This window comes from Phyllobates terribilis, unplaced genomic scaffold (assembly GCF_046119375.1).
Source record: "Phyllobates terribilis strain yellow unplaced genomic scaffold, ASM4611937v1 Scaffold_1__5_contigs__length_1240528914, whole genome shotgun sequence".
NCBI classification, from domain to species: domain Eukaryota; kingdom Metazoa; phylum Chordata; class Amphibia; order Anura; family Dendrobatidae; genus Phyllobates; species Phyllobates terribilis.
Genome location: NW_027362761.1, coordinates 760,541,187 through 760,613,275, shown reverse-complemented (window position 1 = coordinate 760,613,275; position 72,089 = coordinate 760,541,187). Strand labels below are relative to the sequence as shown.

The 72,089-nt window shown below is 44.3% G+C and overlaps 1 protein-coding gene across 1 annotated transcript; it reads right to left on the bottom strand.

The window, feature by feature from the left end:
* Positions 1–14,650: 14,650 nt before the first annotated feature.
* Positions 14,651–29,875, bottom strand: ERI1 (exoribonuclease 1). Its single transcript, XM_073655192.1, has 7 exons — positions 29,642–29,875; positions 28,545–28,705; positions 27,842–28,046; positions 24,246–24,329; positions 16,757–16,866; positions 15,394–15,508; positions 14,651–15,230 (listed from the first exon to the last, which is right to left on the bottom strand). Exons 1-7 carry the CDS (start codon positions 29,789–29,791, stop codon positions 14,988–14,990), a joined length of 1,068 nt encoding a protein of 355 aa, XP_073511293.1. The 5' UTR covers positions 29,792–29,875; the 3' UTR covers positions 14,651–14,987.
* Positions 29,876–72,089: the final 42,214 nt, after the last annotated feature.

Here is a 72,089-nt window from a genome sequence, read left to right as displayed (position 1 = left end):
TCTCTGATCCAAGCACTTTTACAGGCATTCAGTTTACCAGGAAATCAATTCAGGTGGCTTTTTTTGCTGACGATGTCATTTTATTTATGTCTGACCCCACCCAACATCTACCTATAGTATTAAGGTACCGTCACATTTAGCGACGCTACAGCGATCCCGACAACGATACGACCTGGCAGGGATCGTTGCTGCGTCACTATGTGGTCGCTGGTGAGATGTCAAACAGTCAGATCTTCCCAACAACGCAGCAACGATACGGCAACCTGTAGCGACCTGTATAACAATGCACGCCTATGTGTCTCAGTTCTGAGTCGCCAACGAGGTCGTTGGTAAGGTGTCAAACACACCGATGCATGCTACCCAGCGGGACCTCAACGATCAAAAAATGGTCCAGGCCATTTCGACACGACCAGCGATCTCACAGCAGGGGCCTGGTCGCTGCTACGTGTCAAACGTAGCGAGATCACTGCTGAGGTCGCTGTTGCGTCACAAAACTTGTGACTCAGCAGCGATCTCGCTAGCGATCTCGCTTAGTGTGACAGGGCTTTAGACTTACTTAAAAATTTTGGCTCCTAGTCAGGGTTTAAAATCAATGTTAAAAAATGTGAAATACTCCCATTAACCGAGAAGGAATAAAACTCTGCCCAGATGGGTCTTTAAATGGTATGTCCCTAGCACCCTCACATATCACCTACCTAGGAGCAGGCCTTCATGGTAAAATACAGTTATATGAAAAAGTTTGGGCACCCCTATTAATCTTAAGCTTAATGTTTTCTTAAAATTGGTGTTTTTGCAACAGCTATTTCAGTTTGATATATGTAATAACTGTTGGACACAGTAATGTTTCTGCCTTGAAATGAGGTTTATTGTACTAACAGAAAATGTGCAATCTGCATTCAAACAAAATTTGACAGGTGCATTAGTATGGGCACCCTTATCATTTTCTTGTTTTAAATACTCCTACCTACTTTTTACTGACTTACTAAAGCACTTTTTTTGGTTTTGCAACCTCATTGAGCTTTGAACTTCATAGCCAAGTGTGTGCAATCATGAGAAAAGCTACTTAAAGTGGCCACTTGCAAGTTGTTCTCCTGTTTGAATCTCCTCTGAAGAGTGGCATCACGGGCTCCTCAAAACAACTGTCAAATGATCTGAAAACAAAGATTATTCAACATAGTTGTTCAGGGGAAGGATACAAAAAGCTGTCTCAGAGATTTAACCTGTCAGTTTCCACTGTGAGGAACATAGTAAGGAAATGGAAGAACACAGGGACAGTTCTTGTTAAGGCCAGAAGTGGCAGGCCAAGAAAAACATCAGAAAGGCAGAGAAGAAGAATGGTGAAGACAGTCAAGGACAATCCTCAGACCACCTCCAGAGAGCTGCAGCATCAACTTGCTGCAGATGGTGTCACTGTGCATCGGTCAACGCACTTTGCACAAGGAGAAACTGTATGGGAGAGTGATGCGAAAGAAGCCGTTTCTGCAAGCACGCCACAAACCGAGTCGGCTGAGGTATGCAAAAGCACATTTGGAGAAGCCAATTTCTTTTTGGAAGAAGGTCCTGTGGACTGATGAAACCAAGATTGAGTTGTTTGGTCATACAAAAAGGCGTTATGCATGGCGGCAAAAAAACACTGCATTCCAAGAAAAACACTTGCTACCCACAGTAAAATTTGGTGGAGGTTCCATCATGCTTTGGGGCTGTGTGGCCAATGCCAGAACCGGGAATCTTGTTAAAGTTGAGGGACGCATGGATTCCACTCAGTATCAGCAGATTCTTGACAATAATGTTCAAGAATCAGTGATAAAGTTGAAGTTACGCAGGGGATGGATCTTTCAGCAAGACAATGATCCAAAACACCGCTCCAAATCTACTCAGGCATTCATGCAGAGGAACAATTACAATGTTCTGGAATGGCCATCCCAGTCCCCAGACCTGAATATCATTGAACATCTGTGGAATCATTTGAAGAGGGCTGTCCATGCTCGGCGACCATCAAACTTTACTGAACTGGAATTGTTTTGTAAAGAGGAATGGTCAAAAATACCTTCATCCAGGATCCGGGAACTCATTAAAAGCTACAGGAAGCGACTAGAGGCTGTTATTTTTGCAAAAGGAGGATCTACTAAATATTAATGTCACTTTTCTGGTGAGGTGCCCATACTTATGCACCTGTCAAATTTTGCTTGAATGCAGATTGCACATTTTCTGTTAGTAAAATAAACCTCATTTCAAGGCAGAAACATTACTGTGTCCAACAGTTATTACATATATCAAACTGAAATAGCTGTTGCAAAAACACCAATTTTTATAAAACATTAAGCTTAAGATTAATAGGGGTGCCCAAACTTTTTCATATAACTGTAGCTGGTAGGAAACCACTGCTAAGGACAGGCAACAAGCAGAAGATACAAGTTTGGGCTAAAGAACACAAGGAATGGACATTAGATCAGTGGAAATCTGTGCTTTGGTCTGATGAGTCCAAATTTGAGATCTTTGGCTCCAACCACCGTGTCTTTGTGCGATGCAGAAAAGGTGAACGGATAGACTCTACATGACTGGTTCCCACCGTGAAGCATAGAGGAGGAGGTGTGATGGTGTGGGGGTGCTTTGCTGGTGACACTGTGGGGGATTTATTCAAAATTGAAGGCATACTGAACCAGCATGGCTACCACAGCATCTTGCAGCGGCATGCTATTCCATCCGGTTTGCGTTTAGCTAGACCATCATTTATTTTTCAACAGGACAATGACCCCAAACACACCTCCAGGCTGTGTAAGGGCTATTTGACCAAGAAGGAGAGTGATGGGGTGCTACGCCAGATGACCTAGCCTCCACAGTCACCAGACCTGAACCCAATCGAGATGGTTTGGGGTGAGCTGGACAGCAGAGTGAAGGCAAAAGGGCCAACAAGTGCTAAGCATCTCTGGGAACTCCTTCAAGATTGTTGGAAGACCATTTCCGGTGACTACCTCTTGAAGCTCATCAAGAGAATGCCAAGAGTGTGCAAAGCAGTCATCAAAGCAAAAGGTGGCTACTTTGATGAACCTAGAATATAAGACATATTTTCAGTTGTTTCACACTTTTTTGTTAAGTATATAATTCCACATGTGTTAATTCATAGTTTTGATGCCTTCAGTGTGAATGTACAATTTTCATAGTCATGAAAATACAGAAAAATCTTTCAATGAGAAGGTGTGTCCAAACTTTTGGTCTGTACTGTACCTAAAAAAGATACGCTTTCAATCAGGCTAACAGCTTGCCCTAAATGCCACCTTCCACTCTCATGCACGGCCTATGGTCATGCCTGGCTCTAGTTTCATATTGGGGACAAGTATCAGCTATGATCGACACCATATGGGGTCCAGGTTATACTATTTCCCCTTATCTAGCCTTGTTACATTTTTGGAACAACACAGAAAACCCTGAGGGGAAGAGGGGAAACCCTCTGAAATTGCTCCACACCCTACTTATCCTGGCAAAAAAACAATTACTTAAATATTGGCTAGAACCCAACACCCACCCCCCATTGAAGAGTTAACAGCACAAATTAAACATTTTATGGGAATAGAGCAACAAGACGCCCTTAGCAATAAGGAAACGCACGCTGGCAAATTTCTTCCGAAATGGAAACAGTTTATTGTAAATTGCTGCTCATTATATGAAAAAAAGAAAATGGTGGAACCCTTCACTTCCACAGCGTAAAGAAAATCTGGGCAGTGAGAACGATAAAAAAACTGGGAGAAGAAATGAGCGCTATCTGAGCGCAGTAAATAACATCACATATAGAATTTTGATAAGGTAACTCGAGAGGCTCACCTTTGTGGGTTGTGCAGATCCAGGCACAACTCTAGTAGAGATTTAATAAAATGTTTTACAGGGTCTCCACCAATGGTCTGTCGCTCATCCGAAAGCCGTGGTTGCACACCTTGTCCTGGCCCGACAGGTTGCCTCCACGTGGGTTTGTGAAAGAGATTACCGGAGGCGCTCCCATGGATAATGATAGAGACTCCACTGTAAGTTTAGTGGAAACGTTCCAATAGGCTCGCAGGCAACTGCTCAAAAGCGCATAGGTTCAAGATATAAAAATTTATTTGGAATTAAAAACCACTCAAGGGATGAGTGGTTGACATATAATAGCATATAATGGCACAACGCGTTTCTGCTCTCAAGGAGCTTTCATCAGGTGCATGTTGAGCTATACAATATACAAGCTTTAAATACCCTATTTGTATAGTAAGGGGTGTCACTCTCTCCCCGTGCATTGAGCTGAACTTCATTATATCAAACAGCCTACACCTTCCCACCCGCACACAGGCTGCAAGAACACTCCATCCCGACCACAAAAAAAAAAAGCCTGCCAGTATCCAAAAAATGACCCGCATACACATGAAATACATAATTAATTGAAAGGATTCTATACAAATATAAAATCAAGAGAATAACCAAGGAGAAAATGAGATTCTCACAACCCATAATGATGTATTGGACTGATAAAATAGATCTCTAAAGGAACCATTTTTAATTTTTAGTTTTACATTTGCATTCCCCATTTACTTCATATTCATTCATAAATAGATTCATGTTTTGTATAGTTGGCCTTTAGATATATAGAAAAATATAGGTATGTATTATAAATTAAGGGACGATAATAAAAAATAAAAAAAAAGTAAAAGCTAAAGAATAAAAAATTTCTTTTTTCTTTTTTTTCTCTCCCCTTTCCTTTTTCCTTCCTCTCTCCCTTCTCTTCCCTTTCTTCCCTCTCCTTCCTTCCCTTCCCTCCTTTGCAATAGAATAAATATATTAAAATGGCACGAACCAATCAAGTCCGAAAGCCTTTCCTCCAATGTGAATTCAAACCATGGGCTATATTTGTATATATTTTATATATTCCATCTGTGAATGAAGAACATTGCAAATGTGAAACTGTTTTGCTTTGATAATGACTAAGAGCTGCTTGATAACACTGTTTGTATAGTCTATTGTCATCTTGAGATTGAAAAAAATAAAAAATAAATAAATAATGAAAGATAAATGAATAAATAATAAAAAAATATATATAAAAAAACCCTAAAAAAATAAAATAAAAATAATAAAAATCAATATTTTTTTATTTTTTATTATCGTCCCTTTATTTATAATACATACATATATTTTTCTATATATCTAAAGGCCAACTATACAAAACATGAATCTATTTATGAATGAATATGAAGTAAATGGGGAATGCAAATGTAAAACTAAAAATTAAAAATGGTTCCTTTAGAGATCTATTTTATCAGTCCAATACATCATATTGGGTTGTGAGAATCTCATTTTCTCCTTGGTTATTCTCTTGATTTCATTTTTGTATAGAATCCTTTCAATTAATTATGTATTTCATGTGTATGCGGGTCATTTTTTGGATACTGGCAGGCTTTTTTTTTTTGTGGTCGGGATGGAGTGTTCTTGCAGCCTGTGTGCGGGTGGGAAGGTGTAGGCTGTTTGATATAATGAAGTTCAGCTCAATGCACGGGGAGAGAGCCCCTTACTATACAAATAGGGTATTTAAAGCTTGTATATTGTATAGCTCAACATGCACCTGATGAAAGCTCCTTGAGAGCAGAAACGCGTTGTGCCATTATATGCTATTATATGTCAACCACTCATCCCTTGAGTGGTTTTTAATTCCAAATAAATTTTTATATCTTGAACCTATGCGCTTTTGAGCAGTTGCCTGCGAGCCTATTGGAACGTTTCCACTAAACTTACAGTGGAGTCTCTATCATTATCCACGGGAGCGCCTCCGGTAATCTCTTTCACTTCCACAGCGTGGTACATTCTGGAAGATCTTGGGGATAGCCTAGGTCCATTACGCCTGGATTGAGGGGGTGGGGGGGGGAGAGTGGAATGGAGGGATCATTTGATGAAGGTCTATAATACTAACATAGGTGGTCTAATCTAACAAGATGGCTTCAATAAATCAGAGTATCAACTGGATTGCATGTTAATTAAACTGATGTAAGTTACATTGCTATTAAGTTCTTATATTATATTGTTTTGCTTTACCAATGAAATATGTAAGAACTCTCTCTTTATACCCTGTCTGCGAACAGGTATCTGATTATCACCTTAATCTGGTATGTTTTGTTTCTTTTTGAAAAAGTTAATAAAAAATATATATAAAAAAACTGACAGCGGCATTTAACATTTTATCAGCCGCGGGTGGATTGCGATTCCACTTGTGACTGTTAGGGGCACATGACAGCAGATCAAAGATGCAGGCTCAGTGCCGGGGCCCACATCAAAGAGAGGGAAGCGACCTATTATGAACCTATAAGTCAAAGGTTGTAAAGACCTCTAGTAATCCATGGGTGGTGGAGCGACCATATATTTTTTTTTTAATGAGCAAATTATGTTAGGAGAATGCTTTCTCAAAACCAAAGACTAAGGGGTTATGGTAATATATTATGACTTTAATTGCTTGCCACAATTAGGCTACAAGTACAAAAGCTTAGATTTAGGCCGGTTTCACACGTCCGTATATTTCCGGTACCGGAAAAACCGATGCCGGAGATATCTGTGTCCCGTGTGTCTGTGTGCATCACACGTGTGGCAACCGTGTGCCTCATCAGGATCACATTGACGGGGCCTGTGAATCGATGTACAGTTAGCACTGTTCTCAAGCGCTGGGTGCTGAACGCTGCCCTCATCATGGTTCCCTGCCGGCGCTGCGATCAGCACAAGCAGGGACAATGATGAGGGTAGTAGTGTCTGCTCCCGCAGTGTCCACTTTGTAGAAATAATAAAATAAAAAATCCATATACTCACCTGTCCAAAGTGTCCCCCGCTGTAATTCATGCGACTGCTCAGTAGAGGAGCCGGGGAGAATGACTCGCTGCAGTGAGCGGGCCCCGGATCTCTGCTGAGCTCAGGAGCGGTGTCCTGTCACTCACTGAGTGCAGCACAGCTCCGGGGCCCGCTCACTGCAGTGGCTCATTCTCCCCGGCTCCTCTGATGATCAGTCGCATGGATTACATCAAGGGACAGGTGAGTATAAGGATTTTTTATTTTATTCTTATTTTTACAGGTGGACACTGTGGGAGCAGATACTACTACCCTCATCATTGTCCCTGCTGGTGCTGATCGCAGCGCAGGCAGGAACCATGATGAGGGCAGCCTTCAGCACCCGGTGTTTGGGAACAGCGCTAACTGTACACTGGTTCCCAAGTGCCATCTGCGTGCAGCATGTGTTTACAAGGACCCATTGACTTGAATGGGTCCATGTGATACATGCTGTTGTCCAAAAACGGACACGTCAGCGTGTGGAGCACACTGACACACAGTCCGTGGAAACACACTGACATCTGCGCAGACCCATAGATTTGAATGGGTCTACATGTGTCAGTGTCTCCGGTACGCGTGGAAACTGCCACAACACGTACCAGACACACGGACGTGTGAAAGAGGCAGGGCCGGCTTCAGGTTTTTGTGGGCCTCGGGCGAAAGAGTCTCAGTGGGCCCCTTTAACACATACCACGATTCATGATGCAAAGATAGAGCAGAGAAATATCTATATAGTACAGTGCCAAAGATTTCACTTACTTCTTACATTACATGAGTGATATCTATTGTAAATTCTACAATAGCTCAGAAATCGGCAAATCCTCGCAGTGAACAGGGCAGACCGGACAGCATAGTCCTAAATACAGTATTATGAGCACCACATAATCCTCTATACAGTATTATGGGCCCCATATATTGCTCCATTCAGAATAATGGACCCCATATAATGCTCCATACAGAATAATGGGCCCCATATAATGCTCCATACAGAATAATGGATCCCATATAATGCTCCATACAGAATAATGGACCCCATATAATGCTCCATACAGAGTAATGGGCCCCATATATTGCTCCATACAGAATACTGGCCCCATATAAATGTTCAACGCAGGATGGGCCCCATATAGATGTTCCCTGAAGGATGGGCCCCATATAGATGTTCCACGCAGGATGGGCCCCATATAGAAGTTCCATGAAGGATGGGCCCCATATAAATGCCCCATGCCTCCATACATAAAAAAAATAAAAAAATACTCACCTCTCCTCTCCTAGCTGCTGCCGCTGCTCTGCCCCGCTCTGGACTCCTCAGCGTCGCCGTCTTCCCGCTGTCTGCTGCATTTTGACTACTCAGCAGAGGGTGCAGTGGAAAGACGTCATCGCACCCTCTGACTTGAGACGTCACAGTCAGGAGACGCGGAAGACACCGGAGCTGCAGAGGAATGGGAGAGATAAGTATTGTGCCGGGGCCCTGAGCAAGCAGAGGGGGGGCCCAGTCGCGGGCTCTGGCACCGGACTTCTCCGCTCCCAGGCCACATAGCGCGCCTGGGTGCCCGACGGCGAGTGGGCCCCCTGCCTGCTCAAGGCTTCGTCACTTGCCCGGGTGCTGACGCTGGCCCTGGAAAGAAGCCTTAGAAGAATTTTGATTGCAAGGGTTTTTGCCCTCTTTAGGTTTACAGCTTGGCTGTTTTTTTCCAAAAAGAGCACCACACCTGTCTACTGGTTGTATGAAGTATTGCAGGTCAAAGCTATTCAAGTAAATAGGGCGGAGTTGCAATACTACATACAGCCTATTGACAGGTGTGGCGTAGTTTTTGGAAGAATATGGATGAGCTCTCCAATGCATGTTAGGCAAAACTTTGTAATTTGATGAAAAATTGCAAGTGGGCATCAATAAGTGTAAAATAGCCTTTTCAGGATTCAGGTGTCTACCTTCACAAAATATTTACATATGGGTGTAAATATATATTTTTTTAATTTTACAATTCAGGATTTATTTTACATGTCTAACCACTTTTATTGCTGCTAGATGCTTTATGAATCAAATGTAGCCAGCACTCTTTCTCTATCCATTGAAGTATTTTTGTTTCATTAAAATTTTCTAAACAGATCACAGGAAAAGATTAAAGCACCACTCCAGTGTTGTTTTTTTAATTTTACTGCTGGAGTGATGCCATTAATCTAAGCTCCCTGTCCCTAATGTCATACTCTCCAGCCGCCATCTTCATCTGTTATCGGCATCGCTCCGGTCATTTTCTGCAGATTGTGACCGGCAGGATCGCTCCAGTGTTTGCTGGGCGAGCCGGAAGTCACTACTCAATATGAAGGCAGGTGCAGGCGAGCGTATTTTGGATCCAAGTGCGATCCAACAAAACATTAGATCGAATTCGGACCAATGTTAACCTATCCAATTTATACTTCAGAGCCAGTCTAAGGAAAAAAAATTGCTGCATGCCCAAGTTTGATCTGATATTTGGATTGCACTCGGCTATGCAAGTCAATGAGTCTGTGGAAACCAACGAACTGCACTCGTATGACATCTGAGTGCAGTCCAATTTCCACAAACTGACACAATAGAGAAGATGGAGACATATTTTCTCCATCTTCTCCTCATCCGAGAGAATAGGATCGCACTATGATCACACTCTGATCAGAGTTTGATCGGAGTGTCATCAGCATAATCACCCCGATTCTCTCAAATGAGAGAATCTGTGGTCGCCTGCACAAACCCCAAGTCTAAGATCCAGAACAAGGTTCTCATGGACTAAACACTCATTCAGACATCAGTTTTTTCACAAATGAGAAAAATTGAACAATTTTCATCAGGTTTTTTTCCACTGATGAGAAGGGGAAAAAAAGTTTCTCCACCTTCTCCTATCAGTCAGTAAAAAACGGACAGGACACAGATGTATCAGAGTGCAGTCCGATTTTTTCACTGACCCATAGATTTTCATTGCTGTATTGATCAGACACTCGGAACAATATCGGACATGTCTCTGTGATTTTGCACAGACCACTCGGTCCAAGGAAAAGAATCTAACATGTGAATAGCCCAATAGCCTATCATAGGTATGACTGCTATCCGTGAAAAAATGGATAGCACTCGTAAGTAAAACTCTGACATGTGAATGAGCCCTTGTGACCATTACCTCTGACTTTCAGTCAGTCAAGAGCACTGGTCACAAGATAGTGGATCGGGACCAGAGCGGCAACACAAACAGCTGAAGACAGCGACTGCTAAGTATAATACTAGGGGCAGGGAACTTACATTAGTGACGACATTCCACTGCTGAAATACAAAAAATAAATAAATGCTGGAGTGGCGTTTCAAAAGCAACAACAAAAAAATAAACAGTGATGACAATTATGCATACAGATAAAAAATGGATTATACGAGTCAGCCATCTAACTAATCTCACCTCCGTTCTTGCAGTATGTTTGGTTAAAGTACATGTATCATTACGGACACAGTGCTCCTGTGGATCACTCTCAGCCAGTCTTCATTAGGCTCTTCCAAGATTTTTTTCAGTAGTAATAAATGTCATTTATAATGCCTTATCCATAGGCGTGCTAACTCAGCTATCAGGTCTGCAAATGTACTATTACAGCGCACGGGTGCCATCTAGAGGATCCAGTCATAACCACTTCATAAAGGAGCACAGCTGTTGCGTTTGTAGGATTTCCACTTGACCTATTTCTAGAGAGCTTGGAAAAATTAATATAAGTGCTTTCATGGCGAAATCAAGTATTCCCATTATGTAATAAGTATACATCGCTAGATACAAAGAGGTTGTAAAACCAAGCCATAATCAAATCATGGAGGTGAATGATCACGTTTATCTAAGTTAAGGGCTTTACCTCTGCTTGTCACAAATTCTAATAGATAGTTCTCATTGAGTACTAACAAAAAAAAAAAATTTCAACAGAACCGACACTGCATCTTGCCCAGACATGAGAAAATAATGCCAAAAAATTGTGCATGATGTCATCTGGGCATACTTCAGGTCACTGCCGCAGTAAGGTTGTACCAGCCGACTAGCATGTCTTTGTATAGTGATGTCAACGAAAAACAAGGCACAACTCTTCATTTATGTTAACACGTAGGCATAAATGCAGCTGAATTGCCACCAACCATTGTGAATGAGAATCAGCCAACAATTCCATACTGAAAAAAAAAAAAGTCAAAATTGGAATGCATTATGGATATGAAATCCACAGTATGTCATTTATGCTGTGTATTTCACCCTTTGCCATGTATAGAGTGGAACGTGCAGAAATCAAATCTGCCCTTATCCACAGTGGCAACAGTTAAGGTTCACAATATCAACTTTAAAAAAAAAAAAAAAGTGTATGGTCCGGTTTCATATAGTCGTACTCAAAAGTTTATATACCCCGGCAGAATTTTTCCTTTCTTGCCTTTGTTTCAGAGAATATGAATGATAACAAAAAAAACTTTTTCTCCACTCATGGTTATTGGTTGGGTGAAGCCATTTATTGTCAAACTACTGTGTTTTCTCTTTTTAAATCGTAATGACAACCAAAATCATCCAAATGACCCTGATCAAAAGTTCACATACCCTGGTGATTTTGGCCTGATAACATGCACAGAATTTGACACAAATGGGTTTGAATGGCTACTAAAGGTAACATCCTCACCTGTGATTTGTTTGCTTGTAAACAGTGTGCGTACATAAAAGCTGAGTGAGTTTCTGGGATCCAGAGACTCTTGCATCTTTCATCCAGCCACTGACGTTTCTGGATTGTGAGGCATGAGGAAGACAAAAGAATTGTCAACGGATCTACAGGAAAAGGTAGTTGAACTGTATAACACAGGAAAGGGATACAAAAAAATATCCAAGGACGTAATAATGCCAGTCAGCAGCGTTCAAACTGTGAACAAATGGAAAAGCAGGAGCTCTGTAAAAAAACAAACCACAGTCAGGTAGACCAACAAAAATTTCGGCCACAACTGCCAGGAAAATTTTTCGGGATGCAAAGAAAAACCCACAAATAACATCAGCTGAAATTCAGGACTCCCTGAAAACTAGCGGTGTGGCTATTTCAAGATGCACTATAAGGAGGCACTTGAAGAAAAATGAGCTGCATGGTCAAGTCGCCAGAAAAAAGCAACTACTGCGCAAATGCCACAAAGTACCTCGCCTACAATACGACAAAAGCTCAGAGACAAGCCTCATAACTTCTGGAACAAGGTAATTTGGAGTGATGAGACCAAAATTGAACTTTTTGGCCACAACCATAAATGTTACATTTGGAGAGAGGTCAACAAGGCCTATGATGAAAGGAACACCATTCCTACAGTAAAGCACGGAGGTAGATCGCTGATGTTTTGGGGATGTGTGAGCTACAAAGGCACAGGAAACTTGGTGAAAGTTGAAGGAAAGAAGAATGCAGCACGTTATTAAATACTGGAGGCAAATTTGCACTCATCAGCCCGGAAGCTGCGCATGGGACGTACTTGGACATTCCAACATGACAACGATCCAAAACACAAGGCCAAGTCGACCTGTCATTGGCTACAGCAGAACAAAGTGAAGGTTCTTGAGGGGCCATCTCAGTCTCCTGACCTCAATATCATTGAGCCACTCTTGGGAGATCTCAAGCGCGCAGTTCATGCTAGACAGCCCAGGAATTTACAGGAACTGGAGGCTTTTTGCCAAGAAGAATGAGCAGATTTACCATCTGGGAAAATAAAGAACCTCATCCACAACTACCACAAAATACTTCAAGCTGTCATTGATGTTAGAGTGGGAAATACACGGTATTAAAGGGGTTTTCCACTACTTTTACATAAATTCAATTGAATAGGAGGCGGATGTGCAGTACACCGCGGCGGCCACTACCACTTGACGGCGGAGCCCCGCAGGAGAGCACTTCCGGCCGGCGGCACAGAACAGCTGATCGGCGGGGGGGCCTCGTGCGGTGACCCCGGCCAATCATACATTGATGCCCTATCCTATGGATAGGGCATCAATGTAAAAGTAGTGGACAACTTCTTTAAGAACTGGGTTACGTGAACTTTTGATGAGGGTCATTTGGATGTTTTTGGTTGTCATTAAGATTTAAAAAAAGAGAAAACTCAGTAGTTTGACAATAAATGGCTTCACCCAACCAATAACTATGAGTGGAGAAAAAGTTTTTTTTGTTATCATTCATACTCTCTGAAACAAGGCCAAGAAAAGAAAAATTATACATACATACATATGCTTCTCACAAAATTAGAATATCATCAAAAAGTTAATTTATTTCAGTTCAATCCAAAAAGTGAAACTCATATTATATAGAGTCATTACAGAGTGATCTATTTCAAGTGTTTATTTCTGTTAATGTTGATGATTATGGCTTACAGCCAATGAAAACATAAAAGTCATTATCTCAGTAAATTAGAATACTTTATAACAACAGATTGAAAAATGTTTTTTAAAATCCAAAATGTTGGCCTACTGAAATGTATGTTCAGTAAATGCACTCAATACTTGGTCGGGGATCCTTTTGCATCAATGCGGCGTGGCATGGAGGCGATCAGCCTGTGGCACTGCTGAGGTGTTATGGAAGCCCAGGTTGCTTTGATAGCAGCCTTCAGCTCGTCTGCATTGTTGGGTCTGGTGTCTCTCATCTTCCTCTTGACAATACTCCATAGATTCTCTATGGGGTTAGGGTCAGGCGAGTTTGCTGGCCAATCAAGCACAGTGATACTGTTGTTTTTAAACCAGGTATTGGTACTTTTGACAGTGTGGACAGGTTCCAAGTCCTGCTGCAGAATGAAACTTCCATCTCCTAAAAGCTTGTCGGCAGAGGGAAGCATGAAGTGCTCTAAAATTTCCTGCTAGACGGCTGCGCTGACTTTGGTCTTGATAAAACACAGTGGACCTACACCAGCAGATGACATGGCTCCCCAAAGCATCACTGCTTGTGGAAACTTCACACTAGACCTCAATCAGCTTGGATTTTGTGCCTCTCCACTCTTCCTCCAGACTCTGGGACTTTGTGGAGTGTGTCAATGACTGCCTTCTGGACATCTGTCAAGTCAGCAGTCTTCCCCCCCCCCCCCCCCCCATGATTGTGGAGCCTACTGAAACGGACTAAAGGACCTTTTTAAATGCTTAGGAAGCCTTTGCAGTTGTTTTTTGTTAATTATTCTAATTTACTCAGATATTGACTTTTGTGTTTTCATTGGCTGTAAGCCATAATCATCAACATTAACAGAAATAAACACTTGACATAGATCACTCTGTAATGACTCTAATATGAGTTTCACTTTTTGTATTGAAAAACTGAAATAAATTAACTTTTTGATGATATTCTAATTTAGTGAGAGTATATATCTTCACAGGAAGAATATGGATGGATATTAGGCTGATATAGTTTCTTTCAACTATGGTTTTCATCGATAGAACTAGTAGCCATAATATAATCTATGGGACAGTTAACATAACATGTATCAGTTTTTTATAAAAAATAAAAAAAAATTACCCATACACGTCCATAGGTTCATGAAAAATCACAGACAGCACACAGATGCCAGCAGTGTGCAGTCTGTGTGTTATCCATGAATAACATTGGAATAGATAAATAAACTATGAAACTTTCTATTCATATGCAAAAAAAAAAAAATAAATAATAATTGATAAACACAAGATCAAAAAAGTCACTGAAAAATCAGAACCAAAACACTGATAAATTTTGTATAAGTGAAAAATCATGGCCCTCTAAATGAGGCCTTAAAGCATATCAAGCTTGTCTTTATTAGAAATGGATGGTATTGTATCTATATCGACATAGCCTTTTATTAAAAAAAAAAATTATAATACAGAAGTAAATGGCAGATACAAACAAATATACAGGTGTACGGCTGATGTACAGGCTCTAATACTCATAGGGTTCAAAGTATACAACCGTTAGTATTTCTGCAAAATGTCTAAAATTACACTCATTTTTTTCAGAAGTTTATTTTTACAAATTAAGAAAACACTAGAACTGTTGCAACATTTTATTACTGAAACCAATGAAAACAATCCACAACGGTATGACATCTTCTACACCATTGCCCCCACACGGACAGCAGGAATTTAACAAGACTAACGTCTTTCTTTAAAATATATAGTTTAAAGTGCTTGAAAAATAAAATTTAAAAAAATAAAATGCTAGTTTTTGAACTGTGGATTTTGAGGAACAGCAGCCCCTTCAAGCGGCAGGGAGCTGGATACAGTCATTAGCTGTCCTGCATGCAATCTCTCATTCATACGGAGCTCACAGCCATCTTGTAGCATGCGGATTGCTATTCGCGCAATGTTCTTTGAATCATCTAAACCACAGTGAAGGCGTCCATCATATCTCATGCCCAGTTTCTCAAGCATCGTCGTCAGCTTGGTCCGATTTCTTGGAACCTGTGTATTAAAGAAAATAACATTTGAAAGACACGCAGTTCATGTTTTTTTTTTGTTTTTCAGCTTGCAAGCCATTTTGTATATAAAATATCTTATGATCAAAATACATAAAGTGGCTCCACACCATAAAAGCTACAGGCTGAAAACGCAACACTGTACCAACCTTGTAAAAATTTCCATAACACTTGCGAATATTGCACCATCTCTTTGCAAACCTCGGGTATTTTATACCACTGATGTGACACTGCATATTTAAAAACTTGCTCATATCCCAAGACCTGCAAAGGAATAGAAAAGAGTAGCAGATGGTTATACACCAGAAAATCAATGACCAGACTATACAAGCCATCTATTGACATTTCATAACTATAATTAAGAATAACTTTCAATTTACTTAATTACTGATATCTTCCGGCATTTTATTTCTAACAAACAGATTATTCTTTGAGAGGCTGAATTCAGGAATGTGGTAATGTCTCACTGTGGGTCAAGTACAGTCAGTGATCATCTTGTAAATCACATTTCATCGCACCCGAATCAAAAGTGGAAGCAATATTCCCATTACTAGAATTTAAACACACAGCAAAGTTACCCAAAATCTTACAGAAAGTAGATGTGTCAAAATACTGTGCTCTCTGATCCACTTTAATGTACAGAAATGTATATCTGAAATATAACATTATACTCCTCCTTGTGGACTATAGCAGCAAAACTTATTTTAGAAGTACAATTGTGACAACAGACCCCCGGGAAGTCAAAATGAAGACAGACTGCCGCAAAGGCCTACAGAAAGATAGTCTTGAATGGGAACCTAGCCAGTCACCAGCTAAATGAAATTTGGGGGATCAGCATGGCACTCAACTCCTTGCAATAACTGGTTCCAGTATTTATCTAGTTTCAGTTTAAAGAGGTTGTCCACTACTAGGACAACCCCTTCTCACTCTAAACGTTTGCCCCCGGTAAAATAAAAACAGTTATACTCAACTCCGATGCCGGCGGCGTTCCACTGGTGTCGGCACTCGCATACCTGGAGCTCACGTGAGCCCTGCACCCAGTCAGCGCTGGCATCAAGAGGAAGTCAGGGCTATGGCTGTCTGCGCACTTCCTCTTTATTACTTATACATCTAAAGGGGACAGTGATGCCAGTGCTAACTGGACACAGGGCTCACGTGACACCGCTGGAACGGCATGGGAGGAGAGTATAGGCATTTTTATTTTAATGGGGGCAAACAGTAAGAAGGGGTTGTCCTAGTAGTGGACAACCCCTTTATTAAAGTCCTTTATATAAAGCAATGTTTCCCAAAGTCCAGTCCTCACGGTCCCCCAACACATCATGTTTTCAGGATTTCCTGAGTATTGCCCAGGTGATGGAATTACTATTATTCATCAAAAACTACCACAGGTTCTCTCACCTGTGCAATATTAAGGAAACCCTGAAATCTTGATGTGTTAGGGGGCGGTGAGGATGAGGTTTGGAAAACACTGCTCTAGAACAAAAGATTGGTAAAAGAAAACCAAGTCCTTACCCATCTGTCAGGATGGCATACTTAAACTTTGTACCCAGATCCTTTTGTCTCATCCAGTCCACTGCACTTTGGAGAACCGCAGGAAAAGCGTCAGCCTGGTCCACAAGTTCCTGAGAATAAAACATTAACCTTATAGACCTGAATGAAATAGGAGTACGTGTAAGAAACCAGATGTTGTCAGAATGATAGATGGTGGTATCCTCTGAAGTATGCGTTTTCGTATAAGCATACTTACTGTGGCTTACATAAGCCAATAAAACAATAAAAACTACTGTGAGTATACTAACGGTTTAGGAATGGAATCTTTCATAGAAAAAAATATTTATTGCAAATGCAGAATATATAAAATTCCCTTATTCTGTGGCTCAGTGGTTAGCACTGTTGCTTTGCAGCGCTGGGGTCCTGGGTTAAGAACAACATTTGCAAGGAGTTTATATGTTCTCCCAGTGTTTGTGCGAGTTTCCGGTTTCCTTCCACATTCCGATAAGGAATGGGAATGTAGATTTTGAGCCCCATTGGGGACATTGATGGTAACGTCTATAAAGCGCTACGGAATATGATGGCACTACATAATTTAAATAAATCACATAGGTAAATAATGTAATTTATATTAAAGTTCAGTTTTGCTTTATATTGCAGCTATAAAAGTAGTCCACTTACAGTGGCATGTAAGAGTTTGGGCACCCCTGGTCAAAATTATTGTTATCGTGAACAGTTAAGCAAGTTGAAGATGAAGTGATCTCTAAAAGGCCTAAAGTTAAAGATTACACATTTCCTTTTTATTTTAGGAAAAGAAAAAAAAAAAGGGCACTTAGTCCTATTGGTAATTATATTTCCAGTACATCCTGACAGCACCATGGAGGTCGTCCTTCTTATCCTTAGGCTGTGCCCACGATGCAGAAATGAAGCAGAAAATTTCTGCAGCGTTTCTGCATCTCCCTGGCAGAAAAAACGCATGCAGATTGTACATGCAGATTCACATGCATTAAAGCATGCGTTTCCGCATGTGGACTGACAAGCACTTTCCAGGCGATAGCATCACTTGGAAAGTGCTTGACAACTAGGTCACACTGTATAAATCCATGCAACCGGCATGGATTTATATAGCGTGACCGTAAAAATAAAAAAATAAAGCTATACTTACCTCCGATGCCCCGCCGCGTGTGCTGTCGCGCTCGTCCTGGCTTCTTCCTGGTTGCCAGGCTCTCGCGAGACAGCCTGCGGTCACATGACCGCGACGTCATCTCAGGTCCTGGAAGATGAGCGCTGCCGGCAAGCAGAGAGAAGCCGCCGGACAGGTGAATATAACTTTATTATTTTATTCTTTTTTTTTTTTACAGGTACAATGGTACCCAGGTCTGGATGAGAGTCTTCTCTCCTCCAGAACTGGGTACCATCCACACATTGAATCGCATATAATCCGCGAGTACAAATGTACAGACACGGATTCTATGCGTCTCAATGCAAGTCAATAGCGGCAATTCCGCTGCGCTTCCGCAAAATTAATGAACATGCTGCGGATTTATGAGCGCTGCAGAAACGCTGTGGAAAAATCCGCAGCATGTGCATTGACATTGCGGAATGCCATTGGGGACCATGGGGTGCGGATTACCAAGCGTTTTTGATGCGTTTCCGCAGCGGAAACGCATGAAAAAATCATCGTGGGCACGCAGCCTTATAGGGACAGGAAACACACAAGAGGTTTAAAAGGCCCCTCCCACCCTCACCCCTTAGTGTCTTTTCAAGTACCACACCAGGATGGATGCAACGAGATTTTATTGAATCTTTCTATTCAAAATGTTAAATCACGAGCATTAGAAATTTAAGGGAGGGAAACTAATCGTGCTGTCAGGATGGACTACTGGAAACAAATTAACAGAAGGAATAAATTGCCCCTTTTTCAATGGCATCCCTCCTGACAGCAAAATGGAGAATACCAAAGCCAAGTATCAGGGTGGGACCACTGCCTGAACCTTCCTACGGAAGGCAGCCTGCTGAGTTGACAACACATCTAGTTTATGGTGCCTACAGAAAGGGTTCAGAACTACAGGAAGTGAACTGACTCCACCATACACGAGATACAAGATGTCATTATCCCTAGAACCCTCATAGCTGATCTGATTGAATGACCCCTTTGAAAGGAGTGAATTCTGTCTCTTATTAATACGAGCTTCTCTACAGGCAGGAATGATGACCTCAGACGAGAGTCCAGGAGGACACCTAAGAATATCTTTCTGGTCCATGGAACTAGATCAGACTTACTCCAATTTATGATCCAACCCAACCTCTGCAAGGTTGAGATTGTTACTTCCAGATGGTTCTTTAATTTTACCTCAGAGTTCAATATAACGAGGAAGTCATTCAGATATGGGACTATAATGATTGCCTTTTGTCTTAGAAAGGCTACAATTTCCACAATTCGTTTCGTGAACACACGAGGGACCGAGGCTAGGCCAAACACGAGACATTGAATTTGGTAATTGAAAATCAAACCTTGGAATTTTACTGCAAATCTTGAAAATTTTTGCCGGGAGGGATGAATGGGTACATGATAATAGGCCGCCTCTAGATCTAAAGTACACAATTGAATTCTCGTCTATCAAGGGAATGGTAGGTTTTATGGTCTCCATCTTGAACCTCTTGCATGTGACCCAACGATTCAAGGGTTTTAAATTTATTATGGTGCGAGATTCTCCTGAAGCCTTGATGGAAAAAAAGATTTGAATAGTGTCCCTGGAACCTGGTATTATTGCTCCTGACAATATCAGAACCTTTATATAGTATGAATCTTTTTGCTGGGAATTGGACAAACTATTTGGTAACTGGCTAGAATTGTTCTTCGAACCCACTGATCTTGAGTAATCGATTGCCAACCTTCTATAAACCACCTGAGCTGTCCCCTTCTGTCCTAGCCTTCCTGTTCCTGAGCCTGAACCGAAAAGGGAGCCTCTATCCCTACCTCCTTATGGGTAGCTACATCTGCCAGACTTTGATTTCCCTTTATATTCTTGCCCTTGGGAGGGATGGGACCTACAAAAGATTTGGAACCTTCTGGATCTATCTTCAGGGAACCCCTTCTTATCTGAAGTCTTCTCTAGAATCTTGTCCAATATTGGACTAAATATCTGTAAACCTAAGAAAGGGATGGAGCAGAGTTTATCTTTGGGCTGGTTATCGCTGGACCATGTTTTTAACCAAATAGGACGACGGGCCGCATGTGATAATGCACTATTCCTAGCGGCAAATCTAACCGATTACGCGAAAGCATCAGCCATAAAACCCGCGGCTAACTTAAGTAGTGGCAGGGAACCTAAAATAACCTCTCTGGATGTCTTATTTCTCAAATGATCTTCCAGATCGATCCAAAAGGTGCATGGACCTGGCTACTGAGACAGAAGCTATGTTTGCTCTCATTACAGCCGCTGAGGCCTCCCAGGCTCTCATAAGGAGTCCGTCTGCCATTCTGTCCATGGGCTCTCTGAGACTTGAGTCCTCAAACGGGATTGAAGTCTTTGCAACTTCGGCCACTGGAATTTCGATCTTCAGGAACTCTTCCCAGGCCTTTACATCCTCTCGTTCAAAAAGGTAAACGGATCCTAAAATCTTGGGGTATAATCAATTTCTTCCCGGTGTCTTCCCATTCCTCCATAATTATTGCTCGAATGTGATAATTAACGGGAAAAACTATTTCTCTGGGATATGAGGCCAAACAGCTAATCTTGAATGGAATGGGACTTCTGTGATTCCTCTACTTGCATGGTATTCCTCACTGACTGAAGAAGCTCGTTTGTATTCTCGGAAGAGACAATATTTCTTCCCTTCTTTTGTGGTGTGGTGGGGGTCAGCAGCTTTCTCCCCTTCTTCCTGATCCAACTTGGAATTAAGTTCTGAAGAGGATGAACAGTCTCCCATCTCAGCCTTTTAGGACGAGGACCAGATTGAGAAGTTTGCGGGGAAATGAGAGTAGAGAGTGTGGCCTGCACCTCCTCTCTCATCATGGACCCCATATCTGATTAAAAAAAATAAAGTGAGGACTGTTCCTCCTTAAAGATCTTAGAAATGCAGTCCGCACACAATTGTTTCCCATATACCTCTGGCAACTTGGCATTGCAGATGGGACATCTCAGACTTCCCTAAGGCCTTCCTGGTCTCCTTTTAGTTGCTCAGATCAGTGTAATAGAAGTTCCCATCAGGAATGTGGAGTCGGAGTCAGCATAAAATGGCCCAACTCCGACTCCTAAAATATATAATAAATTGGGTACAGTAGTTCAATGCAGTTTGTGGGGAATATTTTTTCCTAAGAATTTGGGAAAGTTATGAAATGTCCTTTAAATGTCTGTCCTATTCCTGATATAAGGGTCTAGACTTTTAGCTGAGATGAATCTGTGCTACAGTAAATTTATCACTTAAACATGAGCCATGTATGAGGGAGTCGGAGTCGTGGAGTCGGTGTCATGGAAATTGAGGAGTCAGAGGTTTGGCTTACCGACTCCATAGCCCTGGTTCCCATGTCCTAAAACATAGAATGGGGAACACCAAATATATAGAAATTCCAAGGGCCAACAATCCCTCCTATAGACAACTCATAGTACCAGGGTCTTCTCTGATGGGGCATCTGAACGGTCCTGAATCCTCCATAACCTTCAGCTGCATAAGCCCATCCCAACTGACACAGGTAATGCTTTTATACTACCTTGTCTTCTGAGCAGACTCGATCCCGCAGTGTTCCACAGAGGAACGCACGCTGTGCTGGGATATCCGGAGGACCCAAAATTATTTCTAAGAACCAGCGTAGGGTATTGATTCTTTATTTACAAATTGCCATGAGGCAAATAAGCCTCCTTGTGAGACAATTGTCCATTAGGGGTTATACCATACCAATAATATCTCTCTCTCTCCCTGGCTGTGAGTTTCCTCACTTTCATTGGTATTGGTAGTATTATATAAAGCTTTAACTCAGTATTTGAAAATCGTTCCAAGGAAGGACCAACACAAACTTGTGTTTTTAATGTTACGCAAGTCGAAAAGGTGATAAAGATTACCTTTTTAATAACCACAGAACTTTTAGTTAGGGCTTATTTGCATCATGGCAATTTGTAAATAAAAGGGATATCTGGAGGTGCGCGCCAAGCCTCTGTCCTGCTGGTCGCATGCCTAAATGAAGTCACTGGAAGTGCGCATGCTCTATGCAGACGCCACACGGGGCCCGGGAGTGAGAGGAATGCCGGAGGCCGAAGCCAAGAGCCCTGCACCGGAGGGAAGCGGACTCGAGGACCAGGAGCTCCTTGCTCGACTGGCTTCTGGCTGAGGGACCCCCCTTAGACCACTTGATAGGGGGAAAGGAGAGGACCATCCTCCTGAGCCCGATTCACAAGGTAATCTTCACGCTTAAGCGCCTTTCTCTCGTGTAGGTCCTCATAGGGACAGGAAAAGCACTAGAGGGGTGAGGGTGGGAGGGGTCTTTTAAACCTCTCGTGTGTTTCCTGTCCCTATAAGGATAAGAAAGACAATCTTCATGATGCTGTAAGGAGGGACGTCCTGGAAAAATATTTATCTTCATCTTTTACATTTTAAAAATTACAAAAAGGAAAATAGGCAGATGCAAAAGTTTTGGCACCCTGCATGGTTCGTGCCTAGTAGCACCCCGTTTTGAAAGTATCACAGCTTGTAAACGCTTTTTTGTAGCTAGCCAAGAGTCTTTCAATTCTTGTTTGAGGGATTTTCATCCATTCTTCCTTGGAAAATTCTTTCAGTTCAGTGAGATTCCTGGGTCGTCTTGCATGCACTGCTATTTTGAGGTCTAGCCACATATTTTCAATAATGTTCAGATCAGGAGACTGAGGGCCATTGTAAAACCTTCAGCTTGCGCCTTCTGAGGTAGTCTATTGTGGATTTTGACAAGTGCTTAGGATCATTATCCATGTGTAGAAGCCATCCTCTTTTAAACTTCAGCTTTTTTTTTTCTACAGATGGTTTTATGTTTGCATCAAGAATTTGTTGAAATTTCATTGAATCCATTCTTCCCTCTACCTGTGAACTGTTCCCCGTGCATTGGCAGCAACACAACCCCAAAACATGATTAATCCACCCCCATGCTTAATGGTTGGCGAGATGTGCCCTTTTTTCCTCTACACATACCTTTGATCATTGTGACTAAAGAGTTCTATTTTAACCTCATCGGTTCACAGAACTTGATTCCAAAACGCATCAGGCTTGTTTAGATGTTCTTTTGCATACTTTTGATGCTGAATTATATGGTGAGGACACATGATAGGTTTTCTTCTTATGACTCTTCGATGAAGGCCATATTTGTGCAGGTGTGTCTGAACAGAAGAACAATGTACCACAACTCCATAAGGTAAAGAATATTTATACCGTGTTAGCCAGTAGATAGAACAATATTGGAATCTGAGAGTCCTCAGTGGTTGATATCTTTTCAGTTAGCCATTAAAAGGTATCAACCACTGAGGACTCAGACCACAACTCCATAGTCTTTTGCAGTCAAGCAGGGGTTCTGATTTGCCTCTCTAGTAATCTACGAGCAGCTCTCACTGAAAATTTGCTTGGTGTTCTAGACCTTATCTTGACCTCCACTGTTCCTGTTAACTGCCATTTCTTAATTACATTTCGAACTGAGTAAAGGGCAACTTGAAAACGCTTTGCTATCTTCTAATAGCCTTCTGCTGATTTGTGGGCCTGCATCATTTTCAGAGTGCTAGGCAGCTGCTTAGAGGAACCTATGGCTGCTGTTTTTTGGCACAAGGTTAGAGGAGGCTGGGTTTTTATAAAGCTGGGAAATTTGCATCACCTGGCCTTTCCTAACGATGATAGTGAACAAGTCATAACCCTAACAGGCTAATTATGTCTGAAACCTTGATCAAACTTATCTGAGGACACAAATCTCCAAGGATGCACAAACTTTTATATTGGCTTATTTTCCTTTTTGTAATTTTAAAAATGTAAAAAAAAAAAAAAATAATTTGTGTGGCCTAAAATATAAAGGAAATGTGTCATCTTTAACTTTAGGCCTTTTACAGACCATTTCATCTTCAAATTGATTTACTGTTCACAATAACAGTAATTTTGACCAGGGGTACCCAAACTTTTACATGCCACTGTAAGGAGAACCTGTGTTATTAACCTGCCCATTGCCAGGACTTTGCCAAACGCTGTGGGGAGAAAATTAACTTCAGTCCCTCCACAGCATATGGGTTTCAGTCACGAGGCGGAGCCAATACGGTTCAGTCACTGTTCTGGGTATACACGGTTACATCTGCTGCTTTGTATTTTCAGAGTGCTGACTGAACCATCGCCGATGTCGCCCTTATGATTGAAGTCCAAATGAACGCTATGGAGGGAATAAAGTTAATTTTACCTAAAGCGTTTGGTTCAGTGCGCTATTAACCTGCAGATTAATGCCATATCTGCAGGTTAATAGCGTCTTTTCCTGTGACAGGCTCCTTTTAACGTAATTTAATCGAGCACTTACCTGAGTTATTCCTGTAAGATTAACGCAGAATTCAGAAAGTTGTACGTTGATTTCAGGCTTCACATACCGCTGGAAAGTATCCTCCTTTAAAGAAAAGGAATAATATATGAAGTTTATTGGGGCAGTGCAGATGAGCGATTTTTTTCCACTGACCAAATCAGTGTGTGGGGGGGGGGGAGAAAAAATAAATAAAAATCACAGCATGCACTAGTTTCTTCAGTAAATTGGATGACACTCATCCATTTAAGAAGTCTATGTGTGCGCAAACACGAGAGGAAAAAAAAAAAAAAAAGGTGCCATACGGACAGTACAGCATCCAATTTTTACAAATACACTGCAATTCAGTAACAGGAAACTGTAAATGGTCTTGTAAGTTATTAACAGCTGGTGCTGTAAAAATCTGATTGTATACGGACAGCACATGGATGACGAGTAAAAAAATCATCCCACTTTTCAGCATGAAACTCTGAACGATTTTTTATATGCTCTTGTGCCCCTACCCAGTACTCAAACGTTGAACTGGACAAAGAGTTGTCATCTTCATGGGATGTGAGGGTATCATTCCATCCATACAAACAAATATAAAATGTTCAATCCTTTTGTAGACTCCATTTTTCTTAAGGCATGCTTTTATGGTCACACCCAGAGTTCCTGCAGAGTGGGGAGGGTGGATGGTCTATGCTGTGACAGCAAAAGGGCATCTTGACAGCAAAGGATGTGATGAGAATGGAGAAGAGGTGGCTATCACCAGAGGAGATCAAAAGCAAGTTCTCACTTCCTAATAGTCATTTCCTCTACATCCAACAGTAAATGCGTTCTGTAAGTGGCCAGACATCACACAGTATCCCAATCCTCGTTATACAAGTATCTGAGAAACCACTTCCTTAAAGTCCAAGTAAACATTATGCAGAAATTAGGCAAGACGGGCAGGGAATCATGACATTACAGAACAGGTAGTAAACGGTTGGAGCAGGTTTGGGAAATGCATAATTTGTGAACAATAAAGGGAAACCTACTTTAAATTAATGCATGCCACCTTGTATTGTTTTAATATAAGGCCATCCCCTATAAAAACAAAAAAAAAATCAAAAGGAAAACTAGTTATAATCTCTCCATGGAACAGATGACAACTTATTGATTGGTGGAGGTCAGACAGCTGGGACACGCACCAATCGACAGGTGCGGAGAACTTTTATCCCCATAAGAATGAGCGGTGGTATACGCTGTTTTTTTATATGATACATCTTAGTTTATGTAGGCCTCATTCATGTGTCAGTGCTCTGTTTTTATTTTTTTCACGGATATAACACGTACCCATTATCATCTTTATATAACACGTACCCATTATTATGGTGCTATTCACATCTCCCTGCAAGACAGATATTTCTGTTTTTTTTCCAGCATCACAGATGAAAAGGGCTGATACAAGTCTATGGGTCAGTGAAAATCACAGGCAGCAGATTGATTGCATCAATGAACAATCCACGATTAACATTTATAGGAGCAGCTTTGTAATTTATTCATCAGTAAAAAACACTGAAGACACTGATGGTAAAAACAGACACACTGATGACACCAGTAGCATTTTTTCATGTACTAAACACATGTGAATGAGGTCTTGATGGTAAGTTTAGGTTGACGCGCTGTGTTTTATGACAAAATCAGATGAAAGAAAAAACAAATGCAAAGTATAAAAAATAAAAATTTGCAATTTTAAAACTTTGAAAAAAGCGGCTGACATAAGGTAGACGTGGTAAATGGTCTTTAATAAAGTTTGTGTGGTATGGCTATCTGGTTTAAACGTAAAAAGCATTTAAGTATCCTTTTATTTTGTTTGGAAGTTAGAAGGGTTAAAATGTAGCAACAATTTTTGATTTCTTAAGGAAATTTACAAATCCTATTTTTCCTTTAAATAGACCAATAAAGTTTTGAAGTGACTTTAAAGGGGCCTACAATTTTAAAAACTGCTGTCAGGAAAAGTGAGATATCGCCATATTTTAGATCTATGAACGCATTATTAATTTTGATCTCGGCTTAAATTACAGTCAATCTGAAAAACTGGTAGGAAAACTCAAGGTTATGATGACAAAGTAATATTGAGCAACATTGCATACCTATGTCTTAGATAATTATTATCAGTTGTGTCAGTTCACAGCCCTCTAGACATCCACGTAACCCTTTCCCGCCCAAGCCATTTTTTGTTTCCTTTTGTCTTCCCAATCCATAAAGAGCTATCATTTTTTATTCCATTGATATAGCCATATAAGGGGTTACATTTTTGCATACAAGTTGTATTTTCTTTATTGGATTCATAATTTACCATATAATGTACTGAAAAGAATAGAAAAAAAAAATTATTATTTTTTTTTTCATAGCATACTTGAAGAAGGAGACTTCTAGGGTTCTCGTTTAATCCCGTTACTCAGAATAAGTTTAGTTTCAAGACACTTTAATTTGAGCTTTACAGATGCAGCGATACAAAATTTATTCTATTTGATATCTTGTTTCTCTTTAACAAACTGGAAACAGACTAATTTAATTATAGTCAGAGCTTTTATTAACCCCTTGTGATAGGCATTTTTTTTTTTTTTTGCAAGAAGAGTTGTTTTACCATATAATGAACTGAAAATGGAAAATTGTGGTGTAAAAAAAAAAAAAAAAATGCAGGTCCACCATTATTTTATGGGTCTCATTTTTATGACACTCAATGTACCTTCAGTATGACCTGACCATTAGATGGAACGAGCTCAGCTCTTGAGCCAACTCCATACACCCACACTTGACACAGGTCATCTATTACGTCCTATGTCTGGGTTACCAATAGGCACTCTGGGATTGTACTGTTAACGGTAGTGGGCAGCTAATGGGTGACAGAGAAAGATGCTGCATTTGCTATTAATCATGGCAAAATTGCAATGTATTCGTAAAAATTGGATGCCATGCTGCGTGTGTGTGGCAGTGATTTTTTTTTTTGCTCACCCATACGTAAATGTGATGAGACTCATCCATTCAAGTGTAGGAAACTAGCGTATACTGCAATTTTTTTTTATTTTATTTTATTTATTTTTTTTTTTTTAAACACGCAGATTTGGTCAGGAAGAAAAAAAAAATTGCTCATCCACCCTACCCCATTGAATAACATTGGTCTGATTTTTTTTTTTTTTTTTTTTCCTTGAACGAGCCCCAACAGTCATTTAGTAGGTTTAGCTTGTAGGACCAGTACATGCATGGCGAATGTCAAGAAGAGGTTAAATATGTGTATTTAGTATAAGCACATTGCAGTTTTGGATTTAGAGCCAATGCCAGGAGTGGATCGAGCAAAGGGAGAAGTATAAATAAAGTATTAATATTTTCCATTACTTTTTTCATGCCACTTTAAGCTTTGGAATGAAAAGCTGTACACAAAAATAACACTTAAACAATGCTTTTTTACAACAAGTACAGTTAGAAACTAGTTCTAGTAAGTGAAAAGAAAAAGATTAGATATTAATATGTATATATGTATACAATTTATATTACATTATTTCACATTCCAATGTAGTTTTCAAACTGTATCAATGGGATATCATGTGAGATAACTAAGTTTACAAACTTACAATTTCCAAAGTCCTTGTATTGACCAAGGCGATGGGGAATTCGATGATCTCATGGATGTAATCGGGTGGATTACCATCCTCACAGGTGGCCTCAAAGTCAATAACACAGATGTAGTCATAGTAGGGAGCAGTGCCGCTGGGTTCCTTTAGCTTCTGCTTCTTGTAGTAATTCTTGAGACGCTTCTTCAGAACATCCTTCACTCCTCTTTGTTCAGGGAGAAAGGGAACAAAACACAAATATTAGTTTCCCAGGATCTTGATTATAAAAACTCCGTACTTGCCCTTCCCAAATTCAGGATCAAAAAGTTACATTTGGTTAAAACAGACTTTCCATGTGAAGTCCATTGAAGGGGTTGTCCACTTTCAGGAAGATGGACCCAAATGCTCAAGTATTCCGCTGCTTGGGTCTGGGTGTTTTGTCCGCAGCAGTGAAACCAATCACTGAGCTCAGCGAATGTAAACATCACAAGCTGATGAGCTCAGTGATTGGATATAGCGGTGACGCGTGCTGTCGACTTGACGTCACAGCTACAGCCAAAACACCAGGAATAGAGCAACGGTGAGGAGCCGGTCTTGGACCTGGGAAGGCAAATATCTGCCATGTCATTTTTTCCTGAAAGTGGAAAATTCCTTTCATAACATACAGCACATTTGATGGAAACCATAAAACTATAGCTAATAGTCCTTTTACAGCCAGCTTTACCTGGTGTCCAGCTTTAAGTCTGTAAGTTTAGCTTTCAGCTCCTCTTTACTCATCCTATTGACACATCCATTGGAGTAGGCAATCTCTTTGTAGACTGGATCACTGAAGTCACTGACACTGGTCTTGGTAGAACAAGTCCCTCCTTCTGGACTCTCCGGAACCTAGAAGTTACTATTTCATAAGTGGTGGCAGTGTAGATAATGTGGATCATGTACAACTGATAAGGAACAAAGACCCTCACTGTCCCTTCTTGGTAGGTGTGTTGGGAAACGACTGGCAGAGAACTGCAAGGTAAAAAATCTGCAAGCTCAAATAATCCCAATGAACAGTTCCTCCATTAGTGAGGCGGGGAATGGGGTGAAGGTTCAAAACAAAAAACGCCTTTTCTTGCTGCCGTCGCCCCCACCTCCATGTTTCACCCAGGCGTGCCCTGCCGTCGCCCCCATCCTCCATGTTTCACCCCGGCGTGCCCTGCCGTCGCCCCCATCCTCCATGTTTCACCCCGGCGTGCCCTGCCGTCGCCCCCATCCTCCATGTTTCACCCCGGCGTGCCCTGCCGTCGCCCCCATCCTCCATGTTTCACCCCGGCGTGCCCTGCCGTCGCCCCCACCTCCATGTTTCACCCCGGCGTGCCCTGCTGTCACCCCCCTCCACGTAGCTCACCAACGTGCCCTGGCACCACCCCATCCATGTTTCACCCCAGCGTGCCCTGACGTTGCTCTCCTCCATGTTTTACCCAAGCATGCCCTAGCGTGGGCCCCCTCCATGTAGCTCACCAGCATGCCCTGACACCACCCCATCCATGTTTTACCTAAGCATGCCCTGGGGTCACCCCCCTCCATGCGATACCCCAGCGTGCCCTAGCGTGGGCCCCCTCCATGTTTTACCCAAGCGTGCCCTGGGGTCACCCCCCTCCATGCGATACCCCGGAGTGCCCTAGAATGGGCCCCCTCCATGTAGATCACCAGCTTGCCCTGGGGTCGCCCTCTCCATGTCATACCCCAGCATTAGCTACCATTGCCCCCACCATGTACTACCCTAACATTCCCTGTCGTTGCCCCTCCATGTGGTACCCCAGGATTGTCAGCCATTATTACCCTCCCTGAGATCTCCGCGGTCTTCATCGTCCTGCAGAGCTCGTCCTCCTCACATGCCCAGTTATGGAGAGGCCTGTTCTCCTTCTGGTCCTCCATTATGTCCGTCTGGAGCTCTAGAGATGGCCGAAAACACGTAGTGGGCTGTGTCATGTACGCTAGCAGAGCCGCGGTCTCTCCTGCGCAGACTACAGCTGACTTGTCTATCCCGCGTCCAGCACAGCTCTGACGTATTTCCGATACAAGGACACCGGACATCCGCAGTCTTCAGCAGCGAGAGTCGCCATTTTTGTTTCGGGAAAATAAATGATGTGAGGCATTAGCCGGCCACATGGAGGCGCCAACAGAGCGCGCAGCGGACACTGCAGGCACACAGCACTTGTCTCCAGCCGTGGCAGAGGGGGGAGGAGTGACGCCCTGACTATTAACACCTTCCTGTCCGGCTGCCTCACTACATTACCGCTCTCTCCAGATCCATGAGGGCTTGTTCTGTGGTGTGGGAGCAGTTGAAGTTTTGACACCATTTATTTTACCACACAATGACTTGTACACTGGAGAAAAAAATCCAACTGCAGTGAAATGGTGAAAAAAAAACCTGCAATATCCGCCATTGTTTTTACAATTTTCTTGTATGATAAATACATGATTCTCCAGGTAAGACCACAGCCCCACTATCAGTATTTGGTCAGTATTCGGTCAGTATTTTTTCTCAGGAGTGGGAGACAAAACCAGGAGTGGGTGATAAATGCAGAATTGGTGACTTGTTTCTATTATACCTTTTCTCTGATTGTTCCTGATCTGGTTTTGTCTCCCACTCCTGAGAAAAAATACTGACCAAATACTGATAGTGGGGCCGTGGCCTTAGTCTGATAATGATGATAAACAAGAGGGGGTTTCGTTAATATTAGTCATTAAAAAAATTCAGCACTTTATTCTTTTTGAAGTGGAAAGCAGGAGTGGAGGGTGTGCTGATGTAAACCTTTGAGAGCCAGCCTCTAAGAAGACGTCTGTAATGCCAAATGTAGAGAGCTCCTGCAACCAACGGCAGGGCGACTGTCACTTCTGACACACCCGTGACAGGAGGGTACTGTAGGGGGAAACTGCGTGGGAAGATTCAGTGTGTGCGGGGGGTCGGTGACATTTCTGGTGCAGCATACTTTATGGAGGCCATGAATGGGGTAAGAACACTGAGAGGTTTTATTTGGAACACTATTTCTATGTATGGGCCGCAATACATGTCGTCTCCCTATGTTTAAAAGTAGGGAGGTATGCCCTTCTGTCACTATAGCCACTATACTCTACGACGCCACCTACTCTGCAAAAATTTTTTTAGGGGTGGCCAATACGGACTCTTGCTGTGGGGCCCCTGGATCTATGGTAATCCATTTGCTCCCCAGGATCGTGTTGCGAAAGTGAAGACTGGAAATGGAAGGCGTTCCATAAGTGCACCCGCATCCAGTATATTTATAGTCTGCTGTCAGTGATTGACAAAGGCACTTAATTGGTTAAACAGCAGCAATTGGAGCTTGCTCTGGTTGCTGCTGTAACGGGGCAGCAAATACTGATATTTATAGTAGAGCTACATCTGCCCGATACAGATTGCGCTCAGCTCATGAGTCCGCTCCATACACCCTGCCTGCAACCTGTGACACAAATATACATCACAGGTCATTAAGGGATAATATGTCATGATTGTTTTTTTAAACATGTGATGTTTGTGAGCACGGTGGCTCAGTGGTAAGCACTGTTGCTTTACAATGCTGGGGTTCTGGGTTCAAATTCGACCAAAAACAACATCTGCAAGGAGTTTGTATGTTCTCCCTGTGTTTGTGTGGGTTTCTGTTAAATATTAATTATGGATATTCATTTTATTCTGAGTTCTGTACCATACATAAGATTGCATCAGCCATCGTTTCTAGATGACATGCGCTATTTGTGTGTGTATTTTTAGTTCATTACCATATGCGGAATAACAGGTGCAAAAAAAGCCCATGTTAGAGACCGGGGTCTCTTGCCATTCCACAGGACACAGGAGGAGGGTCTGTGTGTAAACCAGCTGCTGATGTAGGCCCAAGGAAACACGTTCTTTACCCAGACACATGGTGTCATCCGGACACACGTGCTGGACACAGACAGACGCAATCTACCATCCAGAATCCCAGGGAAAGATGGGTGAATCTCAACAATTAAGCTAATTATGGACAAATGGACAATCACTTTGTAACTAATTATTGTATGTACCTTCTGCAATAATTCTTTTTATTGGACAACCCGAGAATAAATAGATACATTTTTTATAAGAATATCTTGATATTGATACTTTGAGAAGTCCTCGATAGACAAAAAATACAGAAAGAAGTATTTTTTTACAGTTTCCTCTGGGTTCTCCGATTTCCTCCCACACTCCAAAGACATACTGATAGGGAATCTAGATTGTGAGCCCCGATGGGGACAGCAATGATAATGTCTGTAAAGCACTGTAGAATTAATGGCGCTATATGAGTGTGTAAAATAATAATTTTATTGGTTCTTTAGTATTTTTTGCTTCACTTTTCACTGTCCAAAAGTGACAAGAAAGGTGGGTGAAGATTGAAGAAAGGGCGGAGTCTATCACAGCCCAACAGAATCATACCTCCTAACTTTTACAGAAGAGAAAGAGGGACAGGTCATGCGGTGCACATAGCGTGCCACTGCAGATTTTTGCCACGCCCATTTCCCATTTTTTTTCTACCTTGGTAGGAGGAGATATCAAAGGAGGCGGTTGCAGTGAGGGACATTCAGCAGACGCCCGGGACTGCAGGGCGCAGACCCAAATCCGGGACTTGCCTCTGAATCCGGCATTGTTGGGATTAGAGTTGAGCGGATCAACTCACCCGACTCCGGTCCAGGTCAGTGGTACCCGGTGACTGGACGGGAGGCCGCGAATCTCTTACCTTCCGGTGTCCCCTGGCTTTTGATTAGCAAGGTCTGGCGCAATGTGATTTGTGCATCCTGCTCATCTCCACTTAGGCCCAGAACTTTCTCATCTTTATGTAGCTTCACAATCAGACATCTGGCTTTTTTGTGTCCACACGCTGCATGAATACTGTGTTTTTTGTTTTCTGCAGGTGTTCGCACCAAACTACGCAATAGCAATCTTCTCTATTGCATTGTTCTGCATTTGTTTGACGTTTCCCCCTTATTGGATGCATTTTTCGTTCAGATGTGAAGCAGTGTTTTTAATGTGTTTGGGTTTTTTTTTATAGCATAGAAAAGTTTTGATTCTGCACTTAAAAAAGTAACTGCAGTTTTTTACATGTGATGCGCCCCCTGGGCTGTGGGGTACTCGGTAGCAGGGCCGGTCGTTGCTAGGGGAGATATCACAGTGGCTGTGACCCGGTCCATGACCCAGGGCGGTCAATCAAAGGAGATTTTATAGTTTTTGTATTTAATGTTTGTGACACCACCTGTGGTATGCGGTCATATGGAGCCGCCGCTGCGGAGCAGGTCCTCTGGAGCTTTTGGTAATGCAGCAGAGTTGGTTCAGCTCTCCACAGGTAGAGCTAAGCTCCAGGGCGTTGCTGTGGTGATTATAGATGAGGTAGATGTTGTTGTGCAGTGTGGTGCAGGGGATGATGGCGCAGCAATAATTCACAGAGACAGTGGGGTGCAGTCTTCAGGGTTTACTCACGATTCTCACGTTGCTCCTGGTTACAACTGCAGATTATAACCAGCCACGTCGTCCTGCTTTCACCACGGGAGGAGTTCAGCAATCCCTCAGGTAATTCAAGAGCACTTAACGGGACCCCTTTCTGTGTGCCTTTCTCAGTCGTCTTCCTGCGCTGGCTCTCACCCTCCTGCCCTGCGCCTCGCAAACAGTGTCCCAAGCCGGTAACCTCAGATCTTGGCGGGCAACCTGGAGTTCCCTGGATCCTGTGCGGCTACCTTTTTGGCGATAAATTGCGGCTGTGGCAACTACACCCTGAAAATGTAGAAGCCTCCGGTCTCTAGCTGAATATTGCAACTCCCACTAGTTAGGGGCCGGTACCCTTGGCAGCTTGATCCCTCCACGTCCTGGTAGATTTGGGCGTACGGGTGGCCTCCAGCACTTCCCGTACCCCTAGGATTCCTCTTTCCTTCTGGAGCCTTCCTTCCTGCTCCTGTCCTCTCTTCAGTCAGTCTCACCTCCTGGGCCTCTCTCACTCAGGCCCGCTCCTCCTGAGCTTAGCTCCTGCAGAGCTCCTGCTCCCCACGCTCTCTCCTCATTGTTCCCTCAGACTGTTCTGACCACTTCCAAGGTGGCTTCCCTTTTTATGCCACTCCTGAAGTGCTCCCCTGTGCCCCTTCCTCCACCTACACCCACTACATGGTTCCACCCTCCAGGTAGGGCCCTGGGACTGTGCTCTCCCTTAGGAGCAATCTCGCCCTGCGCTCTGAAGTGGAGTGTAATGTATGTAAGTGGTTGGGTGAGATGCAGTACCTCTGTGGTGGCTGAACCCGCAGGGGCGCCACACATGCGTTTTTTTAAGCTCCACATAGAAGCCTCTAGACAAAAAAAAAAGCACCAAAACCTCATAGTTCAGCCACGTCTTTCGACACACAGGGGACGCAGTTTTCTGGAAATCACATCCACTTTGCTTGGACAGTTAAACACAGCAAAATTTCTGTACAAAAAAAGCAGCAGAAATGTCCACCCAAAGCGGATGTGATGTCATGAAAACTGTGCCCTCGGTGCGTCTCAAGACGCTGTTGTAGTGTGTGCTACTGGTGATTTTTTTTTCTCTAAAAGCTTCTGTGTGGAGCTTGAAAAAGATGCATGTAAAAAAAAACCTTTGCATTTTTAACCTCTTCATCCCAAAGCCTGTTTTCACCTTCCTAACCAGGCCATTTTTTTCAATTCTGACCAGTGTCACTTTATGAGGTAATAAATCTGGAACGCTTCAACGGATCCTAGTGATCCTGAGAATGTTTTTTCGAGACATATTGTATTTCATGATAGTGGTAAAATTCCTTCGATACGACTTGCATTAATTTGTGAAAATATCGGACATTTGGCGAAAAGTTTTAAAATTTTGCAATTGTCAAAATTTCATTTTTATGGCCTTAAATCAGAGAGCTATGTTGCACAAAATAGTTAATAAATAACATTTCCCACATGTCTACTTTACAGCGAGGCTCAGGAGGGAAGGAGCGCTATTTGACTTTTAGAGAACAAATTTTCGTAGAATAGTTTGCGGGCTCCATATACAGAGCCCCTAAGTGCCAGAAGAGCAGAATTCCCCCTCAAGTGACCTCATTTTGGAAATATCACCCTTCTGGGAATTTATCTACATGTGTAGTGACGATTTTGACTCCATGGGTGTTTGCCAGAAGCAAGCAGCAGTTAATGTTGTTGAGTGAAAATTGCAAATCTACCATTGTAGTGCCCAGTACATATTGTTCCCAGCTTGTGTTTCTGGAGACATGTACCCATAAATTAGGCGGGCTCTCATCACTAAAGAAATGCCAAACATGTGGACGCTAAATGTGGTTTAGGTACACTGTGAGGCTCAGAAGGGAGGTGGGGATTTGGGAGTGCAGAATTCACTGGATTTCTTTTGGCGGGTGAGGAGCCATATCGCTTTTCCAGAGCCTTTGTACTACCAATAACGTGAAATCCCCCTATACTTCCATTGACAGATGATGGACATGATTGGGGGCTTTTTTTGTGGATTGAGTTGAAGTTTTGTTGGGAACATTTTGCACAACATTTGGGATCACATTTATCCGGCACTCTACGCTGAGCACTTACATTAGGGTTTCCGTCTAAATCTCTGAATGAAGTGATTTACATGAAACCCCCGAGGGATCCATTCACTATAATGAGGCAGCAGAGTTACTCTGGACTCCATCTAGCCTCTGTTCAGTGGTCTCCTTTTATGCATACCTAAAATGATGGACACCGCTGGATCATAAGCCAGACAGCGTCCACAGTGCCTCCATCTGTCTCATTACAGGGAATCTTCCGCCGGGGGTTCCATCTGAATCACGTACTTCAGAGATTTACACAGAAACCCTGGTGTAAGCGCTCAGCGCAGAGCGCAGGATAAATGTGAGCTGAGCCTTATTGCAATCTTTGTGAGGCAAAATGAACAAATCAGCAGCAGATGAAAAATTGTTTTTATTTATTTTTTACACAATTCCTCATGCAGTGTTAGTGGTTAGACGACTTTATTCTTCGGGTCAGTGCGATTACAACGATTTATATCGAGATTTTATGTTTGGCTGCTGTCACACACTAAAAGATGCTTTTTTTTTCGCAAAACAAAGTTTTTGCATCACCTTATTTTGAGAGCTATAATTTTTCTGCATTTTTGCCAGCAGAGTCATGAGGGCTTGTTTTTTGAGGCACGAGTTGACGTTTTTATTGGTACCATTTTCGGTCACATGAAGTGTTTTGATAGCTTTCTATTTCGATTTTTGGGAGGCAGAATAAACAAAAACCAGCAACTCAGGAATTGTTTATTGGGCGTTTTTGTTCACTGTGTAGTAAAAGTGATAAGACAACTTTATTCTTCGGGTCAGTATGACTACAGCGATACCACAGTTATATAAATTTTTTTTTATGTTTTTGGCGCTTTACACACTAAAAACTATTTTATAGAAAAAATAATTGTCTTTACATCGCTTTATTCTGAGATATATGACTTTTTTATTTTTGGATAGATGGAGCTGTGTGGTGGCTTATTTTTTGCAGGACAAGATGACCTATTCAGCGATACCATTTTTATTTACATTCAACTTTTTGATGAAAAAGCATAGTTTTTTGCCACGTTTTTTTTTTTTCCAGTGTTCACTGAAGGGGTTAAATAGTGGAACAGTTTTATAGGTCGAGTCGTTCCGGACGCAGTGATGCCAAATATCTGTACTTTATTTGTTTATTTTTGTTTTTACATAAATATATTTATTTATTTGATTAATTTTTTTTTTGTTCTGTATTGTGATTTTTTTTTTCTTTTTTTATCTTCACAATTTTTAAAAACTTTTTTTTTTTTTTTTTTTTACCTTTGTCCCAAGGTGCCGTGATCGCTGATCTTATACTCTGCAATGCTTTTACATTGCAGGGCATCGGATCAGCGTCTCACAGGCAGAGAGGAAGTGTTTCATCTCCTGCTTTGAACAGGAGGTTACAGGCCACCATCCCTGTGTGATCCTGCGGCCATCTTTTGGCCAGTGGTCACCATGGAAACCATCGGCAGCACAACCCGATCACAATTGAGTTGTGTTGATGGGAGCAGAGAGGGAGTTCCTTCCCTCTGCGATGCCCATCAAAGTCGCTGTCACTATTGACAGCGGCATCAGAGGGGTTAAACTCCCGCGATCGGTGCTAGCACCGATCATGGGCGTTGCTGCAGGGTGTCAGCTCTCATATAGAGCTGACACCCGCATTTGATAGCGTCGGTGCTTGGCGTTAGCCCGCACGATCACCACGCAGTACCTGTACGGCAGTTTGCGGGAACGCAGCTCCTGCAGCTCTGTACGGCGCATGTCGGGAAGGGGATACGTGCAGGATCAAAGCTTTCCTGTACTATTGAAAAGCATTAAAACACTGCTTCCTATCTGGAGAAAAAAAACACATCAAATATGGGTGAAAACTAAAAAAAGAAATGCAGGAAGCATGCAATAATAAGATTGTTATTGTGTCATGTAGTGCAGACACATGCAGAAAAAAAAGCAGTAGAAAAAAACGCAGCATTTATGCTACATGTAAATATGGCCCCAGCGTTAATTTTTTATTACATATTTTATGGATTTAATGGAGAAAAAATTTATTACAACATATTTACCAATTTACCAATCACCATAAATAATCTGAATGTTGTGTTGTATGTGATGTGACGATTACAGGGACACCAAATATGTCCATGTTATTTGCTGATTTGTGATGTATAGTTATTTATCTTTTTAAAGCTCAGTAAAATGACATTATTGTAAATGTTTGTCATTATTTTTTCTTTACCTCTAGAATAAAGGGATATATAAATACACTGCTATGTACAGGTGTATCTCTATGTAGCAGTATAATTTGCCTGTGGGTTAAGAGCCTGCAATGCAGCTTCAAGTATAAAAAATTCTGCTGATCAGATATGCTGATGCTGATCAGTGCAGGCTGTGGCTCATATTGTTAGCTGCTGCCTGCAATGATATACAGTTATATGAAAAAGTTTGGGCACCCCTATTAATCTTAAGCTTATTGTTTTATAAAAATTGGTGTTTTTGCAACAGCTATTTCAGTTTGATATATGTAATAACTGTTGGACACAGTAATGTTTCTGCCTTGAAATGAGGTTTATTGTACTAACAGAAAATGTGCAATCTGCATTCAAACAAAATTTGACAGGTGCATAAGTAATGGCACCTCACCAGAAAAGTGACATTAATATTTAGTAGATCCTCCTATTGCAAAAATAACAGCCTCTAGTCGCTTCCTGTAGCTTTTAATGAGTTCCTGGATCCTGGATGAAGGTATTTTTGACCATTCCTCTTTACAAAACAATTCCAGTTCAGTTAAGTTTGATGGTCGCCGAGCATGGACAGCCCTCTTCAAATGATCCAACAGATGTTCAATGATATTCAGGTCTGGGGACTGGGATGGCCATTCCAGAACATTGTAATTGTTCCTCTGCATGAATGCCTGAGTAGATTTGGAGCGGTGTTTTGGATCATTGTCTTGCTGAAAGATCCATCCCCTGCGTAACTTCAACTTTATCACTGATTCTTGAACATTATTGTCAAGAATCTGCTGATACTGAGTGGAATCCATGCGTCCCTCAACTTTAACAAGATTCCCGGTGCCGGCATTGGCCACACAGCCCCAAAGCATGATGGAACCTCCACCAAATTTTACTGTGGGTAGCAAGTGTTTTTCTTGGAATGCTGTGTTTTTTTGCCGCCATGCATAACGCCTTTTTGTATGACCAAACAACTCAATCTTGGTTTCATCAGTCCACAGGACCTTCTTCCAAAAAGAAATTGGCTTCTCCAAATGGGCTTTTGCATACCTCAGCCGACTCTGTTTGTGGCGTGCTTGCAGAAACGGCTTCTTTCGCATCACTCTCCCATACTGCTTCTCCTTGTGCAAAGTGCGTTGTATAGTTGACCGATGCACAGTGACACCATCTGCAGCAAGTTGATGCTGCAGCTCTCTGGAGGTGGTCTGAGGATTGTCCTTGACTGATCTCACCATTCTTCTTCTCTGCCTTTCTGATTATTTTCTTGGCCTGCCACTTCTGGCCTTAACAAGAACTGTCCCTGTGTTCTTCCATTTCCTTACTATGTTCCTCACAGTGGAAACTGACAGGTTAAATCTCTGAGACAGCTTTTTGTATCCTTCCCCTGAACAACTATGTTGAATAATCTTTGTTTTCAGATCATTTGCCAGTTGTTTTGAGGAGCCCATGATGCCACTCTTCAGAGGAGATTCAAACAGGAGAACAACTTGCAAGTGGCCACTTTAAGTAGCTTTTCTCATGATTGCATACACCTGGCTATGAAGTTCAAAGCTCAATGAGGTTACAAAACCAAAAAAAGTGCTTTAGTAAGTCAGTAAAAAGTAGGTAGGAGTATTTAAAACAAGAAAATGATAAGGGTGCCCATACTTATGCACCTGTCAAATTTTGTTTGAATGCAGATTTCACATTTTCTGTTAGTACAATGAACCTCATTTCAAGGCGGAAACATTACTGTGTCCAACAGTTATTACATATATCAAACTGAAATAGCTGTTGCAAAAACACCAATTTTTATAAAACATTAAGCTTAAGATTAATAGGGGTGCCCAAACTTTTTCATATAACTGTAGGTTGTGAGTTCAATTCCCAGGAAGACCAGATCACAAAAAAAGAAGAAAATTGTTTATTTAATTATTGCAAGCGTGTGTAGAGCGTAGATGCTGTTCATGCCCCCGAGGAGGAAGCAATGAAGACGCCGAGAGAAGACTTTGTAAAGAGAGACTGAGTGGAAATCAGAAAAAAGCTCTGACAAAGCGGAACTTTCCCCCTCAAATAGGAACAGTTGTGCTGAACGCGGGACGGTAGGACCTATGGTAAAACTGCTTGTGTCTCTTTCTACTTTGAGGAAGGAACTTCACCTTATCTGCACCATTTGAATGAAACAATTGATTGCTTTTATCTTGCTTTTTCTATCTGCTGTCATTCCCCTGCTGTGAGAGCTTTTATCTTACATAGTGTATACCCTGTTTCCATGGAGCTTGACCACCAGAGCTTTGCTGAGTGTGTGCAGTAGTTACATTCCAGGAGAGAAGTTGAATCATAATATACCAGCCTCATCTCACCAGCTCATTGATTTCTGTACCGTAGTTGTCAGCTCCTGACGAGCTGCTCTTATCAGGTCTGTGTAATAACAATCTTCTGACCCCCAGCATCATGGTTCTCACTGTTCCAAACCATGTGCACTGTATCTCTTTATGCAAATACAGTGACAGCAGTGTAAACCACTGATAGTTGAATGTGTTACAGCAGTATTCTAATTATACTACAGCACTGCTACTCATCTGAACTCTCACTCAAGGAGGAGTGTCCTCCCCACCTGAAATCGGGAAGTAAGACTGCAGGGTTGTGAGCTGCTCAAGAGACCTTGAGAATAACATTTTATGGAGAAAGTCTGAAGAACTGCGAGGGATCACATGATATATTCCTGGGCTCATGTTTTCTGTAGCACCCATGATCACTTCTTAGGTCTCAGCCATTAGTGTATCATCTGAATGTTGTTTAATGGATACTATGCTACCCTGATGGTAAAATCTGACACATGGACCAAAACTGGCTGAAAATTGAATCCAGCACACTAATGTAAGATCGTCCGTATTTTCCTACAGACAGTTTAGGGTTCGCATTTTATAAAGTCTGTCAACCATTTCATGATTGGGAATGCAGTCTTGCAAGGTTCTCAGTGATGGTATTGTGTATGATGGATACAGATGCACCTGTGAATTGCTTGATAATGGTGAATTTATACCTACAGAGCCTTCTATCTGTTTAACACAAAGCAAGAAGCACACATGACAAGCTACACTCCCTTCAGGCTGACACAACCTGCAATTTGTACAGGGCGTTACCCACACAACTATTTGGTTGTGAGGAGATGTAATATTTGTATGTATATACAAACGATATTGTGCAATGACACTGTTTCTGTGTACCTACAAGTGGCGAACCTTAAGAGATTTTAATTGTATGATCTGTTTTGTTAGCTTTTGTCTAATGTGCATATTAGAGGTACTTGCCAAGCAAAGCTAAAAATTCAATTTTACCTGAAAGGAAGTAGATAATGACAGCCATCCCCATCAGTCTTGCCATTACTGGGTCCATGTGTTCAGCATAAGCAGTCAGGTCTGCATTTTTTACTGAAACCAGTCTTTAAATGGAAGCTGTCTTAAGGTGGCAAAACCTTATCTCAGAGCAACATAATGTTGAGACAGACCCTGATTTCAGTGATGTAATTTATTGAGCTGCTTCCTGTACTTTTCATAAAATCACTTTTATCAGCAGGAGATTATCACTAAACGTCTAGTAAACCTGCTGCCATGTAGTACTCTATATTCTTGAGCTCTGCATAACCCTGCCCCATCACTGATTGACAGCTTTCTGCCTATGCACAGTGTACACATAAAGCTGCCAATGCGTGGTGGTGGGGGAACATAGCTCAGCAACTCAGAGAACTGTTAGATCTGCTGCAGAGAAAACAGTGATTTTATCAAAATTGCGGCAAGCAGCCCATTAAGTGATACATCACTGGAATCAGGGTCTCTGCCCCTACAGGATTAGCACAAAGTACAAACTTCACCAACTCCCAGAAATTGGCTGTGCTGATCCTCAAAACGGAAAGTAAAAACCCCTTGCTTGGCTTGAGATGCGGAAAAAGCCAATGAAGGTATACAGCCGTTTGGATATAAACCTTCATCAATTTATTAGTACAGCTTAAAAGGTTCCAGGTACATTAAAAATATTGCATCAAGGCAAAAACCGACACATATCAGACATAAAACTGTCCTTAGTCATGGTCTCTGCCCCTACATCATGTTGTCCTTAGATGGGATAGCAAAAACCTGGTGACAGATTCCCTTTAAAAGATTGTTGTGCTATGCTTTTTCTGTACTTCCCATTCCCTTAGGGAAACAGCGTAGCTCAGCTGCTTGGTTGCTTCTATAGCCCCACCTCAAGTGTTCAAATTCTGGACAGTTATTTCGTATTAGCCATGAAAGACTGAGATGGGAATTACTCTTTAATAAATCTGGCCATGCCCTCAAATCTGAAATTGAACTATTTAGACCTTCATATAGGGGACTTAGCCCCTACAAAAATCAAACTGTCCTGTAACTTTTAGTAAATTTGCTGTAATACAAAAGTTTTACTACATATGTAAATGTGGGGGCTTCAGCGCACCGTTCCTCCCCCTCAATTACCATCCTCTGCCCCTCCCCTTGAGATGATTGACATCACTCACTTTGAAGCAGTGCCTGATCAAAGTCCCCAGCTAATGACACAATGGTAGCTGAGAGCAGACACAGTGTGTGCAGGGGCAGAGGTCTCATCTCCCTCTCCTTTGTGTAGTGGATACTTGCTGCACACATGATCACAGTGCCGTGTCATTGTGTGCTGGGGCAGAGGTCTCATCTCCCTCCCCTGTGTGTAGCAGACACTTGCTGCACACATGATCACAGTGTCAGTGTGTGCAGGGGCAGAGGTCTCATCTCCCTCTCCTGTGTGTAGCGGACACTTGCTGCACACATGATCACAGTGCACAGTGTCAGTGTGTGCAGGGGCAGAGGTCTCATCTCCCTCTCCTCTGTGTAGCGGACACTTGCTGCACACATTATCACAGTGCACAGTGTCAGTGTGTGCAGGGGCAGAGGTCTCATCTCCCTCTCCTGTGTGTAGCGGACACTTGCTGCACACATGATCACAGTGCACAGTGTCAATGTGTGCAGGGACAGAGGTCTCATCTCCCTCTCCTGTGTGTAGCGGACACTTGCTGCACACATGATCACAATGCAGCAAGCAGACGATACTCACATGAGAAGGAGATAAGAGTGAACAATGTCAGTTTGTGCGTGCTCTCATCTACCTCTTCTGTTTGTAGTGACTCCATGCTGCTGGGTGAACCTGTGTAGTGAGCGACTGATACAGGAGAAGGATGAGAACTCTAACTCTGAATATACTGACATGCAGGGGCCAGTGCGCGTGCTTTATCTATCTCTCCTATGAGCAATTGTGGCACCCCTGAGGGTTCAGTTGCCACAGAGGTACTGCACCTCACCCAGAGGTGTGGTATCTCCTTCTCTCAGGTAAGGATGGAGTACTGCCCGGGACCCCAACACCTGCACTCAACACTACACTACTCCAGGCCAGCTGGAAGGGCATTATGCACTTCTTCTCCTGCCCCATCCCTGGCTGGAGTGGGGGGAACCAAGAGTGAGGGGGAACCATGTAGTGGGTGTGGGTGGAGGACGCATAATAGGGGAGCACTTAAAGAATATATATAAAAAGGGAAGCCATCTTAGAGGAGTAGTTGGTCTGTGAAAGAGGAAATGAGAGGAGCAGTCTGAGGAGCAGAGTCTCTTCAGGAGCTCTGCTCCAGAGTGGGGCCTAGTAAGAGAGGCCCAAGATTGAGAGGGGTGTCAGGGAGGAAGGCTCCAGGAACAGAAGGGATCCCAGGGGGTACGGCGAGTGCAGGACGGCACCCATACGCCCGAATCTGCCAAGTGCCAGATGGGTCAGGCCGCAAGAAAGGAACCGGTCCCTGGGCTAGCCGAATTACTCCAGGTCTCGGCTGGAAAACCGGAGGCTTCTGCACTTCCAAGGTGCAGTTGCCAAAAACCGCACTCAAGCCACCGAAAGGGGCACCAAGCTAGGTCCGGGAACTTCAAGTTGCCCAGAGGGATCTCAAGTTACTCGATCAGGACTTTGTGTGGCGGGGCGCAGGGCAGGAGGGAGAAGACCCAGCGCGGGAAGTCGGCTAAGGAAGGAACATACAGAAAGGGGGTCCCGTTGAGTGCTTCTGGTATACCTGAGGGAGTGCTGAACCCCTTCCTGGTAAAAGCAGTGCGACGTCGGAGATGGTCACCTGTGCAGTGCCACCTGAAGAACCTAATGAACTGTGAGTAAACTCGGATGACTGCACCCCACTGCTTCTGTCAGTTATTTCCGCCACGCTACCGCGCCTGCACTACAACGCCCAGCATCACCATCTGCACCTACACTGCCCTGGGGTTGTGCTCTGCCTGTGGAGAGTCGCACCAACCCAGCTGCCCTAACATCTGCCCCAGAGGTCTGCAGCAGCGCCGGTACCCATTACCGGGAACCACAGGTGGCGTCACGAGACAAAACTAACATTCATCCCATCGAGTGACAAGCCCCTTTTAAAGAGTGACCCCAGAGTACGGGCCCGGGAGCCGACTGCCGTGACACCCCAAGAAGGTAAAGGCCCGGGTACCAAGTTCCCTATATCCCCCTGGGCGAGTCAGCTCTTCCTGGCGTCACAAACAGGATTTCGTGCCCGTTATCACCGTGTACTGTGTGCCATATTTGAACTGTTTTACTACACTGAATTTGGGGCCCGCCCCAGAAAAATGGGCGCCATTATGTGCGTACTCAAAGACAACAAGGAATCACCTCCCATCGTGGGCCGAATCCCAGAATGGCGCCAAAAGCGAGGCCCGCCCCAAGCAACAGTGACCATGTATATAGATGTGTCTATTAGGGTTGAGTGAGTATGTTCTGTCCGAGTATGCTCGGGCCGAGCTCTGAGTATTTACAGCTGCTCGGTGATATGGTTGAATCGCTCCCGTGTGAATGATTTGCAACTGTTTGACAGCTTTATTACATGTGAGGAATGTGTAAGAAATAGACATTCCTCACATGTAATAAAACTGTCAAACAGTCGCAAATCATGCACACGGGAGCGATTCAACCATATCACCGAGCAGCTGTAAATACTCGGAGCTCGGCCCGAGCATACTCGGCGAAAGGGTTAACAGGACATACTCGTGTGGCGCCCCTGAGGGTTCAGTCGCCACAAAGGTACTGCACCTCATCCAGAGGTGTGGTATCTCCTTCTCTCAGGTAAGGAGGGAGTGCTGCCCGGGACCCCAACACCCACATTCAACACTACACTGCTCCAGGCCGGCTGGAAGGGCAACATGCATGTGTGCAGCTGCTGAGCCCTGTCCCTGGCTGGAGTGGGGGGAACCCAGAGGTAGGGGGGAACCAGTAGTGGGTGTGGGCAGAGGAAGCAGTTTAGGGGAGCACTATAGAGTGAGATATAAAATGGGAAGCCATCTTAGGGTGGTGGGTCAGAACAGAAGAGAGTGTCAGTCAGGCAGGGAGCAGAGTCTCTTTAGGAGCTCTGCTCCACAAGTAGGGCCCAGTCCTAGAGGCCCAGGTGGGGAGCAGAGGAGTAGGCTCCAATCTACAGAAGGGATCCTAGGGGGTACGGCGAGTGCAGGACGGCACCCGTACGCCCCGAATCTGTCAGAAGACAGAGGGATCGTAGGCCGCAAGAAGGGGACCGGCCCCTGGACTTGTCATGTAACTTCAAGTCTCGGCTGGGAAAACCGGAGGCTTCTGGCTTCTATAGCCAGTTGCCGAAGCCTCATTCTAATCCCCGTGAGGGTCAAGCAGGTCCAGGAACTCTGACGAGACAGGAGGGACTTCAGAGCACCCGAGCGGGATTGAGAGTTGGAAGCGCAGGGCAGAAGGGAGAAAGACCCAGCGTAAAGACGGTCTAGCTAGGAACACAAGAAAGTGGGGTTCTGCCAGGTACTCCTAAACTGCCTGAGGAAGTGCTGAACCCCTGCCTGGTGAACACAGCGCGACGCGGGAGGCTGACACCTGTACAGTGCACCAGTGGAACTCGGATGACTGCGCCGCACTGCCTCCGTCCCTTCTTTCACCTGCGCCATCTCTCCCTCCCGGCACTACAACGCCCAGCGCAACTTTCACATCCTACACTGCCCTGGAGCTAGCTATACCTGTGGAGAGCCACACTATCCCTGCTGCCGTAACACCAGCTCCAGAGGACTGCTATTCCAAAAACCCGGTATAAATAGAAATCCCCTTTTTTACTGACCGCCCTGGGTCACGGACCGGGTCAGCCACCGTGATATCCCCCACCGGCATCCACAGAGGCCCGGCTGCCGAGTACCCCACGGCCCAGGGGGCGCGTCAGCCTTGGCGTCACGAACAGGATACGTAACCAGCCCGTTATTAGCGGGTATTGTGTGCCTAAGGAACTGTTTTTCTACATTGAATGTGGTGCCCGCCCCAGAAGAACGGGCGCCATTATGTGCGTGATCAAAGACAACAATATGGAACCTCCCATCGTGGGCCGGGTCCCAGAATGGCGCCAAAAGCACACCCTGCCCCTTGCAACAGTGACTGTCCGCATAGATGTGTCCGTCAAGGCAGGGAGGACGTCGCAAGGAGTGACCGACAGCAGATTGCCATGGGACCGCCCCCGAAAAGGGAGGGGAGGAAGAGAGAATGAATGGAGACAGGGTGTGGTCTTAACCAGTCTAGACAGACCGCACCCGGCAGCCAGCATGGACGGACGCCAGGAACAAGCCTCCGCCTCTGGCCTGCTGCAGTGGCAAGCGACTCCCCTCACCCTGGAGGGAGAAGCCGGAAAATTGTCCCCGGAGGATGCAGAGTTCCTCCAGAGTGAGATCCTGGAGCTGAGCCAGCAAGTTGAGAAGGCTCAGCAAGCAGCGGTCACCCGGTGGAGGAGAGAGCTGCTGGAGAAGCTGGCAGCCCGGCGGAGAGAAGCGCAGGATAACAACAGTGGCACCGCGGCCCCGGAGGAGCCCGCTGAATCCAAGGAGGCCGTGAGCAGCACAGGAGCAGGTAGGAAGGAATCCCCTGTCCCGGGCGCTGCAAGCGCCGACCTGCTCCTGGGCCTCCTTCACCAGCACTCCCCGTACCCCGCCATGCCCTCTCAGGAGCAGCTGCTCAGCCCGGAGCCTCCACCCCCGGGCGCTGAACTTGAGGACCTTCCACCTGGTGCCCTCCAGGAACCTCCACTCCCGGGCGCCGAAGCCAGGGGCCCTCTACTTGACGCCCTCCCGGAGCCTCCACCTCCGGCACCCGAGTGGGTGTACGGCGCACCGGCCTTCGACTGGTCCACCCGGTTCGAGGACCAACAGCCGTGCCCGCTACTCCCGACTCCAGCGCCCCCGGTTGCCTGCCCCAGTGGAGAGGAGTTTTGCTGGGACAATCGGGGGGGGACCTGATGGGGTTCCCGCGGGAGACCCAGGCCGAAGCCCTGCGGAGGAAGGAATTCTGCAGGCGGGAGCTCCAACAAGGCCGCAAAGGCTCAGGTTCATCAGGCGGAGTCTGCCCACCCCAGCCCCCACGAGGAAGGGCTCGTAGTGAAGTTCGACCTGAAGGCTGGGTGGGGCTTCATACGAGATCCCAACTTCGCGAGCGACATCTTCGTGAACCGGCGAGATGTTGAGCCCGAGCTGGAACAGGGCCACCCGACCGGAATCTACACTCCCTGAGAGAAGTTATGTCGCTTATCCATGTTATGTAAATAAAAGCTTATAACCTGACGTTAAATTCATCCATTGGTTTTATAAATTACTCTTTTGAAAGCTGAAACCCTCCCAAATATGGTTTAGGTTAAGAAAATAAATTGGCATCAATGCTGAAATATTGTTCATTTAATGAACACAGAATGGTCAGATTTTGGCAAGACAAAAGTTTTGCCGCCTGGTCATATAATGCACCCAATCCTAGTTTACATCCTCACCAGTGCTCAGTAAATGATCAGTTAATTAGTGGGTGTGTATACAAAAAGAAGCCCAGAACCCCAGACCTTCACTTGAACTGCAACTTGAGCTCTGACAACATGCCAAAAATCCACCCTGCGACCAAAGCCTTATCAAGAGGCTGAAGACCAGATCCACTGCAGAGGTGGCTGGCACCTTTAATGTGTCAAGTACAAAGAATTAAAAAAAGATTTGAAGAGACTGGAGATGTGTTTGACAAGCCCAGGTCCGGCAGACCCCGCAAGACAACTGCTCAGGAGGAACGTTTGTTGGTTAGAAAATCCAAAGCAAGCCCCTCTTCCACTGCAGCAGAGCTCCAACAGGCCTGGTCACCTCAAGTCCCTGTGTCAACTAGAACAGTTTGTAGGGTTCTATCTCGAAATGGCCTCCATGGTCGAATCAGTGCCCAGAAGCCAACACTAAACAAAAGGCAAATAAAAAAACGTGTGGCATTTGCAAAGTCCCACAGCCAGCTAAACAGATGGACGCTGGAAAAGTGGCAGATGGTGGATTTCTCTGATGAATCTTCAGTAGAATTACACCACAGCCGCCGCAAATACTGCAGGAGACCTACTGGAGCCCGTATGGATCCAAAATACACCCAGAAAACAGTTACATTTGGTGGTGGAAAGATCATGGTCTGGGGTTACATTCAGTATGGGGGTGTGCGAAACATTTGCAAGGTGGAAGGCAATACCAATAGCCTAAAATATCAAGAAGTATTAGCTACCTCTTACATTCAAAATCATAAAAGGGGTCAAATTCTGCAGCAGGATGGTGCTCCATCTCATACATCCATCTCTACAACAAAGTTCCTCCAGGCAAAAAAGATCAAGGTGCTCAAGGACTGGCCAGCCAAGTCACCAGACATGAACATCATTGAGCATGTTTGGGGTAGGATGAAAGAGGAAGCTTGGAAGACAAAACCAAAGAATCTAGATGAACTCTGGGAGGCATGTAAGACTGCATTCTTTGCTATTCCTGATGACTTCATTAATAAATTGTATGAATCATTGTTGAACCGCATGGATGCAGTCCTTCAAGCTCATGGAAGTCACACAAAATATTAAATATGACTCTAATAGCACCACAACTTCAATCACCAATGTTATGCAACATATATTTGTATTTTAAGATAATTATTTGTTTGAATATCACATTACTTTCTGTGGGCGACAAAACTTTTGTCTTGCCAAAATTTGACCATTCTGTGTTCATTAAATGATCAATATTTCAGCATTGATGCCAATTTATTTTCTTAACCTAAACCAAATTTGGGAGGGTTTCAGATTTCAAAAGAGTAATTTATGAAACCAATGGATGAATTTAACGTCAGGTTATAAGCTTTTATTTGCATAACATGGATAAGCAACATAACTTCTGTCAGGGAGTGTATACCCTGGTGACCGAGTCACCTATACACGTCATCACGGGGAGCACGGGTGGTACGCCCTGCAAGTGTACCGTGTCATCAAGGACACACCCCCGCAGGACATACCTTATGACCCGGCTGGGTCTGGAAAGAATCAAAAATACCCCAGGCGGGTATCCCACTATTAGTTTAGTAAAGTGGGACTGAACACTATGTAAATACAGTAGTCACCCGTAAGGGTGCTGTAGTTGAAAATTTGAAATAATGTTTTTTTTTCTAATAGTGTTTTCATAATTACCCGTCAGGGTATACAGACTCCAGGCTGGGGACTGTGAACTGTGAACTTGTATTGTACATAGTTCTGCACTTCTTAAAGTGCTCCCTATTGGTTTTATAAGTGCAATTAAATGACCTCAGAAGAAATACCCGTTTGGCGTGGCGGAAGACGTGGTCCACCACCAGGACCACCTATGCCCTGCAGCCACGCCCAGGGCCTACGTTGAGGGTTTGCGGACGGGTCCCTCATGCTGCTACATTTGCACTCGTATACAAGAACGTTATGAAAAATGTTTTATGATGTTATGATACTCTGTAACGTTAAAGTGAGGTGCCTCCCATAAAGGGAAGAAAGTTTTATTATCTTATATGCGAACGCATTCTTAAAAATTTGCATGTCTGTAATATCCCTATTTTACTCTGTTCCAGCCCGCAGACGTGCTGTGTTTTACCAGGGGGGAGTGTGGCGCCCCTGAGGGTTCAGTCGCCACAAAGGTACTGCACCTCACCAGAGGTGTGGTATCTCCTTCTCTCAAGTAAGGAGGGAGTGCTGCCCAGAACCCCAACACCCACATTCAACACTACACTGCTCCAGGCCGGCTGGAAGGGCAACATGCATGTGCGCAGCTGCTGAGCCCTGTCCCTGGCTGGAGTGGGGGGAACCCAGAGGTAGGGGGAACCAGTAGTGGGTGTTGGTGGAGGAAGCAGTTTAGGGGAGCACTATAGAGTGAGATATAAAATGGGAATCAATCTTAGGGTGGCGGGTCAGAACAGAAGAGAGTGTCAGTCAGACAGGGAGCAGAGTCTCTTTAGGAGCTCTGCTCCACAAGTAGGGCCCAGTCCTAGAGGCCTAGGTGGGGAGCAGAGGAGTAGGCTCCGATCTACAGAAGGGATCCTAGGGGGTACGGCAAGTGCAGGATGGCACCCGTACGCCCCGAATCTGTCAGAAGACAGAGGGATCGTAGGCCGCAAGAAGGGGCCCGGCCCCTGGACCAGTCGTGTAACTTCAAGTCTCGGCTGGGAAAACCAGAGGCTTCTGGCTTCTATAGCCAGTTGCCGAAGCTTCATTCTAATCCCCGTGAGGGTCAAGCAGGTCCGGAACTCCGACGAGACAGGAGGGACTTCAGAGCACCCGAGCGGGATTGAGAGTGGGAAGCGCAGGGCTTGAGGGAGAAAAACCCAGCGTGAAGACGGTCTAGCTAGGAACACAAGAAAGTGGGGTTCTGCCAGGTACTCCTAAACTGCCTGAGGAAGTGCTGAACCCCTGCCTGGTGAACACAGCGCGACGTGGGAGGCTGACACCTGTACAGTGCACCAGTGGAACTGTCATAAGAACTGTGAGTAAAAACTCGGATGACTGCACCGCACTGCCTCCGTCCCTTCTTTCACCTGTGCCATCTCTCCCTCCCGGCACTACAACGCCCAGCGCAACTTTCACATCCTACACTGCCCTGGAGCTAGCTATACCTGTGGAGAGCCACACTATCCCTGCTGCCGTAATACCAGCTCCAGAGGACTGCTCCGCAGCGGCGGCTCCCATTTGCCGCATTCCACAGGTGGCGTCACGAACACTATTCCAAAAACCCGGTATAAATAGAAATCCCCCTTTTTACTGACCGCCCTGGGTCACGGACCGGGCCCGCCACCGTGATATCCCCCTCCGGCATCCACAGAGGCCCGGCTGCCGAGTACCCCACAGCCCAGGAGGCGCGTCACTCGCTCAACACTAGTGTCTATCAAGGTGGGGGGGCCGTCCCTAGGAGTGACCGACAACAAGCTGCCATGGAACCGCCCCCGAAAGGGGAGAGGAGGAGGAGAAAAGCAGTAGAGACAGGGTGTGGTCTTAACCAGTCTAGACAGACCGCACCCGGCAGCCAGCATGGAAGGAAGTCAGGACCAAGCCTCCGCCTCTGGCCTGCAGCAGAAAGTGACCCCCCTCACCCTGGAGGGAGCGATAACAAAGATGTCCCCGGAGGATGCCGAATTCCTCCAGATTGAGGTGCAAGAGCTGAGCCAGCGTGTGGAGAAGGCCCAGCAAGCGGCGGTCGCACGATGGAAGGAGGAGCTGCTGGCGAAGATCACAGCCCGGCGGTAGCCAGCGCTGCGTGTCACCAGCGGCGCCCCAGCCCCGGCGGAGCCCGATGAGCGCCAGGAGGCCGCGTGCAGCACAGGAGCAGGTAGGAGAAGTTCCCCTGTCCCGGGCGCTGAAGGCGCCAACCTGCTCCTGGGCCTCCTGCAGCACCCTCCGTCCCCGGCCGCGTACGCCCTGGAGCAACTCCTGAGCCCGGAACCTCCAACCCCGGGCGCCGACTCTGCGGACCTGCTGCTCGGCTCCCTCCCAGAACCGCCGGCACCCGAGTGGGTGTATGGAGCGCCCTCTTTAGACTGGTCCGCAAAGTATGAGGACCAGCAACAGCTCCCTCTAGTCCCCGCACCAGCACCCCCGGCTGCCCGCCAAGAAAGAAAAATAACAACCGGGGAGGGGACCTGATGGGGTTCCCGCAGGAGACCCAAGCCCAAGCTATGCAGAGGGAGGAGTTCTGCAGACAGGAGCTCGTGCAACTAGCAAAAGAATGGCGCACCCGGCGGGTGCGCTGGGAACAGATGGAGGCCAGGAACAAGGCCGCCAAAGCCCACGTCCTCCAAACGGAGTCCGTCCAGCCTAGTCCCCGTGCGGAGGGACTAATAGTAAAGTTTGATCTAGAAGCCGGATGGGGCTTTATCCGTGATCCGCAGTTCGACAGAGACATTTTTGTCAATCGGCGGGATGTCGAGCCCCACCTGGAACGGGGCCATCCCGACCGAATTCTCTACCCTAGTGACCGTGTCAACTACACCAGACACCATGGGGAACGCGGGTGGTATGCCCTCCATGTGTATCGTGTGGTCGAGGAGGAGGACATGCCCCTGCAGCCTGAGGCTGATGACCCGGCTGGGTCAGTCGGCAAGAACCAGGCATACCCCCGGCGGGGACACCACTACTGAGTCAGAGTGAGTGGACACTGTGTACAATAGTTACCCGTAAGGGTACAGTAAGAAAGTTTGTTTCTGTGTAAACTAAAAATAATGTGTGCATTTAGTTACCCGTGAGGGTATAGAGACTGTAAGTTATGGACTGTGAATAACCAAAGAACTGTCCCTTGTAAATAATTGCACTTATTAAAGTGCCCCCTATTGGTTTTATGTCACAACGAATGACCTCAGAACAAAAACCCGTTTGGCGTGGTCGAAGACGTGGTCCAACACCTGGATCACCTATGCCCAGCAGCCACGCCCAGGGACTATGTTGAGGGTTTTCGGACGGGTCCCTCAATCTGCTTATGTTTCACCTTCACCAGTGAGATGGACACCTGGTTATGGGACTCACTCTAACTTTAAGAAGAATGTTTTATGTGAAAAATTGTTTTATATACTTGAAGAAAGTTTTATAATGTCTTGATAAAAGTAACCAGTAACGTTCAAAAAAATTTGCCTCCCATAAAGGGAAGAAATGTTGTGTTTATAATCTTATATGTGAAGGCCTTCTAAAAATTTGCATGTCTGTAATATACCGTGTTGTACTCTGTTCCAGCCCGCGGACGTGCTGTGTTTTGCCAGGGGGAATGTGGCGCCCCTGAGGGTTCAGTTGCCACAGAGGTACTGCACCTCACCCAGAGGTGTGGTATCTCCTTCTCTCAGGTAAGGATGGAGTACTGCCCGGGACCCCAACACCTGCACTCAACACTACACTACTCCAGGCCAGCTGGAAGGGCATTATGCACTTCTTCTCCTGCCCCGTCCCTGGCTGGAGTGGGGGGAACCAAGAGTGAGGGGGAACCATGTAGTGGGAGTGGGTGGAGGACGCATAACAGGGGAGCACTTAAAGAATATATATAAAAAGGGAAGCCATCTTAGAGGAGTAGTTGGTCTGTGAGAGAGGAAATGAGAGGAGCAGTCTGAGGAGCAGAGTCTCTTCAGGAGCTCTGCTCTAGAGTGGGGCCTAGTAAGAGAGGCCCAAGATTGAGAGGGGAGTCAGGGAGGAAGGCTCCAGGAACAGAAGGGATCCCAGGGGGTACGGCGAGTGCAGGACGGCACCCGTACGCCCGAATCTGCCAAGTGTCAGAGGGATCAGGCCACAAGAAGGGAACCGGTACCTGGGCTAGCCGAGTTACTCCAGGTCTCGGCTGGAAAACCGGAGGCTTCTGCACTTCCAAGGTGCAGTTGCCACAAATCGCACTCATGCCGCCGAAAGGGGCACCAAGCTAGGTCCGGGAACTTCAAGTTGCCCAGAGGGATCTCAAGGTACCCGATTGGGACTTTGTGTGGCGGGGCGCAGGGCAGGAGGGAGAAGACCCAGCGCGGGAAGTCGGCTAAGGAAGGAACATACAGAAAGGGGGTCCCGTTGAGTGCTTCTGGTATACCTGAGGGAGTGCTGAACCCCTTCCTGGTAAAAGCAGTGCGAGGTGGGAGATGGTCACCTGTGCAGTGCCACCTGAAGAACCTAAAGAACTGTGAGTAAACTCGGATGACTGCACCCCACTGCTTCTGTCAGTTATTTCCGCCACGCTACCGCGCCTGCACTACAGCGCCCAGCATCACCATCTGCACCTACACTGCCCTGGGGTTGTGCTCTGCCTGTGGAGAGCCGCACCAACCCAGCTGCCCTAACATCTTCTCCAGAAGTCTGCAGCAGTGCCGATACCCATTACCGGGAACTACAGGTGGTGTCACGAGACAAAACTAACATTCATCCCATCGAGTGACAAGCCCCTTTTAAAGAGTGACCCCAGAGTACGGGCCCGGGAGCCGACTGCCGTGACACTCCAAGAAGGTAAAGGCCCGGGTACCGAGTCCCCTATATCCCTCTGGGCGAGTCACAATGGCCCATTCACAGCACACAGGATCACTAAGCAGCGAGCGGCCTTCCCGCACTGGAAAAGGAAATGAGAACTTACTGACTGTGGGCTCTCAGCTCGTGCAGTGTCAGTATGTTCAGGGCTGGGGATTTAGATCAGGCAGTGCTCCAAAGCGAGCGCTGTCAATCATCACAAGGAGAGAGGCGAAGGATGGTAACTGAGGAGGCTGAACCGTGCACTAAGCCCTTGGCCACACCAATGAGGCATCAAAGCCCCCTCATTTACATATGCAATAAAACTTTTTCTATACAAAAAATGTACTAAAATTTACAGCAATAAGATTTTTATAGCGGCTGAGTTCCCTTTATGAGGTCTAAATAATTCAGTTTTGGCGGTGACAGACTCCCTTTAAGGTGTCTGTCCACAACAATCTGAAATCTTCACCAGCTACGAGCTGCTCTGTGAGCGCACTTCCAGGATCTATACCTATTATTGTGCGGTACCCCTCTAATATTTTTGTATTATTGACTGCAGTAGGTTTCTGTCAGAACGTAGGCAACTTTCTCACAGAATTAATTTCTCCAGCCACAATTGACAACCACTTCCCACTCAAGCCCTGTCCACTTTTTTAGAAAACTGCTAAAAGTTGCAAAATTGGGCATAGCCACAAGTAAAGTTTTCAGGTTTTATATATCAGAAATAGCATAAACTTTCATGAATTCCCCCCTTTGGTTTCAATTTCTTACTTTTTTCAAGATGTTTGCTTGCTGCCAATAAATGGAGGCTGAAAACTTGCTCTGATCATGTTGAAATGAGACAGGTGCATGGCGTATTTTATGAATTAAGTCTCTCTATTGCCAGTAGCGTGCACTGGAGGATTCAAAAGTCTGCAATCACAGAGTGACTGCAGACTTTTCACTTTAGACTGGACAACCCCTTTAAGAAGGGAATGTCCTAGTGACGCGCCCCCTGGGCCTGTGTTGCTGCTGCTGTGCAGGGGGAATACCCGGAGCCGGATCGCTGGGGGTTGTAGTTCTCCGTGGCGGTGACCCGGTCCGTGCCCAGGGTGGTCAAACCAGTGGCAGTCTATTTGTATTGGAATAAGTGTCCGACTACGCCACCCGTGGATTGCGGTCAGTGGGGACCACCGCTGCGCTGCAGACCGCTGAGGCTGATGTTGTTTGCGCAGCCGAGTATGGGATAACTCCCCACGGGAGGAGTATGGCCTCAGGGCAGCTGATGTGGATGATGGTGGTAGTGATGGTGTGAGTGTCCCAGTACTGATGGTGCTGGTGCGGCGATGAAACACAGAGACTTGTAATTGCAGTTTCCAAAGCTTTAATCACGGTTGTTATGCAGGTCAATGCTGCAGGCGATGACTGCCCAAGCCGTGCTGCGTCCACCAGCTGAGGGACTCGGTCAACTCCCAGGCAATTCCAGAGTGTGGCTGAAAGCTCCCCTCTCTTCCTTTCTACTGGCCGTCCCCACCAGTGACCCACCTTTGTCCAGCTTCCTCGGGCCTTCTGTTGGTGAAACCTCTCTCCGGTCTCCCTGACCCTATACGGTATGCCTTTCTGGTGGATGTAGTGAGGGGTCGCACCAAGATGTGGTCACAACCTCCGGTTTTGGCTGAGGATTAGTCGCCTCCACCAATTTGGGTTCCGGTACCCTATTCTGCCAACCCTTCACCCAGTATCTCCTCTGGGAATATGGGGTTCCTTCTGCCTTCGTGTCTCTGGGCCTTTCTTTGTGTTCCTTGCCTCCTTTCTCCTCCGTTTCAGTTCCTTTCTTACTTTCCTTTCTGTTCCTTCTCCTCTCTCTTTCTGCTGTCTCAGGCCTCCACTCCAGGCTTGCCTCTGGAGCTGGGCCCAGACTGAGCCACAGCTCCCTGTCAGCCCTCTCTGGCTGAGCTCCTCTCTTCTTCTCCTCCTCTCTGAACTGAACCGGACTGAACCCTGTTCTATGATGGTGCCCACCTTATATACCTTCTTCTATGTGTGAGCCCAGGTGACTAGCAACCAATGGGCTCCTACCTATGCCCAGAAACCCACCCCTATCTGCTCCTACACCACTGGGTTTTCCTCCCCCTCCCCACTCCAGCCAGGAACAGAAGCTGTCGTGCCTGCACTCTGTCTAGTGGGAGCACCGTTGGTCTGTTCCTCGGAAATGGGGTGTGTGTGGTGCATGCAGCCTACTGAGCCCCGGTCCACACTCCATCCTTACCCGGGAGTGGAATATCACACCTCTGGTCTGAGGTGCAATACCCCTGTAGCAGCCGAGCCCTCGGGGTGCTACATTCCCCCCTGGTAAATCACAGCACGTCCTCGGGCTGGAAAAGAGCAAAGACAATTCAAAAACATGCAATACTTTTTCAAAACTTTTCACATTAGAAACCGGCCGGCATTATTCAACTTCCCTTTATGGGAAACACTTTCTCTTTACTAGACATTATACTGCACTTTTAATATTACTGGAACTCTTTTGTCATATAACATTTTCTAGCAGCATATAAAACTATTCAGCATATCAAACTTTTTCTGGTAAAACATTTTAGTAAATTCTCTTCTTCACTGGCCACTGTGCAACTTGCGACCAGGTGTCCATTTTTCTATTAGGGAGATGGCTGCTCTCAGTCCTCAGCCAGGTAGGGAAGAGGGATGGCTGCTCTCAGTCCTCAGCCAGATAACTTAGGGAATAGGGCAACTTTTCAAACCGGTAACAGTCCCAACGGGGACCACACTCCACTCAGCAACAGTTTCTATACCCTTACGGGTAACTATATACAGTTACACTTTACCGCTCATTAGTAACGGTGTCCTCCTTGCGCACCTTCCTCATAATCTTCAGACCCGTCCGGGTCCTCTTGGCTTTCCTCGTACTGGTGGTACTGTAGCTCTTCCTCGGTTAGCCGGTTGACGTGGAGGGTGTACAGTCCTTTTGCTCCTGGGGAGTTCAGGCCTTGCGACCGGGCCTGGAGAGGGCCACCGTTGATGACGCCCAGGGTCAGAGGGTGCGACTTTGGGCCTGGGCACGGGCTGGTGGTGGCGGTGCCCAGGGCTGGAGGGCTCGGCTGCAGGGCTTGTTGCGGGGTCTGGAGCAGGTCGGTGTCTGCAGCGCCCGGGAGTGGCGGCTCCACCAGGGGGCCCGGGAGCAGGCTGACGCTGGCAGCGTCCGGGACAGGGAGACTCCTCTTACCTGCTCCCGTGACCGCTCCTGCATCACGCGTCTTCTCCTGGCGCTGGTCGGGGCCCGCGACGGCTGGGGCACTGCCGATGCTGGGCAGCTTAGTCTGCTGCCGGTCCGCCATCTTGCTGTCCGTTCCTGGTGTCCTCCTCCCCCCTGGTGGACCGTGGCCTACCTTCCGCCGATCCTCTTCTGTAGGCCGCGGCTCCGCAGTCGATCGTCGGGGTTGAGGACCTTGCGTCGCGCTCCTGTGACGTCAGCGTCGCTCCCTCTCCCTTCCAGGACCTTACGCAGCGTCAGTGCGTGGGGCGGAGCTTCAGATCTCGCGCGCTTTCGGCGTCCACGCCCCTCTTCTTCCCACGCGGCGTCCCGAAGATGGCGCCCGATGGCGGGAAAACGACTGCGGATGGCGGGAAGACGGCGGGAAACGACCCAAGATGGCGTCCGATGGCGGGAAACGACCCAAGATGGCGTCCGATGGCGGGAATCGGCTCCGGATGGCGGGAAACGACTCCGGACGGCGGGAAACTTCGGGAAATGGCGGGAGACTTCTTTTCCAGGTACATGTACAATTTTCTTCAGGCACGCAATACCCGTTTGTGGCGGGTTGGTAAAGATCCTGCCGACTACGCCAAAGTTGACGCACCCCCTGGGCCTGTGTTGCTGCTGCTGTGCAGGGGGAATACCCGGAGCCGGATCGCTGGGGGTTGTAGTTCTCCGTGGCGGTGACCCGGTCCGTGCCCAGGGTGGTCAAACCAGTGGCAGTCTATTTGTATTGGAATAAGTGTCCGACTACGCCACCCGTGGATTGCGGTCAGTGGGGACCGCCGCTGCGCTGCAGACCGCTGAGGCTGATGTTGTTTGCGCAGCCGAGTATGGGATAACTCCCCACGGGAGGAGTATGGCCTCAGGGCAGCTGATGTGGATGATGGTGGTAGTGATGGTGTGAGTGTCCCAGTACTGATGGTGCTGGTGCGGCGATGAAACACAGAGACTTGTAATTGCAGTTTCCAAAGCTTTAATCACGGTTGTTATTCAGGTCAATGCTGCAGGCGATGACTGCCCAAGCCGTGCTGCGTCCACCAGGTGAGGGACTCGGTCAACTCCCAGGCAATTCCAGAGTGTGGCTGAAAGCTCCCCTCTCTTCCTTTCTACTGGCCGTCCCCACCAGTGACCCACCTTTGTCCAGCTTCCTCGGGCCTTCTGTTGGTGAAACCTCTCTCCGGTCTCCCTGACCCTATACGGTATGCCTTTCTGGTGGATGTAGTGAGGGGTCGCACCAAGATGTGGTCACAACCTCCGGTTTTGGCTGAGGATTAGTCGCCTCCACCAATTTGGGTTCCGGTACCCTATTCTGCCAACCCTTCACCCAGTATCTCCTCTGGGAATATGGGGTTCCTTCTGCCTTCGTGTCTCTGGGCCTTTCTTTGTGTTCCTTGCCTCCTTTCTCCTCCGTTTCAGTTCCTTTCTTACTTTCCTTTCTGTTCCTTCTCCTCTCTCTTTCTGCTGTCTCAGGCCTCCACTCCAGGCTTGCCTCTGGAGCTGGGCCCAGACTGAGCCACAGCTCCCTGTCAGCCCTCTCTGGCTGAGCTCCTCTCTTCTTCTCCTCCTCTCTGAACTGAACCGGACTGAACCCTGTTCTATGATGGTGCCCACCTTATATACCTTCCTCTATGTGTGAGCCCAGGTGACTAGCAACCAATGGGCTCCTACCTATGCCCAGAAACCCACCCCTATCTGCTCCTACACCACTGGGTTTTCCTCCCCCTCCCCACTCCAGCCAGGAACAGAAGCTGTCGTGCCTGCACTCTGTCTAGTGGGAGCACCGTTGGTCTGTTCCTCGGAAATGGGGTGTGTGTGGTGCATGCAGCCTACTGAGCCCCGGTCCACACTCCATCCTTACCCGGGAGTGGAATATCACACCTCTGGTCTGAGGTGCAATACCCCTTTAGCAGCCGAGCCCTCGGGGTGCTACACTAGTAGTGTACAACCTCTTTAAAACAACTCAGAATGGTGTACAAAAATAAGGTATACTCATTTGACCAATTCTCTACCACTCCCATTTTGGCACTGCCCAGTCCCCCAAGGGTCTGTATTTTCAGCTGAAGTGAAGAGATCCCAACACACAGACATGTGACTGCTGCAGCCAATCACTAGCCGCAGCAATGAACCTCTGCGTCCAGTGATTTAACTTTCCCTTTTTATTACACAATGATGAATGTGTTTGTACAAAGTTTGAAAGTTATCATCTGGCCACAGTATAGGCGATAGATTGCTGGTTGCTCTGCAGTGCCGCTCAATACATATGAAATGTATTAAAATTAAAGTCCCACACAATGATACACCACATTTATACAAAATTTATATTTAGAGATCAGTGTTGCAGTAATACAAATATGATGATGCATACATAATCTATAGGTTACATGCAAGTAATATATATGCAATTTTTACTGTACTTGATATAAAGTATATTTAATATAGTTAAATAATAGAAAACCTAAAATGTATTTCATAAACATGTATTTGTAGAATCATATCTGTCACGTCAAGCAAGCCTCATTCACAAATGTGAAAAAAACTGATCAATTTTATCAGTTTGCCGGATCTAATTTTCAGTAATATTTGGTCAGCGTGACCATTTTTACTATCAAACTTTCATTTGCTTAAAAAAAAAAAAAAAATTGCAAAGCTCCTATCCACCCTATTGTTAATCACAGACAACAGCCTGATACACAGATGCCATTTGTGCACCCATAGACTTGTGTGGGTGATTTGGCACTCAGAATCAGACAAAAATGGACATGTCTCTGACATGTGGACAGCCCCATAGACTTTAATGGGTACATGTTCTATCTGTGAAAAACAGAAATAAAACACTTTTGTGATTCACGGACGTCAGAATGAGGCCTCAGGCTTCGTTCCCACAGTGAGCTTTTGCTGAGTTTCTAATGTTGCAGATTTTCTGCACCTATTATGTAAATTAGGTTACTTGTGTTTTTTTATTGCGTTTTTTTCATGCGGGTTTTTTTTTCATTTTTTTTACTGCAGTTTTTGTCTCTTGTTGTGCTATGTTTTAAATAAAGCTGCATTGTTTTTGATACTTCCTGGTATTTGGCTTTGACAAAACTTTATTGATATAGTCATGTGTGGATTACATGTGTGTTTGATGCATTTCCGCCGTGAAAACTCACTAAAAATACATGCATTTTTTACCTGCGGAATTTACGCATCTGATGCAAGTCATAGGCCGAGGTCACACGAGCAAAGACTTTCTTATGCGAGAGAATCAGGACGATTATGCTAATAACACTCGGCTCAAACGCTAATCAGAGTTTGACCCGAGTGTCATCTCATGTGATACGATTCTCTTGCATGAGAAAATCGCAGCACAGGTGCAGAGAAGACAGAGATCTTCTTCATCTCCATCTTCTTCATTGTCTGGGTCCACAGATATCGGACTGCACTCGGATGACATCCAAGTTCAGTCCTATGTTTCACACACACCCATAGACTTGCATGGGTGTGCGTGATACGATTTGCAGAGCCACTCGCAGCATGCCCCTATTTTTTCTTTCATGCCGAAATGGCATGAAAAAAAAAACACAGATCTGCACTGCCCCATAGAAAATAATATTGGGCCAAGTGCTAGCCGATGAAACATTAGCTAGCACTCAGCCGTGTTATACGCTAGTGTGATCGAGCCCATAAAGGAAAATCAGCACATAAAACTCAGTGTACTTGCAAGAGAAATGAACATGTTGCAGATATGAAACACGCACCGCAGGTCAGTTTAGCCTGAGTGAAAAAAAGCCCAGCGGGCATGAGATTTCTATAAATCCATCCACTTTGCTGAATCTGTAAGATGCTGCGTTTTTGACACAGCAAAAATACACAGCTTCAAAACCTCACCAAAAACTCATCGTGGGCACACAGCCTTAATGTTAGAATCTGAGCGTTATAAGATGACACATACTTTTGACTTTTTAGCTGGGCTATCTGTGAAGGACATGTCTTTCTTTTCCGGTTGTTGTGTGGACGTCATGTGCGTGTTGGCATCTGTATGTGAATCCTCTTTCCCCATCTTTCTTGAGTTATCCGAAGAATAAATTCTGGCATTAGTTTCCTTTTTTGGGTTGTCTTGGACTTTGCTTGGTTTATTTCTTCTTTGTTCTGTAATATCTGTGTAATAACAGTTGTAATTCAGTTTTGAGGGTTTTTTCTGTTCAGATATACTCATCATTTTTTAAATTTTACCCCTTCAGTCTATTTTATTGCTTATGTCAGAATGGCTGTTTAAAATTTTTATTATATACTGTATAATACTTTTAGAAAGTTTAAACTCGATCTCTGCCCAACTATCCTGATTGACAAGTTATTAGTGTCCCTCCTGCTGCGGAGTTCTCATACAGCTCAGTACAAGCTGCAGGTGTCAGTGGGTTGGTGGAGACTGAATTCACTTAGACCCATGAGCTATATAATCTATAGCTGGACTCATTTTAATATAAGGATTGTACAGCCATTCTGACATGAACTTTCAAAGTAAATATACCTGCTTCATCATGGCCAATATTATATGCCGTCTTTATTGGGAAATTTGGTGAAATATCCACAAAAAAATTCTCCTTTTTGTATCTTGTACAAATACTTACACATATGTGCATCTTCTTTTGTGTGCACTCCGTTCTGCATGTCATTTGTTCTCTGAGGGCTTTGAGACTTCTAAAAAATATAAAAAGTAAAAAAAAAGTTACATAATTTTGTATCAATATTATAATCTTTAGGTTATTCCAGATTATGACAAGATTACAAGATTTTCAGCATTCAATCTTTACTACATGCAACATAGTGACTGCTGTTTTAAAACCAAGGGCCATGAAGCCGGGCATTTTTCTTTTAACTCCTTATAGAGTTTCCATCTTTATACAGTGGGTACGGAAAGTATTCAGACCCCCTTTACATTTTTCACTCTTTGTTTCATTGCAGCCATTTGGTAAATTTTAAAAAGTTCATTTTTTTCTCATTAAAGTACACTCTGCCCCCCATCTTGACTGAAAAAAAACAGAAATGTAGAAATTTTTGCAAAATTATTAAAAAAGAAAAACTGAAATATCACATGGTCGTAAGTATTCAGACCCTTTGCTCAGGCACTCATATTTAAGTCATATGCTGTCCATTTCTTTGTGATCCTCCTTGAGATGGTTCTACTCCTTCATTGGAGTCCAGCTGTGTTTAATTAAACTGATAGGACTTGATTTGGAAAGGCACACACCTGTCTATATAAGACCTCACATCTCACAGTGCATGTCAGACCAAATGAGAATGAGCTCAAAGGAACTGCCCAAGGAGCTCAGAGACAGAATTGTGGCAAGGCACAGATCTGGCCAAGTTTACAAAAGAATTTTTGCATTACTCAAGGTTCGTAAGAGCACAGTGGCCTCCATAATCCTTAAATGGAAGACGTTTGGGACCACCAGAAGTCTTCCTAGACCTGGCCGTCCAGCCAAACTGAGCAATCGTGGGAGAAGAGCCTTGGTGAGAGAGGTAAAGAAGAATCCCAAGATCACTGTGGCTGAGCTCCAGAGATGCAGTAGGGAGATGGGAGAAAGTACCACAAAGTCAACTATCACTGCAGCCCTCCACCAGTCGGGTCTTTATGGCAGAGTGGCCCGACGGAAGCCTCTCCTCAGTGCAAGACATATGAAAGCCTGCATAGAGTTTGCTCAAAAACACATGAAGGACTCCCAGAATATGAGAAATAAGCTCATCACCTGCCCAATACAATCCCAACAGTGAAACATGGTGGTGGCAGCATCATGCTATGGGGTGTTTTTCAGCTGCAGGGACAGGACGACTGGTTGCAATTGAAGGAAACATGAATGCTGCCAAGTACAGAGATATCTTGGATGAAAACCTCTTCCACAGTGCTCTGGACCTCAGACTTGGCCGAAGGTTCACCTTCCAACAAGACAATGACCCTAAGCACACAGCTAAAATAACAAAGGAGTGGCTTCAGAACAACTCTATGACCATTCTTGACTGGTCCAGCCAGAGCCCTGACCTAAACCCAATTGAGCATCTCTGGAGAGACCTGAAAATGGCTGACCACCAACGTTCACCATCCAACCTGATGGAACTGGAGAGGATCTGCAACGAAGAATGGCAGAGGATGCCCAAATCCAGGTGTGAAAAACTTGTTGCATCATTCCCAAGAAGACTCATGGCTGTACTATCTCAAAAGGGTGCTTCTACTCAATACTGAGCAAAGGGTCTGAATACTTATGACCATGTGATATTTCAGTTTTTCTTTTTTAATAAATAAGATGGGGTGCAGAGTGTACATTAGTGAGAAAAAAATGAACTTTTTAGAATTTACCAAATGGCTGCAATGAAACAAAGAGTGAAAAATCATACTTTCCGTACCCACTGTATAAGGATATCTAAGACTCCATCCCATACTTATCTGCTCATATGGGTTATATTATTCTAGATGTTTGTGCAGCATGGAAATATTAACCCCTTAATGACCAACCCTGTTTGATATTGTTTGATACTTAATGACAAATATGCATTTCAAACCTATTAATAGCAAATGATTAATTTAAACATTTCTAACCCATTGTAGGTTCCTAATTATAGCAAATGATTGAGAACCTGCAATGGGTTTGAAATGCGTAGGCCATGTGTTTCCTGCTTTATATAAACTTTTTATTTACCTATGTAATTTTACTGAAGATGGAATAAACTTGAATTTTTATGTATTTTTCATTCTACTTTGCCTTTACAAATGCCTCTTGCAGCTTTCTTCTCACAGTGCTTTCACCTCTGCTCTACTCACCCACCCTCCACAATGACTGCTGTGAAATGACACCTGCAGAGATGTTTGTAATGATACACAGCTTCTCTCTATTCCCCTTCCTGCATGTAATAACAGTAGGTGCCAGCAGTGAGATTAGTGAGGAATGAGGGCAGGGCTGTGCGTCATTACACAAACTATCCTTTCAATGCAGTCAGTGTGTGTAGGGGTAGAGCAGAGCTGACAGCGCTGTGAGAGGAGAGCTGCAAGAGGTGTTTTGCAATGACACACAGCTCTGCTCTCCTTCTCCTGCACAATAATTGCTGGCAGATTTCTGTAGATACAACAGTCTCTCTATATCACACAGAAAAACAGGGCCTGACTTTCTCTGGGGACATGTTCCTTTTTTCCCCTGCATGATGCCTCCTGCTTGTGGGAAAAAGTAACCGCCACCAGAAACAAACAAATCTCTGCTAATATACCCTTAGACTTAGAGGAAATTGGAATCTAAGCTTTACAAGTTAATATCTCTGCAATGGATATGACAAATTTAAAACATAAAAACGACTTTTCATACAGCTCTGCAACCACAATTCAATTATGTGGCCAGTTTATCATGTAAAAACTGTTGAAAGGTACTCTTCAATACATATGTTTGTCTTTGTATGTTATAAGATGGCGGCTGGACAGGTCCTTGAGGGGAGATATGTATCATCAAGGTTGGTAGCTTCGGTGATGTAAACCTGGGAAAGCATGCTCCAGCACGCATAGTGCTGAGAGGGTTAATAGGGCATATCAGGGCCGGTTTTTACAAGCAGTCCTAAGGGATGGGTGAGAATGGCTGATCACATCCCCACCCGGGGGCATGGTTTGGTAAATAAAATGGAGACCAAGTGTCTCATTCAGTGTCTGTGACTGGAGGTGTGGTTGGTTAAAGGACACTGACCGTGAGCGGGCGAACCAGCTATACTGTATAGTCATTTTGTTTACTACTAAAGCGCAGTTTATGCAGTTATAATAAACCTGCCTTGGACATTTTAAAGAAACCGGTTTCCTGTGCTTATCTCAACCACAGTTGAGTGAGTAAAACCCTGCAATGTATAACATGAATTTCTGTTGTTTGTTCTTTCGTCCAGTAGTTTGGCCTTGAACAAATTTGCACACTGGTAAATAAGGTGCTTCGGAAGGTTTTAGATCGGGTTTCAGCTCTCTAGGACTTACCATTCTCAACATATTCATCAAAAATACAAAATCAAATATTGATTTCCAGCCAAATGACTTGACCAATCTGCCCAAAATTTTAGCACAAGGGTAAATCAGATGCTTTGGAAGGTTTCAGACCGGATTTCAGCTCTCTAGGACTTACTGTTTTTGACATATTCGAAAAAAAAAACAGCATACAAAAGCAAATATTAATTTACAGCAAAATGACTTGACCAATCTGACCTAAATTTGGAACAGAGATAAATAACGTACTTTGGAAGGTTTTCCATCAGGTTTCAACTCTTTAGGACATACCCTTTGACTTAAAAACAACATCAATTCTTCTAAGAAGATTGGCACACAGTTTTTGAAGGAACTTGGCAGGGAGGTTGTTCCAAACATCTTGGAAAACTAACCATAGATCTTCTATGCATCTAGGCTTGCGCAAATTCTTCTGTCTCTTCATGTAATCTCAAACAGGTTCAATGATGTTAAGATCAAGGTTCTCTGAGGACCAAATCATCACTTTTAAGACTTCACATTTTTCTTTATGCTGAAGATAGTTGTTTATTATGTTGGCTATATGTTTGAAGTAATTGTTCATTAGAGCCAATTGGACGCCTCCCTGTTGGTATTTCATAGTTGATACATATCTGCCTGTATCTCTTAGCATTGAGGACACCAAGAGATAGGCAACATTATAGACCATAGACACAATGGTCGGCCAAGAAAACTTAGTACTGTAGATGAAAGACACATTATGCTTAATTTCCTTCAAAATTGGAAAATGTCCAGCAGTGCCATTAGCTCAGAACTGGAAGCAACAAGTGTGACCTAGCTACACCTATCTACTGTGTAGGGAAGTCTTCTTAGAAATTATCTTCATGAAAAGGCCAAAAAGCCATACGTTTTGACATGGAAGCACAGCCAAGTGACTAAACTATGCACAAAAACATATGGAAGCATAACCAAACTGCACTAGACTGATGAGTCAAAATATTAAATATTAAGCTGTAACCAAAGACAGTTTGCTTTCCGAAGTGCTGGAGAGCTGTACAATAATGAGTGTCTGCAGGCAACAGTGAAGCATGGTGGAGGTTCATTGCAAGTTTAGGATTGCATTTAAGCAAATAGAGTTGGGGATTTAGTCAAAATTAATGGTGTTCTCAATGTTGAGAATACAGGAAGATACTTGTCCAACATGCAAGACCATCAGGGAGGTGTCTGATTGGTTACAAATTTATTTTGAAACTGTGCAACAACCCCAGACCATTGTTATTAAGAACTAGCTTCAGGGAAGAGTCAAGTGATAATATGGCCCTCACAGAGCCCTGATCTCAACATCATCAAGCCTGTCTGGGATTAGACGAAGAGACAAAAGTATTTGGGCAAGCCTACATCCACAGAAGTTCTGTGGTCAGTTCTCCAACATGTTTGGAAAAGTCTCCATTTCAAATTCCTTCACAAAGGTATTGAAGGAATGCGGAAAAGAGATTGTACCAAACGTTTTGGAGAACTAACCCCAGCCTAGAATATTTGATACTTTGATACTGTTTTGAAGGCAAAGGGTGGTCAACCAAATATTGAATTGGTTTAGATTTCTCTCTTATTTATTCAGTTTGCATTTGTTAATTGATAAAAATAAATTATGAACACTTCTATTTTTTAAAGCATGCAGCATACTATGCAGCATTTTTTCGACACCTACCTAAAACTTTTGCACAGCACGGTAAATATAGAGAAAGAAAGAGAGAATTATTGTGCTTGAAATGTTCAACATTCCATTATAATGATAGTTTACAAAGTGAATTTTTTTTAACGAGTAATAAGAAACTGGAATATAAAATGTATTCCTTCATACTTACTATAATCATGTTTTCCTTTTTTATTTTTTCTTGGCCACCATACTGCTTAAGGTGTCTGTTTGAAAAAAATAATAAAGAATAGAAATGTGTATATGGAATTGTAGTGCACTAAAGATACTACAGACACATTTTAACATGCAAAAATATGTACTTACAGAAATGCATTGTACAACTGTTTCTATACCCAAATAATTGACTCAGTCATGTAATTTTTTTGATCAAGTACAACTTCATAACATAACAAAATGGTAGCATGCTTCAGTATTCGTAAAAAAAAAATTACATATAGGGAACATTCATTAGGGAATTTCTGCTATGTTCTTAAAGTTAAAGGAATTAGAAAAAAATAAATAACTAAAGGAAATGTCAGTATAAATAAATTCCTACATATTTTTAATTAGAAAATCACAATCCCTGAGTGGTAAGGTCTAGGGAGGTAACCACTATATAATTAATATGGCAGCTGCCATGTTACCCTTACAGAAAACTGTCCTAGAATGTTAATAGAACAGGTGCCTGTGAGCATGTGCATTAGAAACTCAGCCACTTTTCATGTGTAGGAGAATGCATGACCAGTTCTGCCATGATGAGAGATGAGCATCTCGCCTCAGGGAGCAGTCTGAGCTGTCTCCCAGCTGTCACTGAGCTCACTGGTCAGCACCCACGCTATCAACGTGACTGGTGATGTATTCATGTAGTGATGATGCTTCTGATGATGTGTTCATGTACTGATGGTGGTTCTGGTGATTTATTCATGTAGTAATGTTGGTTCTGGTGATATATTCCCTCATAAAAAAAGAAATGAAAAAAAATTAAAAATATTTGTTGTGGTCATTTTAAATTAAAAAAAAACTCAAAACAATGGCAGAATTGTGTTTATATTGCACTGCAGGAAGGGGTGCCATTTCAATTTTAACTTCAGACAGCAAAAAAATAGAATGTGAAGATGTGCTCCCGCTGGATATTCTGATGTAACATTGAAGATATTGAATGCCGAGGTAAGAAGCTGGTCACATTGCTGTCCGGGTGGTCATTCTACCTGGTCTAGGTTAACTCCAGGTCACAACAGTGGAGCTTGAAACTACCCATGCTCATAGGCACCTGTCATACTAGGAAAGTTTTCGGTCTGTGTAACAAGGAGGTAGCCATTTAATTCTACAGCAATTACCTACCCAGACAAAACGATTCTGAATTTCTATTTAAAAGTATTTAGGAACTTATTTTTAATAACATTTCCTTTAGTTATACAGTACAGACCAAAAGTTTGGACACACCTGCTCATTTAAAGATTTTTCTGTATTTTCGTGACTATGAAAATTGTACATTCACACTGAAGGCATCAAAACTATAAATTAACACATGTGGAATTATATACTTAACAAAAAAAGTGTGAAACAACTGAAAATATGTCTTATATTCTAAGTTCTTCAAAGTAGCCACCTTTTGCTTTGATGACTGCTTTGCACACTCTTGGCATTCTCTTGATGAGCTTCAAGAGGTAGTCACCGGAAATGGTCTTCCAACAATCTTGAAGGAGTTCCCAGAGATGCTTAGCACTTGTTGGCCCTTTTGCCTTCACTCTGCGGTCCCGCTCACCCCAAACCATCTCGATTGGGTTCAGGTCTGGTGACTGTGGAGGCCAGGTCATCTGGCGTAGCACCCCATCACTCTCCCTCTTGGTCAAATAGCCCTTACACAGCCTGGAGGTATGTTTGGGGTCATTGTCCTGTTGAAAAATAAATGATGGTCCAACTAAACGCAAACCGGATGGAATAGCATGCCGCTGCAAGATGCTGTGGTAGCCATGCTGGTTCAGTATACCTTCAATTTTGAATAAATCCCCAACAGTGTCACCAGCAAAGCACCCCCACACCATCACACCTCCTCCTCCATGCTTCATGGTGGGAACCAGGCATGTAGAGTCCATCCGTTCACCTTTTCTGCGTCGCACAAAGACACGGTGGTTGGAACCAAAGATCTCAAATTTGGACTCATCAGACCAAAGCACAGATTTCCACTGGTCTAATGTCCATTCCTTGTGTTCTTTAGCCCAAACAAGTCTCTTCTGCTTGTTGCCTGTCCTTAGCAGTGGTTTCCTAGCAGCTATTTACCATGAAGGCCTGCTGCACAAAGTCTCCTCTTAATAGTTGTTGTAGAGATGTGTCTGCTGCTAGAACTCTGTGTGGCATTGACCTGGTCTCTAATCTGAGCTGCTGTTAACCTGCGATTTCTGAGGCTGGTGACTCGGATAAACTTATCCTCAGAAGCAGAGGTGACTCTTGGTCTTCCTTTCCTGGGGCAGTCCTCATGTGAGACAGTTTCTTTGTAGCGCTTGATGGTTTTTGCAACTGCACTTGGGGACACTTTCAAAGTTTGCCCAATTTTTCGAACTGACTGACCTTCATTTCTTAAAGTAATGATGGGCACTCGTTTTTCTTTACTTAGCTGCTTTTTTCTTGCCATAATACAAATTCTAACAGTCTATTCAGTAGGACTATCAGCTGTGTATCCACCTGACTTCTGCACAACACAACTGATGGTCCCAACCCCATTTATAAGGCAAGAAATCCCACTTATTAAACCTGACAGGGCACACCTGTGAAGTGAAAATCATTTCCGGCGACTACCTCTTGAAGCTCATCAAGAGAATGCCAAGAGTGTGCAAAGCAGTCATCAAAGCAAAAGGTGGCTACTTTGAAGAACCTAGAATATAAGACATATTTTCAGTTGTTTCACACTTTTTTGTTAAGTATATAATTCCACATGTGTTAATTCATAGTTTTGATGCCTTCGGTGTGAGTGTACAATTTTCAAAGTCATGAAAATACAGAAAAATCTTTAAATGAGAAGGTGTGTCCAAACTTTTGGTCTGTACTGTATGTTTGATTTTTTCTATTATGAAAAAAAAACACTTTAACAAAACTTATTTAATTTTTTTAAATGAAACATAAGTACTACCTTGCGGGGGTCCAGGTATTGAGACTCCAATCGATCACTCAAAAAGCCGCTCTGAAGCATGCTGTTCAGTGGGACGATGTCGGAGTGCACAAGCATAGATGAGTACACAGAGTGGAGTACAGCCTTATAGACTTTCTATTGAACCCATACACCACTCTGTGAACTTAGGCAGAAGATTAGCATTTCTGCTTGCTGATCAGCATGCTACAGAGCTTAATTTTGAGTGATCGGTGGGGTATCTCTGAAACCTGCCCCCCACCGATCTGCTGCACATGCGAGATGGTACCTATCATTTAAAAAAAAAAAAGATAGCTGTTCCTTTTATATTGGGTATCAATGCTTATTAAAAAAAAAAAAAAAGAAACCACACTTACCACCTACTGGAAGTGATAATGTCAGAAACATCTGACTGCTGAAACCACAGATTAGCTAAAGGGTCAGGTGACAGGTGATCTGGACAGGTGGAGGTGCAGCAATGGAGATGCTTTTTTTTTTCCTTTTTCTTTTCTTTTATAAGGATGACTTCCCCAGATTAACTTTAGTAGCAGAGCTGAAATCCCTATTAATGTACTTAGTTGTTAATTTGCAGTAATCCTAGCCTACAAAATTTTTCAGCTTATTTACATCACATTTATGAGGAAGTTGATCCAAAAAATCTTCCAAACCCATCAATATGTTTTTGCCTATCTAATGTTTATGGATGTCTACACTGTGTGCCGAATTATTAGGCAAGTTGTATTTTAGAGGATTATTTTTATTATTGATCAACAACTATGTTCTCAATCAACCCAAAAGACTCATAAATATCCAAGTTTAATATTTTTGGAAGTTGGAGTGGTTTTTTTTTAGATTTGGCTATCTTAGGAGGATATCTGTTTGTGCAGGTAACTATTACTGTGCAGAATTATTAGGCAACTTAATAAAAAACAAATATAATCCCATCTCACTTGTTTATTTTCACCAGGTAAACCAATATCAGTGCACAAAATTTAGAAATAAACATTTCTGACATGCAAAAACAAAAACCAAAAAATTAGTGATCAATATAGCCACCTTTCTTTATGATGACACTCAACAGCCTTCCATCCATAGATTCTGTCAGTCGCTTGATCTGTTTTCGATCAACATTACGTGCAGCAGCCACCACAGCCTCCCAGACACTGTTCCGAGAGGTGTACTGTTTTCCCTCCCTGTAGATCTCACATTTTATGATGGACCACAGGTTCTCTATGGGGTTCAGATCAGGTGAACAAGGGGGCCATGTCATTATTTTTTCTTCTTTTAGACCTTTACTGGCCAGCCACGCTGTGGAGTATTTGGATGCATGTGCTGGAGCATTGTCCTGCATGAAAATCATGTTTTTCTTGAACGATACCGACTTTTTCCTGTACCACTGCTTGAAGAAGTTGTCTTCCAGAAACTGGCAGTAGGTCTGGGAGTTGAGCTTCACTCCATCCTCAACCCGAAAAGGTCCCACAAGTTCATCTTTGATGACACCAGCCTATACCAGTATCCCACCTCCACCTTGCTGGCGTCTTGAGTTAGAGTGAAGCTCTCTGCCCTTTACTGATCCAGCCTCTGGCCCATCAAGAGTCCCTCTCATTTCATCAATCCATAAAACCTTTGAAAAATCAGTCTTAAGATATTTCTTGGCCCATTCTTGACGTTTTATCTTATGTTTCTTGTTCAAAGGTGGCCGTTTTTCAGCCTTCCTTACCTTGGCCATGTCCCTGAGTATCTCACACCTTGTGCTTTTTGATACTCCAGTAACGTTGCAGCTTTGAAATATGGCAAAACTGGTGGCGAATGGCATCTTGGCAGCTACACGCTTGATTTTCCTCAATTCATGGGCAGTTATTTTGCGCCTTTTTTGGCCAACACGCTTCTTGCGACCCTGTTGGCTATTTGCCATGAAACGCTTGATTGTTCGGTGATCACGCTTCAAAAGTTTGGAAATTTCAAGACTGCTGCATCCCTCTGCAAGACATCTCACAATTTTGGTCTTTTCAGAGCACGTCAAATCTCTCTTCTGACCCATTTTGCCAAAGGAAGGGAAGTTGCCTAATAATTAAGCACACCTTATATAGGGTGTTGATGTCATTAGTCAACACCCCTCCTCATTACAGAGATGCACATCACCAGATTTACTTAATTGGT

Excerpts from the sequence above, each read along its gene's own strand:
- ERI1 (XM_073655192.1), bottom strand. The coding sequence starts at position 29,791 with ATGACACAGCCCACTACGTGTTTTCGGCCATCTCTAGAGCTCCAGACG. Across the intron at positions 24,330-27,841 it reads ATACAAGGACTTTGGAAATT|GAGGATACTTTCCAGCGGTA; the intron begins GTAAGTTTGTAA and ends TTTTCTTTAAAG. Across the intron at positions 16,867-24,245 it reads ATCTTACAGGAATAACTCAG|GAACTTGTGGACCAGGCTGA; the intron begins GTAAGTGCTCGA and ends TTTTATTCTCAG.